This window comes from Anser brachyrhynchus, assembly GCF_964034855.1.
Source record: "Anser brachyrhynchus genome assembly, chromosome: Z".
In the NCBI taxonomy this organism is placed as follows: domain Eukaryota; kingdom Metazoa; phylum Chordata; class Aves; order Anseriformes; family Anatidae; genus Anser; species Anser brachyrhynchus.
Window position 1 is genome coordinate 42,140,506 of NC_137697.1, and position 60,948 is coordinate 42,201,453.

The 60,948-nt window shown below is 41.0% G+C and overlaps 1 protein-coding gene across 1 annotated transcript; it reads right to left on the reverse strand.

Moving 5' to 3' along the window:
* Nucleotides 1-14,458: 14,458 nt before the first annotated feature.
* On the reverse strand, nt 14,459-59,539 carry LOC308186174 (uncharacterized protein). Its single transcript, XM_080575194.1, has 6 exons — nt 59,524-59,539; nt 27,059-27,164; nt 20,241-20,306; nt 19,457-19,595; nt 17,869-17,990; nt 14,459-16,012 (listed from the first exon to the last, which is right to left on the reverse strand). Exons 2-5 carry the CDS (start codon nt 27,105-27,107, stop codon nt 17,933-17,935), a joined length of 312 nt encoding a protein of 103 aa, XP_080431320.1. The 5' UTR covers nt 27,108-27,164; nt 59,524-59,539; the 3' UTR covers nt 14,459-16,012; nt 17,869-17,932.
* Nucleotides 59,540-60,948: the final 1,409 nt, after the last annotated feature.

Here is a 60,948-nt window from a genome sequence, read left to right on the forward strand (position 1 = left end):
TGGTGTATTTCAGTGAACATTGTCACTTCAAAGATGAAGGTTTTGCAACAACCATCAAAATAAGAAAATGGAGGGACTGACTCTATTCAGGAGACTGTAATCTTACAAAGCTTGAGTAAAACAGGAAACAGATGTAGAATGACATTGGCTTGGAAAATATTGTCTCATTAAGGATGAGCTACTCTGGCAAATAGGGCAGATGGATCTTGTGCTCTTATATACTTAAATCTGAAGATTTAAATTCAAACATCCCACATGCAATCCATGAAGGGACTTCAGGGCGGATGAAATGGAAAAGCAGCAGCCTTGAGCACACTGCTTGTTGTGGCACATCAGCAGGAGATCTCATGGTTTCCAGGAGACTTTTCATGCCATCTAAAAGGCAGACTTACCTTAACAGATACCCAAATGTCTCCAAGATCTCCTCCGCAGAAAATATTAGTTTCTAATTCTTCAGTCGGATCCTCCACCTGGGATCATGTGCTAAGATTCACCTGTAAAATTTAACAGCTGAAAGTCGAGTAGCCTGCCCCTTTCCACTGGTGGGTTAAAGAAAGTTTAAGAAAAGAAAGTTTAAAATACTTACATCAAAGATATCCTCACTGAAAAATATTTCATCTCTCTTTCAATAGTAATGGATTGGTAATGGGTCAACTCATTTGCCTGTTTTGGTTCCTAAAGAAGGTCAACTTCTCTATTCAAACCCTGGTGTTACTGTACATCCATTCAGTGTGACTGTGACTGTAGAAAAAAAGGAAAGAGAGATAAGTTAGCAAACTAGTGGGGAGACTAGAGGTCCAAACTTAAAGATGGTTTCCATAAGGGCATGATACAAGATGACTAAGAGCAAAACACAGAAGCCACCCTACAGAATATACTGATGAATTATCTATTGATGAATTTTAAAAAATTATCTATTGATGAAGTATCTATTGGGTTTTTATTTACTTGTCTCTTACAACAAATTTTAAGAGAATTCAGTAGAAAGTCATACCTACCTGGCATCTGGAATTTACAGTTATGGGAATTAAAGTGTGTACTTGATGAAATATATTTCTACCCTTAAGATATATTACATTTAGCCACTAATGGGATCTCCTGCTGTTTGTTATACTTAGCTGCTGCCTTCTTGTTAAAGATATCTGTTTAAAAGATGTTTAAATGGTTAACACATTTCAATTATAGATATATTAGTGAGGAAAATTAGTCTTTGAATATTAACTGTTGTGCAAATATTTATGAAAAATAGGTGCTCCGCCATTTTTATAGTAACTTGAATTCATAATGGTAACTTGTAGCCATTTCCCCAAAGTAATGCTAGCAGAAATGCACTGTTTGCAAAGTGATCAGTCATTCCGGTTTCAAGGCCAGTCATCTTCAAGGCCAGGTTGTATGGGGCTTTGAGCAACCTGTTTTAAAGGGAGATGTCCCGGTCTTTGGCAGAGAGGTTGGAACTAGATGATCTTTAAGGCCTTTTCCAACACAAACCATTCTGTTTGGAGTCTTTCTATGATTCCATGATACTAAGGTTCTACGATTTTAGATAACCTGCACCTGTTAACATTTGCAAACTCTAATTTCTAGGAAGAACAATCTGAAAGTATTGAAATATTTATTGCACCCCTTTCACCTGTTTGTGGGAGAGAATCAGTTCACTTCTAGCAGTCCCTAAAATATTCTTTCAGCAATACCACTTCTGACTTCACTTCTGGTTTTGTGGTTCTACATGTGTTAGGGAGCCCTGCTTCCAATGTAAGGTTATCAGTAGTCAACGTCAGCTGCAGGGACTGAGTCACCATCAGCCTTGTATGCAAAAACTGCTCTAAGATAGGTAGATATCACAGAAGTTAGTTGTGCTTGTGCAAAACCAGCATTGCTCGTTGTTTCTGCTTCCACAAGAAGAATGTCATGTGGAGGAAGTACAAGGTTGAGGAATTCGGAAACACAGTGTCTGCACAGCCACCACCTACCTGTGGCAGCCTCTCTCTGCAGCTAGCTCCTGCACTGAGAGGAGACATTTACTAGTAAGGGGTCAGAATCATTTCCCTCATGCCTAAAATACCCTGAAAACATCAGTCTAAACAGCATATCTAACCAGGTACACAAAAGTTGATTTTTATTTTATTTATTATTATTATTATTATTATTTTCCTTCCTGATCCTTAAACTTTGTGTCCTGGGCTAGGAATTGGGCAAACATTCCCATGAAGAGAATCTCTTAGGCTTCAGCAGGTGAAAGAAAGGAGCCAGTATTGAGGAATGAGCTCTCCTGACACTGAGCAGAGCAGACGTGGTTGGCCAGGGTGTAGCCATCCTGTCTGCATGCCTGTCCAGAGCAGAGGCATTTGCTTGTCTGTGCTGAGAGTGCATATATTTAAGTACAACTCTGAGACTGATAGAGACGTCTGATAAGGACAGGTCATGCAGATGTTCTTGGCTTTGTAAAACACGTTTTTTTTCCTTCATGTCTCTCCTTCCATAGGTTTGGGCTTCTGATCGACTTTGCTAAACAGTCTGCTGATATCTAATTCATTTATTGGTAAGAAATTTAGCTATCCAAGTGAATATGCAGACCTCATAGCAATATAACCAATGTCATGCTGGTTTTCAGCAGTGGTCTTGTTTCTTGGAGAAGCTATTATCATTTCCTTCAGAAGAGAGATTTTGCAGTAGGGATCCAAGGCAGGAGCTGGCAGCTGCTAGGATGTATCAAAGGACATACAAATATTTTCACTGCATTCTGAACTACATTTCAGACTTGGAAATGAAAATTGCAAACTACAATAAAACTCTGGAAATCACCAACCCATGATTTAACTTGTAAGTTAGTGCCATGCTAAAATGCCCTGTAGTGTCAGGAGTTCCTGTCTGGCTGACTGGGAGAGCTTCTGTTCTCCCCAAAACTTTTTTTTTTTCTTTTTTTTTCCCCTAGCTTCTACTACAATTGTGTAGTTCTAGTTTTGCATTTTGTTTTTCCCTTCATTTCAGTGATCCTTTAATAAACGGAGCTCATTAATTTAGTTTGCACTGTGAAAATTACACTCTTTCTTACCATTCTGCAGTTTATTCAATTATGTTTATAGGGTAACTACCTTACCCATGCTGACATTACAAGAAAAAGTGATGAATTTCTTGCTATGCCTTCATTAAGCCATTCATTATTTTCTGTATTGTATCTCTTTTCTCCTTCCTCGGTATTCCTCAAAAGCTGTTGTGTTTTGTCTCAACTGACTTCATGAGAAACACTGAGGTTCTCATGGTGCTGTTGGGAAATGTATACTGCAGAAGCTCATTCGACTGATTTATGTAATTAGGAAAATGTACAAGCCATGGCTCCAGGTCATGTCTGTAATGAAATCCAAATGCAGGTAATGAATTTGAATTTCAGATTAAAAGTTTTGCAAGCCATGTTAAACAATTCCAAACATGCTTGAAAAAATTGATGTTAAAGTTAAAAGCAGAGGAAATTTCAGAGAGATACAGCTGCTTCTACAGTTCCATACAGCTGTAGTAGTTGTCTCTATCTTTCTCACCTGCCTCCATGCAGAGCTTTGTCACAGGCTTTGATCAGCTGCAGTTTGGGTGTTTCAGGATTGTCAGAGTGAAGTGGTGAAGCAGAAAGCAGTTGATGTCTATGTGTGCTGTTTAAAAAATGTCAGCTTGTAAACACATGTCAGAAAGTTTATACTCAGACTCAAAACCACAAATGATTTTCCCACAAGATGAGATGAGATACAAGCATTGTGAGTAGCAATGGTCAGAGTTTACTCAGGAGTTTATAGAGTATTTTGAAGAATGAAAGAAAGAAGCAGTATTGGAAAATGAATGAAGAGGAATCCCTGCTGAAATGTTTTTCATTCATTCCTCATGTTGTTGTCTACACATATGGTTTAGACCCAGGGAATTGTCTGTGCTTTTTTTTTTTTTTTTTTTTTCTTCCCATGTGAGTAATACAATGGACTTAGTGGTTTCAGATAAAAGTCTACTAAGCTCAGAAAATTTTATTGCCACTGCTGAGATATCATCATCACAAAGGAAAGGAAAGATTACCAGTAACGTTCCCAAACTCTGCATACTACCTAATTAGAAAAAGTAATCAAAATCTAGGATTTGAATTTTGCTCTTAGCCTGTCTTTCTCAGATGGGCTCTTTGCATCTTTTCTCAGATGCTCTCTTTGCATCTAACAAATCTTAAACATGGAGAAACATCAGGAAAAAGAACATTGAAATTTCCTGAAGATTAACAGCAAGTAACAATGCAGTAAGATAAAAGAGGCAAATGGAAAGTAGAAGGATTAAAAGCTAAAAACAGTGAAGGATGGCTGTTGATAAATTTCAGGGAAGATTCTATACTATAAAATTTTGTTGTCTGCAGAAGATGCTAGGACAGTCATGTGTCACTGGCTGAAGCAGTCTTGGTAATAAGGCATTTTAATAAAACTAGCATCTTTTAATATTGCAACCCACTACAGATTTCCAGGCCACTATGAACCATTAGGCTGACCTCCTTTCTAACACAGGCTGTGCCATTTCATTGACTCTTTTCTTCAGCTTTTATTCGGTTGTAGCATGTCTTTTAGGTCAAATGCAATTTTGACTGAGAACTCCCAGAAATGTAGAGCCCATCACTTCTCTTGGTAATTTGTTCTCATTGTAAATCAGCATCAAAAAGATCTGTGTCTTACTTCTGGTTTGATTTGCTAGGTTGTGATGTGATTTGTTCTAAGACCTTCCCAACAGGTTAAAGAAGCATTTTGAAGCTGGTATTTTGTGGTTCTTGAAAACAGTTCTTAGGGGGGGTTGTTTGTTTGTTTTTCATTTTGTTTTTAAAGCGAGAATTATGCTTCCTTAAAAAAACAACTCACATTTTACCAATTAAAGATTAAAATGCCTTAAAGTATTTGAACATAAGTAGGATATTTTATACTAATTGGCTCTTGCTAATATTTTATAATCTATATTTTAAATTTACATAATATGAGCAAACCATTGGAAGACACATGCACACCTTTAAGATTTTACCTGTAATCTGTCACTGAGGAAAAGATTCAGAAGGTGACGCATACGTTTGGCATAATAATATCATCTAAGTGCAAGGGTAACTGGCAAGTCCTTAATAGAGGATCAGCCCTAAATGAGATCAGAAGAATTTATTTCCCATTGCACAGAGCCAAAGTAAGACTGACCCTCATCCCTCAAGGCAAACAATGTAAACAGAAAAAATCCCCATCCCTGCAGATTAACAGATTTAACAGACTTAAAGCACTGATCCCCACAGGGTTTGTACATAAGGCAGTGGGAAAGGACTGGATTTGTGGCAGAAGATCCTGGCTCCTGCAATGAGGCAAGGCAGAGCAACTCCATTTGCTTAACCTGCTTCTGTAGGAGCATGAAGATGTGGAGGGGGAGATGGAGGAAGCTAGGGACTGCTCTAGAGAACACTATGCTTGGCCAGGTAGAAAGCACAGCCCTCTAGGCTGGGGTCTCATCACACTTTTGCTTCTTTCACACCCATTTAACTCCATTAAAAGATGAAATAACAACAAGCAATGCACTTGCCAACATCATGAATCTTTTAAGTACCTCTGAACTACTGTGAACATGCCCAAGAAACTAGGCAGAAACAGGCAAGGCCCTCAACAGCCCCAAACTTGTGTCAATTATAGGAAAAAAAAAAGGCAAACCAAAACAACAACAAAAAAGACCAGACACAGACTATCAGAAACGCTACGTCCCTAAAGCACGTGTAAGTATGGTAGCTGGCAGTAACCACGAGGCATGTTTTGTGCTGGTGGGATTGCTTTTTCCCCACCACCTCACCCCCCACTCTCTTTTCTGTTAAAGACAAGGTGCTTAGTTTCAAGACTATTTTTGCCACCATTATTTACAAGCAAGGTAATTACAGTGCTCCGTCCCAGCTCTGGCCTTCTTTCTAACTGACAACATTTCACTCACAGAAACATTATTCATCATGTAATCAAATGATTGTCTCTTTTTCCTAGCTTGCCCTTCACTGTCGGTATCCATTTATCCTACTGACAGTATCCATACGTCTTTTTGGATTTCCTGTAATCTGTATGCTAGGAAAGCAAGAATATTTCAGAAGGGAACAAAAGAGAGAGGAAGGAGTCCTCTCTAAGTTGTTTCACTGTTTGTTGACCTAAGAGTAGTCATCGCCTTTGCCCCATATGGCTGGGCAGCTGTCCCTCATTTTATCAGGAGCAGAGAGAGGCATGCAGTCTGCTGCCAGCAACATCAGTGAGGCAAAAAAATCTCTGAAGCAACAAGGTCAGTGCCCCCAGTGCTTCCCTTCACACCCCAGAGGCCAAACCTAAACAAACAGTTGTGTCTCCATCTCCCTTGTATAACCTTAACTTCAAAACCTGCCCCGTCCCAATATATCTGGTAACAGCAATAAGTCAGCAGAATTGAGCCATAAAACTTCTCAAGGGGTTAGTGCTGAGGATCACAGTCATTTGCTACGTGTCATCTGAAAGACAGGGGCTTGTTTCCTTTTTAGACATCCCTAGCTGAGGAATCATTTCCTGTTTAAAATACAGGATTTATTACTAGCTTGCTTGCTTCTTAAGGGCTGTGGTGGTGGGGGGGTTGTACAGATGACAACTGATAACTGAATCTGCTTCTCTGGGAACTGTTGGCTAACAGTTTCAGAAGTGTTTGATGTCCCCCATTCCCCCAGTTTCTGGTTTTCTTACACTTCAGAGAAGCTGAATTACTAGAAATTGTCAACCTTTGAAAATCAATCCACTTGACAGACTTTTTTTCTTTTGTTGGCCTGTGTCTGTGTGTGCATGTGTAATTTTCTGGTAAATCAGGTTTCAACTGTAATTAACCCATTCAAAACATTGTTTTTCTGTGCTTTAGCTGTCAAACAGTGCTGCACAGACACTTTTCTCATGTCAGATTCTCATTATATTCAGATTTCAGCATATCAGTTACTGGCCTGAGGAAATCAGAGCTAGGTCATGATTGCATTATCTGAGCCGCACACGCACACAGGTAAATCTAGACTCATGCAAGTGAAGAATTTCACACTGGGTCTAGGCCATTAGGCTGCTAAATGGAGGGAAAGAGTTGGAGTAATTCCTGGAAACTGCAAAAGTGAACATCTTGCACATTACTGTGCTTGTCCAAGCAGAAGTGTGTATCCCAAGCAGTGGGGAAGAATCATAGGAAGATGCTTTATATTTATACCTGTATGAATCACTACGTATAAGGGGTGCTTAGGAAGGGGTGCTTAGGAGATGTAAAGTTTAGGTGAGCTTTCTAAAATCAAGGTCATCACCTCTTTCTCCCTAAGAAGAGAACTAGAACCATAGAGTCTACAGAGATTACTCTCCTGTGAAAAATCAGGTATTCTGCATGTCAACAGCTCTACCCTCAGCCCTTTGCAGCGTGCTAGTTTTGAGCATGATGGAGAGCATTTTTGTTAAAGGCAAATAGCTTTTGAGTGGCTCAATGATTCTTCTATGTCTAGGGTGATTAGTGGGCCACAAATAACTGAGATTTCCTTAGTCTTCTCTGTGGGGCCCGACCTAGCCTTGCTGTAGCAATGAGCCTGCTTCTGCAAAGTGCTGAGTATCTTTGGTTCCCTGGAGTTTACTGAAAGAGCAGACGGTGGTCAACATCTCATAAACCTGTGCCAATGCTCAGCACTGAAATGAATGGAATGGAATTACTGAATTAACCAGTTTTAGCTAAACTTCATTAAAGAGAAGTATGCCTTCCTAGGTCATAATTTGGAAAAAGAAGTTCTAAATGAAAACAAATCACATTAAACTGTAATGTTGTCTTTCTTCTGAGACTGCACAGCAGATCCATGTGTATGGTACCATTCTTCTGTGAGGGCAGGGGATGGGAGGGCAGGGGAGGGGAGGGCAGGGGAGGGGAGGGCAGGGGAGGGCAGGGGAGGGCAGGGGAGGGGAGGGGATGGCAGGGGAGGGGAGGGAAGGGGAGGGAAGGGGAGGGGAGGGAAGGGAAGGGGAGGGAAGGGGAGGGAAGGGAAGGGAAGGGAAGGGAAGGGAAGGGAAGGGAAGGGAAGGGAAGGGAAGGGAAGGGAAGGGAAGGGAAGGGAAGGGAAGGGAAGGGAAGGGAAGGGAAGGGAAGGGAAGGGAAGGGAAGGGAAGGGAAGGGAAGGGAAGGGAAGGGAAGGGAAGGGAAGGGAAGGGAAGGGAAGGGAAGGGAAGGGAAGGGAAGGGAAGGGAAGGGAAGGGAAGGGAAGGGAAGGGAAGGGAAGGGAAGGGAAGGGAAGGGAAGGGAAGGGAAGGGAAGGGAAGGGAAGGGAAGGGAAGGGAAGGGAAGGGAAGGGAAGGGAAGGGAAGGGAAGGGAAGGGAAGGGAAGGGAAGGGAAGGGAAGGGAAGGGAAGGGAAGGGAAGGGAAGGGAAGGGAAGGGAAGGGAAGGGAAGGGAAGGGAAGGGAAGGGAAGGGAAGGGAAGGGAAGGGAAGGGAAGGGAAGGGAAGGGAAGGGAAGGGAAGGGAAGGGAAGGGAAGGGAAGGGAAGTCAAACATTTATTGCAAACCCTGAAAACACTTGGACTAGTACATAATTTTACAATATCAAATGAAGTGAACATGCAAAAAGAGAACACAAAAAGATATCTGAACACACAAAGATATCTAATGCATTTATTAAGCAAAAAGGGAGAATTGTGAGTGATGTTTTTTTCCTATTGTGACATGTAGTTATGGTGACTTCTGAAACATTATTTGTAGGAAATAAGAGGTGATAAAAAGTCTTCAGAAAAAAGTTTTTGATTGAATTAAAGCACATTATTTTAGCAAAGTGTGCTTTTGTCTGAAATGGTCTCTCTGCTGTTGTCATAAGCACACACCTCTTATTCTCAGCACTGCAAGGGATGAGAAAGAAAAAAACAAATCTTCTCTATTTTTACGTTCTGTTTATCTCTTTCTTTAGAATGAACTTTAAATCTGTCTTCTGTCATCCAGGTCAGTCAGCACTTGTACGCCAAAGGATTCATCACTAGGCAACATATTTCAAAAATCTGGAAAACAGAAAAAGATCTACTTAATACAACTGAAATAGAAGAAGTGAATAAAATTATTTACTTAGGAAACTAACATTTTGCTATGCCAACTGCAAAAACAGCTTTTACCAATCAGTCAATGTATCACTTTTTTTCTTTCATTTTCTTTTCTTTTGCTTCTATTTTACCCTGCATTTCTTTCATCCTTAAGTGAAAGAACTTTATTTCTTGTTAATTTCATGAAGAAATTAATTTCATCCTAAAATGAAATTCCAGGCGATTTTTCAGTTAACTTCATGAACTGTGGTCAATAAACAGGCTATGTACTAGGTTTAAAGACAATAATAAGCACTTCATTTCATGCAGTTGTTATCAAAACTTAAATAGTCTGGGAATGTAGAAGTTTAATTTCTCAGCAAGCTACTGTAACACAGAAACAAGCCTGTGCTCATCAGTGAAATATTAGTTGGCAATTGGCTTGTGGATTGTTAGTCTGTAAAATAAGCAAACCATTAATCAGCCTCTCCAAAGCACTAATGCTGAATCAGCTGAAGAGTTCAAACAAAGCAGCAGTCCTGCATGGGAATATTTAAAAATGATTTAGCTGGTGGAAGCTGCTGCAAAGTGCCAGCTGTTGGACAGAGATCTGGACATCTTTCCAAAGACAAATGTCTTTTAATAGATGTGTATATATAAAAAGTTAAAGGTGACAGATTCACCCAGGCTAGACAATGATCTTGAAGAGTTCGTCCTGATGTCTCCTGGTAGCAGTGAGAACATCTTCAGCGATACTTTCTCATATGTCTCCTTTTAAGCAAAGCGAGCCTGTGTGAGTGCTGGGCTGCCATTTATAGCAGTTTCTTCAACAGTCAGAGGGCAAAGAGCTTGGGTGACTTCAGGGAAATACCCTGTCGAAGCCAGATCTAAGTGACATGGAGAAAGGAAAGAAAAAGGAAAACTGGATGAAAGAGGGATGCTGATGGATAGTGAAGGTGGCTGAATGTTTCTCTGGAGTACAGCAGGCAAGCTGTACGTGTAGTGGGCAAGAGGGTGTCCAGCAGTCACTGGCACAGGCTCAAGCGTCATCTCAGAGGCTGATCTTGGCCCAAAACCCCAACTTAGGGCCCGTTCAGATGTGTGTTCCCAGAATGCACAGCGAGTGGAAGGGGCTGTATCCCCATGTGGTATGTAGCCTTATCCATACAGGAAAGAATCATTGGGGTTTAACAGAAGATTAGAAACTTGGAGACATCTCTTCTTGTGGTTGACTCTGCAGAGCATTAACCAAGAATAAGGAATAACCTTTACATGACCATCTGGAAAAACAGAATGTTTCTCGTTTCTGGTAGGTCCTGAGAGACTCCTCCAGAGTTTTGGGGACTTTATAAATGAGAGTGTGAAGCAAATGGGTAAGCATGTGTCCTTTGTTTTGTTTGTGGAATGTCACCACAGCCTCTGAGATAAAAATTAGAACCAGTGTGTACACATGTAGCAGTAATACACAGAGAAATCAAAATAGGAGCTCTTGTGTCAGAATTTCCTGCTTGGAAAACAGAATGTTTCATGAATAATAAAAACATAATGTTATTACAGCATAGCTGTGCTTTTAAGAGGGCTGCAATAAAATTTAAAAATTAGTTCAATCTTTCTTCATTCTATGTGTGCACATACATAAATGAGCAAAGTAATGGGAAATTGTTCACCCTCAAAACGTTTTGTCTTGTATTCAGATCTTGGACATGAGGATTGAGTAACATGCCCATTGGGGTTTTTCCAAATCTGCACATAAGCTGAGATTTTGCAGTTCTTTTTTAAGATGCATTGTTTTACAATGGAGATGCTAGTCATCCAAAATTAAACTTGATAGAGGAGCATGTGAAACCTCATCTTCACTGACACTCCTCAGCAAGAACTTTGCTCAATCTGTTGCTGCATTTGGAAGGGAGAGATTTTACCCGTCTGCTCTAACACATCAGCTATTTTACTCCATTCAGCTGATGTTAGAGTTGTCATGAAGTTTTAAAACAGAGCTGGCATCAAAAGTAACTGAAGCATGCCATGTGCTTGAATCCTAGCCATGTGTGAAAGGTGGCTTTAGCCACCAGTGGTAGTTATTCCCTGTGAGAACTGGAAACCTGGAGAAAGTGGTGAATCAAATATTCTTCACATTTTGTTGGGAAGATAAGAGTTAACACGGACCCTTGGCAACACATAGAAAATAAGTTTAAACTGTGCTGCTTTGAAAAGTACTTACATTTTAGTGCATTGTCAGCTATTTCTTCATTCCTTGGCCCAAACTTTCCATTATTTTTTCTTGTCATAACAGCACCACAGTATAAGTGAAGCTGCCTTGGTTTTTACCAGCTAGTGTCTGAAGCCTGATATGCTCACCAGCAACTTTGGCTAATGTAGAAGTGGTAAAGAAACCCACATGGAAAAGACATTACTGTTGCATCAAGAAATAAAACAAAGTTCATATTTAAGAACAGGTCATGTAGTAGGTAGCTTAATGTTTTTATGGTCCATGAGTTTGATTAAAAATCACTGTATATGTACCAGCTGTCTGCCAGGGAGCCCAGAGGCCCAGGAGGGGTTGGGGTGTGCTGTGCACCTGTGTGGGAGACAGGCCTGGGGCTGGGTGGTGCTCAGCCCCACAGGTGGTCAGGGAGCATCCACCTTGGCACCTGGAGGCATGGACAAGAGTGTTCTCAGGTTTGTATGGCCACCGTCCCGACACATAAGCATTGTGATCCAAGCTGCAGTGTTAGCCCTGTCTGCAGACTCTTGCCTAGGGTCCGGGTGGTTTCATCACCAGTATATCTATCACCAAACAAAACTGTAATTTGACACTTTCCTTTCCTTATGGTATCCCTCCTCACTGATCATTTTGATTCCCTTCAGCTGGTGGAGGTAAATGTCTGCATAAACCTAACAGTTCTCAAGTACAGTCAACAGAGAGGCACAAAGCTACAGCTCATGCTGATCTTGGTTATGCATTCCTGTGCTTCCAGATCATATATGAAAAGCTGTACGGAAAGCCTTTGTTGTAGAGCAGAACAGATGAAGCATTCAAAATTACATTCCTATGGACCCACAGATTTACAGTCTCTCATGGGTTAATCCTGTGTTTTATTTAATTTTAATTTATTTAGAAATCCAGATGCTAAGCAGATGTGCTTGTAAAAAAAAAAAAAAAAAAAAAAAAACAGCAATTTCCTATGAGAGCTGAGAAACTCACACAACAAACATAACCTTCTTGAAGAGTAACTGAAAGACCATTTTTTGTACTATGTGCTATACTTGACTCAGTATGACATGTACTGTGACCTGTGTCATGAAAACAGAGTCAGGCTGCTGTCAGATGTCCATGTGAAGAACAGGAAGGAGTTGAATGTGCTAAAGCAAAACCAACCTTACTGAGAACTTTTTTGAGGTGAAACTTGCATTGATCTTCAGCACAGTTCACGTAGTCTTTCCGTGGGAGCAAACTGTCCCCTAGACTTTTTCTTGCGTTGTAAGTCTGTGAGACAGATCAGCTGCCGAACCACCCATCAGCTCCACATGCTCATCTGCCTCTGCAGTTCCCACCACCTGCTATGGGGAGAGCACAGAGCAAGGAGCACCAATGCCAGGTCTTCCCGCCCCTCCACCCACGGTGCCTTTGGGGAGAGATGAGAAAATAGTCACATGTTTTTGTAGTGAGGCTTTTACCCACAAGCGCTTGCCCGCAGTCACCTCTGAGGGGTTATTTGATCACCTCATGGCTTTCAGGGGCTGCTCACCATTTCGAGTTCCTGCTCAAGAACACATATCAAGCAAGCACTGCTAAGTACACTGTGCGTACTTTGGGATTTCGGTAGTTCGGTCTCCTTAAAGACATAGTTCTCCTATCTTCACATTGAGTAGGTCACTCTGCAAGTACCTAAGTCTATCCACAGGAATGGTGGGAATGTGAATGCGAGAACCACGCAGCAGAAAGCAATATGACTGCTGATTATTGTGGGAAATTCTGATTTTATATGCCTCCCAGAAATCCAGCCATTGTCAGTTAATCAGATTCTGTAAGTATCTGGAGTGTTCTCAAAAGCATGAGATTGCAAGATTAAGTTACTTATTTTGAAATTTCATAGTCCTAAGCACAGTAAGGCTAAGCTAAGGAAAATACTGCTGGCATCAGTTTACCTTAATAGTAGTTTCAAATTGTAATCATCATACCATATGACTGGACTAAAAGTCAAAATCATTTCTCAGAAGTGCAGACAGGAAGATTTATAATTAGCCAAGCATTTGGTCATCTTCATTTTTTAAGTTAAGTATCCTGGTTTATCAGTTGGAAATTTACAGTATTTCCCAATTATTTTTTCATGTCATTATGAGCAATAAGCTCAGTGAATCATTTCTATCAGAAATATGAGCTGATCACATTACGATGTGTGGTACACTCGGAGAATCTGACTTGGTTCATGCATTCCATCATACCAAAATGTTAATTTTTCTTCATGCCACTTTCTAGCCCAGAGCAGCTAAAGCTGCATGTGGCTTTCCTTGAATTACAGATTTATTAATAAATAAAGTGTCACTGATTTCTCTAGGTGCCTCATCATAGATGTGTTACTTGAAGAAGCCAACGTCTATCTATCACACTACTTGTCAGAGCAGAATGTGAAAGCAGACGAAGAAGAGAGAGACATGCTCTTCTCTAAACCCGTTGACCTTCAGATAACCTCTCTTTGACAAAAGAGGTTTTGCAGTTTGTGTTGCTTCTGCTGCTGACAATAAGTTAAGCTCCCAAAGAGATCTTGTCTAAACCTCTACATCCTTTGTCTGGTAAGATTATTTGCTATTACTCCTTTGCACACAAAGAGACTCTGAAGAGGCACAGCACAGGTATTTAAAAAAAATAAAAATAAATAAAGAGCAAGAGAGAACCCAAGACACACCATGCAGAACTTTAAAAATGTCTCTCTTTAATGGAGCAGAAAACAAGTTTCCAAAGATAGAAAAATCATTACATTTCCTTGGAAGATTAGTCAGTATAGTTACATTTCCAAACTAAACAGATTACATTTTGCTGCATTATAAAATACATTTAGAAAACACTGTGTCAAGTACCACAGTACCATAGCTCTGAGCTCAGAGGGATTCTCATCTGTGGTACTCAGCAGTGCAGAATTAATGCTGGACTGCTGCATTTCTCTTCTGCTTCTACTTGATAGAGCCAGCTAAGGCTTTCTGGTCTAACCTTTGGCTTCTCATAGCTATTGTCTACCTCTCCAATCCCGCCTTCTGCCAGAACGTTCAGAGAGACAGCCCAACAAATTACTGTGACATTTCTGGAACAGCAGGAAAGGCACAGGTTACTGAAGCCTATTAACAGTATTTGAGAGGAAGATCTTTAGAAATATGGGGAAAGAACTGAGGAAGTAGCAAATTGCCTTCTTTTTCTGATAAACCTGTAAACACTTTTTTTTTTTTTTCTTGGAAATTGTTGGAGCTTGGCTGCGTGGTTCAGCTCGTGTCTAAAGGGAGTTCATCTCACCTTGTTCTTTGTATCCACTCCAAGGGCCAAATCCACAGAGGGCAATGACAAAACCCTCACCAGATTCAACTGTGATCAACTGTTTCACATAAGTAAATAGAAATTGCTTTTAAGAACAGTTTAAACATTTCAAATGGGAACCAGAGCAGTTACTGTCCTACTGAGTAAACATGGAGTTGCCCTTCAGGGCAGAGAGATGTACCAGGAACTTTTGTCTTAAAAACTTTTGAAAAATAAACCTTTCCATTGCTTGACTCCTGTTTCCAGTCTTAAAAAGTAACATTTCTGCTGATGGTAGACTTATGGAAAATGTTTTAGAGATCTAATAGAGAGGTCAAACTGTAATACCACACCTTTAAAACCACATTCAATTACAGCTTTACATGTGTAGGTGCAACTTTATTAAAAAAAAAAAAAAAAAAAAAAGAGCTTCAAAAAGAACCAAGAAAAAATGTTATTATTATTATTATTATTAAATTTAAGGTGGTAAAAGTAGACAGTGAAATGTCAAATTCAAAAATTCAAATTGTCAGGAAACCCTTTGTTTGTGGTTGTAAATTAATTTTCACACTTACATGTACATTTCTGACCTAATGAAATAGCAGAATACTTTGCTGTTAAATATTTGTTGTCCATTCGGTATATCATATAAATGAGGTCTTTTTCTTCACATTTGCTTTCCCAACATGTCTTCTTTCCCAACATTCATTCTTTTTTATCCTTCTTACTTTATCTTCTCCTCTGTTTCTAATTTCTAATCAGCCTTCCACCCCACTCTTGCAGCAGTAGCTTTTCTCTCAGCACTTTTCTCTGTACTGTGTAATTGCTTCATTCATTTAATTTTATCTGTTTCTAGTCCTTCAGTTTGTAACTGCTGTTTTCTACCTCCATTAGCCTTGCTCTTCTTTGTTCTCGTTCTCTAACCTTACTTTTATTTATTTATTTATTTATTTTATCCCCTTCCAACTTTTCTGTAGTCAGGATATGAAAAATAAGCATGACAGGCCCACTTATAGGACCAGAGGTCCTGGAAAATTATATTAAAACCTCGCTTCATGTTCTTAAATTCCTACCCATTATCATTGCCAAAAGTCTTGAAAGTACTGCTGTAATTAGTGTAACAGTTTTAATGGATGCAATTGGTTAATAGATGTAACTATATATGCCTGAACTTGTGGAGATTCTGAAATATTAGTCCACAAGATTTTCTTTTGTCTTGTACCCCCCCCTATTTCCCTGCAGGAAGAAAAGGAGAAATAATGCCATTTTTTATAGTAGGCACATAGAGAACTTCTGCTTTTAAATTATTCTGGCTGTAGGAGAGGTTAACATACGCTGTCTGGGTGTATATAGAGGCTAGCCTATTGTGTCTGTTGCCACAGTTGCCTTACTTCTGTCCTGTCCATCTTCATTCCCTGCAGATCACACACACACAGGCTCTTCTTGATCATGCTTTCTCCAAGGCCCCTGTCACAGAGACACACAAACACATGCCAGCTCTTGGAAGATGACCATACTTTATACCAGTGATGAGATCTAGGAGATGGGTAGAAAATTCAGATAAGCAGAAGGTGATCACAGATAGTTTTTGATGTAGAATCATGGAATAATTTATGTTGGAAAAAACCTCTAAGATCATCAAGTCCAACCATTAACCTAGCACTGCCACGACTACCTCTAAATCATGTCCCTAAGCACCACATCTACATATCTTCTGAATACTTCCAGGGATGGTGACTCAACCACTCCCCTGGGCAGCCTGTTCCATTGCCTCACAACCCTTTCTGTGAAGAAATGTTTCCTAGTATCCAACGTAAACCTCCCCTGGTGCAACTTGAGGCCATTTCATCTTGTCCTATTGCTTGTTGCTTGGGAGACAAGACCAATCTCCACCTCGCTACAGTCTATTTTAAGGTAGCTGTAGAGAGCAATAAAGATGCTCCCCTGAGCATCTTTTTCTCCAGTCTTTTTTAGACATTCCAACTTATCTCTAGACCCTTCACCAGCTTCATTGCCATTCTTTGGACATGCTCAAGCACCTCGATGTCCTTCTTGTAGTGAAGGGCCCAAAACTGAATACAGTATTCAAGCTGTGTCCTCACCAGTGCTGAGTACAGGAGGACAGTCACTTCCCTAGTCCTGTGTAAGTGCAAGAGAAACACTTAAACCCTTGTAAATTTTAACATACATTAACTAGGCATAACTAAAACCAGATATTTACTAGCAGATATTTACTAGGCAGATATTCTTCTAGGAAGAAGGTGGTGCTCCATTATAACTGGCACCATTTATCAGTTTTGTAGGGTCAGAATTTCTGCATTACATTTTCTTAGCCTTTAACAGATTAAGCATTTCAGGCCCTTCATGAGTTTGAGAAAAGAAGAAAAGGAGCAGCAAGACCAGCTCTTTGGAGGTGACAAGCTGTGGTAGGATGGAAGATAGGTTTGGTTAGCAAACTGGCACTTAACCACAGCTGGCAGAAACAGGACCACTGGGGACCTTGTTTTGTGTGTCACTGCCATAGCTCATGGGGGAGACAACTGCAGCTTGTGACAACCATTTGTATTTTTGCAATTGACTTTATTGTGATGAATTAGTTTGTTAACAGACTCATTTTTTCCTATATATAGACTTGGCTAGTTGCACTCTCTGTACTGAAAGCGGTGTGGTGACAAGTCAGTGAGGATGCTTCATCATGATGTAATTAGTACACATACCAACCCTTCAGACCAGCAGCCAGCTGTGGCTCATTAGGATTTTGGCTGCAGGCTGCCTTTCATTTATGAGCAATGTTCTCCCCTTCGTATCTGATCAGCACATCCTCATGAAAATAAACCTCAGCAGCACATACAAGGCATAACGTGGTGTTCTTGGAAGAGCCAGCAACACCAGCCAAATGTCCTGGTATGAATGCACAGACCTTGTCACCTACAGTTGTGAGCCTCAGAGCAACCCGCCAAAAAAGAAACTTTCCACTGCTGCAGTTGTGCTGCTGTGAGAATCCCTGGGTCATATCTACCACAGTTATTTCCTCATGAGGTGCCAGATGGAGCTGAACATTGATCCTTTTGTCCTAATGCCTTTTCCATGCCAATACCAGCTCTGATATGGGGGACTAGCAAAGCCTGTGTCCTGCTCCTTGTCCCCCTCTGCTAAGTGTGACCAGCAGAGAGACCAGGTGCAGTTCACAGTGACCCCTCGCCATGGCCACCTTGCAGAAACCCCCTGCAAAGGGCAGGACAAACGGCACAGTGAAAGACAGCCCCCTGGTTGCGCTCCCTGGGAAGTCTGGGTCCAAGCCCAGCTGCACAGGTGACACCTACCTCCGCAGTTCAAGTAGCAAACTGGACATCCCCGGGTAGCCTTTCTGTACATCTTGCTCAGGCCTCACTTCATCAGGCAGCGGGACCCCTGAGAAGGGTGTGGACCAAGCATGGAGCTGCTTCTGCACAGGGAGAAAAGGAGGCTTTCTGCTACGGAGGGGTGCTGGTAGGTGTGTGTGGGGATATTAGTTAACAGATTAAATACCCATGTCCCAGTCAGACCATTACATTGGGAAGTCATTTTTCCTGTAAGTGCTGCTGTGCCACAAGGGCATGCCTTCATCTTTTTTTCTTTCCTGTAGTTGAACTCAAGGCCTTCTCCCTTCAGTAGAAAGCCCTTTTCTGCTGTCAGAGAGAAAATGATTCATGTGTTAAAGACACCCTTCCCTTCAGACAGCAAGGCCCACAGCACTGATAAATGTTCCGGTGGTCGCTCAGCGGTAGGCACGGCTGCCATGGTCATCCCGGCCTGCAGTGTGGGGGCAATGGCGGCCGCAGGTGGGGAGGCACAAAATGGCGCTTCCCCCCCACTGCGCTCCAGCTGCAGGACTGCCCCTGCTTGCTGTGGGATCCGTGTGCGAGGGGATTTCCTGCGTGACCGCCGCTGCGTGAGCGTGCCGGAGCGTTTTGGAGCGGATTGATTTTTGTTGGAATTCCTCCAGCTGAGCTCAGTAATTGAGATGTTCCTTAAGCTGCGGTGGGGCACACTATAGAGTATCATTAGGATTATTCTTGTGTCGGAAATATAGGAAATTGAGCTGTTTAGGCAAACAGCCAGTGTAAACAAATATTGGTGTATGCTGTAGATAAAGCCAGGCAATCAAGCTGCTTCCTTCTAGGGAAATAACAAAAATATGTACGAAACTACCCTTACCCTTTCAATGGACTTTTAAAAATTATTCCCTCAAGCTACATATGGGTGACTTTAAATGCATTGTTAACATCTTTAGACCATGTTTGGTTTCCTAGTACAGGAAGTAATAACAGTAAAGCAAATAAACTCTTTAATAAAACTGGCACATGAGCAGAAGCAAGGATAATATCATGATATCACATTCAACAGCACTAATAATATTAATGAAGCAATAGTTGCTAATAAGTACTTTAAGATGTAGCAACAACTCATTTCTAATTAGCCAGGGTTTCTGCTAAAAAAAAAAAAAAAATCATTAAAAGGAGATACTACAAAGTTCCCCAGGGTATACAAGGCACAGTGTGCCAGATGTTTCAGGTGAATAGTGTCTTGGTAAAAGGATAAGGACATAAAAGAAATTCCTGCTCCGTGTGAGAAAGTATAAAAGAAAAGGTGTGAGGGGTTGCCTGGGAAGTGAATTCCAGACTGCTATGTATAGCTGCACAGTGCTACTGCTGGTCCATTGGAGCATGAACAAGGAACCAGGGGGAAGCATTTTACTGTGGGTCCAGCATGGTGTTGTGCAGCCAGCTTCTCTGATCATGATGCAAGGTGAGTGAGAAGTTCTTCTTTCTGGCTCTGCCCTCCCTAAGTCATAAGCCATCCATCAGTGCAGGATCACAGCTAATAAACTGTCTGAAGAAACAGGCGAAGTGAGATGAAAATGAGGCTTACGGAATCAAGGGACTGCCATGTCCTACTTGACATTTCTGAACGCTCGGGCTATGACCTTTGGCAGAACACCCTGAGTCCTGTGCTGGGCTTGTTTCACAGGCTTGCTGTGCTGTCACCGTGCTTGTTCCTACGCAAACAACTGCAACAACACAAAAACATGTTTCTTTTCATTACACTGTATAGAGATATGTCACTTGCTGTTTTTTTTTTTTGTTTGTTGGTTTTTTTTGGTTTTTTTTCAGAGCTGCATGTCAGAAGCTTAGGAAAACTATGATCTGTGGGAACATGACCTAAAAATGCAGCAGAGGCATTGAGAACAACACCTCAACAGGAGGTTGCATGGTGGCTGGCGCTATGCTCCCTCACCCACACACAGGACAACATGGAGCACTGCCTCCCTGGGCATCAACAGCCACTAAGACCAGCATGCCTAGCTCTTGGGAGGGCACAGCCTGGTGGGACATACCTCCTCCCCAATACTGCCCCAGAACCACAGTCAATACAGCATATATGAATGATTTGTGCCAGGGCTAGAAGGCCATAGACAATTCCAGTCCAGATCTTTCCAAGTCAAAAAAATAGCTTACTCTTATTACTGCCATTGACAGTTTTCTGCAATGGCCATAAAATGCAAGATTCAAGCTGATTACAATCTAATTTATGTAATCTCACACAATAACAGTACTTTAAAGCAGTAAGATTTGAGAATAATTCCACTGAGTTGTCAGCAAGTTACAAGTCTGCTGTAAGCAGAAAATGTCACAGACAAAATTGAAGTTTTTACCTGTCAGGGTAATTGCTCCACAATTCAAGGGCTGCAGAAAGGTTTCAGCAAATTCAAACTGTTTCTCTGTTGTGAAAGAAAGCAGAAAGTAATGTTAAAAAAATAAAAAAAGAAAAAGAAAAAAAAAGAAAGAAAAAAGAAAAGAATCTTTTTAATGGTACAGTGAAACTCTGTATGGCTTTTGAATCAATGAGAAGCATTACTAACAAGTTGGAGGGAAAGCTAGAACTTGCTCTATTTCCAGAGTTTTTGGAGACTGTTCTATATTACAGTTAAGTTTTATGTGTTGAGATGAAAGAATATTTATTCTTATTGTCTTTAACTGTAATGGAAACTGGGCCTGGAAAAATCATGTCAATAAATCAAAACATCACACTGTATTTACATATACAATCTCTATTTCTTCCATAACAGTCTGAAAAGTTCAGAACTCCCCCCCCCCCCCCTTTTTTTTTTTTTTTTTGTTGCTGGACCTTCATGTTAGAAGATCAAAAAGATCTGATAAAATGCAGATGCAGGCAATTTTGTTTTAATCCAGACCACATGAGCCACTAGCAGACAGCACATAACCATTTGGAAATGTATGATTTGTAAGCAGCTTTGGAAACAATGTATACCAGATTGCACTATATGGTTGGCCATTTTCCTCTTGGTAAATGATACAGTTCTGAACTCATCCTCTCTACTTAAACTGAGAATTATAGTGTACACTTGTACAGTCTCAGTGGCTAGTGCAGCTTTAGACGAAAAAGGCTAGAATTCGTAAATTGTTCATTTTGTCTTCTTCCTTCAGTAGAAATTTGCTCTAACCCTGTATCTCATGAAATGCCTTTAAAAAGTTTATTTTTTACATAACATAATGCAAATAAAAAGACAATTAACAAATACTAAAAAAAAAAAAAAGTTAAAGCAGGAAATCCTATTTCAAGATAAGAAATAAAAGCATCATTTTTTCCTACACTCAGGTGGACATTGCAGAACTGCTGTCACCAGTAATTCCACAATGCTGGGAAATGTCACGAGTGTTGCCACTTTAATTATTTTTTTTTTCCCAATCCAAGATCATCCAGTTTTTGTTGTTTTTTTGTTTGTTCTACTGTTTTTTGTTTGTTTGTTTGTTTCCTTTAAAGAAAGTTTGAGCCAAATTTTCAAAAGCAGCCTTTGTGCATGAAGGTTTTAAACATGAGCTATGATGTCTGGAAACATCATCACAAGAATTTACTCCCTCTGTGTGTATGTTCTTATACATGCATGAACTGTTGGGAGGCTGTATACATTATGGTTAGCCATTGGCTTCCAGGTTGTAACACAAGGCTTTGATTTCTTCTCTGCTGATTAAATTGACAAGTAGTGTCCATTAGGCTAAATGAGAGCAGGATACTCTTCAGAAGCAGTGCTAGATCATTTCAAGGAAGGTAAATTTTATAATGTATCTTTCTGTTCCTTCACACTGATGATGCAAGAATGCAAGAACAATAAAAAAGTTTGAATATAATTGTGGGAAAAACAAACTAACAAACAAACTAGATGCCATGTCCATATGAGCAAGTGGTAAGAGCTTTATTTTGGCCACCAGCCAAAGAGGTCCATAAAGCTGACATATAAATATGAAAGAAAATGACGTGAAAGGGGAAAGTCTTTATAGAATCATGGAATCAGAATGGCTCAGGTTGGAAGGGACCTTAAAGGCCGTCCAGTTCCAACCCCCCTGCCATAGACAGGGACACCTCCCACTAAATCAGGTTGCCATGGGCCTTGTCCAAATTGGTCTTAAACACCTCCAGGGATGGAGCATCCACAACCTCTCTGGACAACCTGTGCCAGTGCCTCACCACCCTCTGAGTGGAAAATTTCCTCCTAAGCTCTAATGTAAATCTCCTCTCTTTCAGTTTAAAACCATTCCCCCTTGTCTTGTCATTATCCAGCTGAGCAAAAAGTTGCTCTCCATCTTTTTTATAAGCCCCCTTTAAGTGTTGAAAAGCTGCAATAAGATCACCCCAGAGCCTTCTCTTTAAGCTGAACAGCCTCAGCTCTCTCAGCCTTAAATCATCTCAGTCTTGATCATGTTTATACTATTCAACTTCACTGGAGTTATTTTGATGTACATTGTGAAACAAAAGTTGTGTTGCTGTGTAGATATGTCTCATAGACAAGAAAAATATTAGAGCATTTTCTACACTGTGAGATTTTTTAGAGCACAGTATAGGAAGAAATCTGTGCTCTTAGATCTGAAGGTCCCCCGTCAACAGACAACAAGGCATCCATTGCTGCAGAATATGGACTATATATTTTAGTGGTTCCACACTCTCACCTTAAAATGTACTTAAAGAATGTTTAAAGTAATTGTCAGAATAGAATGAGCTGCCAAAATGGCCAAAGGTGGCCATGCTGTGATATGAGAAACCAGGCATTTATTTAGGACACTGATGATAGGGACTGTCCACGGGTCTATTGCTGGAAGTGTCTATCCCACATGATGCAGAAACCTTGTGGGTATGTGCCTATCACATAGTACAACATCTGACAGAAATGCTCACTCATGATTGCTGGAAATATGGAAGGTTTCTGGGTATCTGATGGCAAGCAGAAATCATTCAGATTGGTGTCACAACTGTGAGGAACCAGCTAAAAAGCTTCTGGGAAGAGCGTGGCAGAACTAAGCCGTCTGGACTGACCGGTTCTAAGGGCAGGGGCCCCCTCTGTGCCTTTCCTTCCCTCCCACTGAGACTGTCTGTCTCCTTTCCCTGAACAGCTCCTCTGCTAACCATTTGTAATCAATACCTTCCAAAGGCTTTGCACTCGAATGGCTGCAGTGCAGAGATCTGGCTGAGCTAAGGGGAGGTATGGAAAGGGTGCTCAGGGTATACCAGCTGGCTGGTGCATTTTCACTCTTTCAGCAGAAGCACTGTTTTAATTTTGACCAACAATGTGAACAGTTCATTTCTTCCCAAAGAACAAACGAGTGTTTCTTCAGGGAGCCAGCACAGCAGTGCTGCCTGTGTTCGCTGTCAGGAAGCGTTGAACAGCAGGGCAAGTTCAGCTCTCTCACAGGGCTGGTGTGCGTCATCCCCTGTGACGCACACTTCCTGTGGAGCCCACTCCACCTCGGAGCATCCTTTCAGAAAGTCTGTGTGAACTCCACCAACACAGGCAGGGGGCTGCCAAAAAAAGCCACGTACTTCTCACTTTGGGACAGAAACAGCATCTGCTGAGTATTTCCCTGAGTCTGAACACTGCAAAGTCTGCAGTTTTTCAACAACTCTTTTATTAGAGGAGGGGAAAAGTCTTCAAATCTTTTGGGAAATCTCTGGACAACTATTTCCATTAATAATTCCTGAAGAAGTCTTGAATCCCTCATTGACTAGGATAACATTCCCATAGCATGTTCCAAGTTCTGCAAAAGCCATTAATACAGACTTCTTTGAGCAGCACAGCTCTATGGGCTAGAGAACATTTGCCATGCACAGTATCTAATTGGCTCCATATAGCTTGAATAACTGTGTCACAAAAGAGTTGGAAGAGGACTGAAATCTTTTACCATGGCTCTCTGTATCTTTAGATATGAGATCAATGTGGGATTTGTTTAAAGTGTAAAAGGCTTCTTTCTTACCTCATATTTCTGCAAGTACCTCAAGTGCTATAGAGCAGGCAAAATTAAAATTCACAAGAATAAGCTGCATGTCCTCTATTCCTCACAGCAAAACAGCAAATACACAAACAACAATATGGACAATATGGAACTCAGTCACAGCCTGTCAAGAACACAAGGTGTTATGCAGGCAGTAGGTAGGTTTTCAAACACTGTGTCCAGGTTTTCCAGTATAAGCTGCAGTTTGGTGGGACAGACTTTCAGAGTCTCACAGATACCTAAGAAAAATAATCCAGACAGTGAGTTATCCAAAGTGAAGTAGTTTTGAAAAATCTGAATGTGCTTTGAGGTTTTTTGTTGTTGTTGTTGTTATTGTTTGTTTGTTTGTTTGTTTGTTTTAACATTTAATAACATTTTTTCAAGTTATACAGGTATCAGATCTGATATCTTTATCTGAAGAGGAAATTGGACGACAGTTTCTCTGATCCCCTCCACACTATCACACATTAGCAGGACAGGAAAGGCAGCAGAATTACACACAAGGGAGCTCTGGGAGTGCATGAGCAACTGTTATTCTAGATGGGCCCTGTCAGAAGGAAGTGAAAAAAAATATACATGTTTCTATTTATAGACATACTATGAATGTTGCGATTGTTAAGACCTTTTCCTTAAGACAACAAATCACTGCCTTTGAAAATATTTTGTGCTACCTTAGATACATTCTGAAACTCAGTAAAGATGCATTGCATTTTAAAAAAAGATTTACTGGATTTTACAAGAAGCTAGATGTAAAGTTACTAAGGAATATTACAAAGCTCTTTGGTCTGGAGCTCCCTCATAGCAATGCCCCTTATCTGTGATTGCTATGGCTACGCTAAGCCTAATGCTGCAACATATAGTTTAATAATCGCAAGTGACAAAATGGCATCACTTAGTTTACCTCAACAGAAACTACTCATTAAATTATAGAATCTTCATAAAATCATAGAACAACCCGGTTTGGAAGGGGCCTCAAGAGATTATCAAGCCCAGCCTTTTGTGGGAAAAGGGAGTCTAGCTGAGATTATCCAGCACCCTATCCAATTATTCCTGCTGCCCCTTGTCTTCTCTATGTGGCTCACTGTGAAGCAAGGGGCTTCTTTCTTCTTTGTAGCCACCCTTTAAGTACTGGAACACTGCGAAGAGGTTCCCCAGAGCCTTCTCTTCCCCAGGGTGAAAAGACCTACCTCCTTCAGTCTCACATCATGGGGCAGGCTCTCCAGCCCTTTGATCATCTTCATGGCCCTCCTTTGAACCCTCTCCAGTTGGCCTTATTGAATTATGGGGACCAGAACTGGACACAGTGCTCCAAGTGCGGCCTGACAAGTGCTGAGCAGACTGGGATGGTCTCCATTTGCAGCATCCCCTACAGATGCAGCGCAGGATTGAATTTGCCTTCATTGCTGCAGTGGCCCACCGCCGGCTCTTGTTCAGCTGGTTGTCCACCAGGACCCCGGGTCCCTTTTGGCAAGGCTGCTCCCCTTGTGAGCCACACAGACCTCATAGATCTGTACTGGGCACTTTGGTGGTGGTGTCCCAGGTGCAGGGCCTTGCGCTTGTCTCTGTTAAACGTCATACAGTTCTTGTTCACCCACCCTTCCAGCCTGTCCAGAGCCCATAAATGGCTCTCCCTTATGAGGTATGCAACTCACCACACAGCTTAGTATCATCAGCAAGCTTGTGAGGGTGCTTTCAAACCAATTGTGTATCTTTAACAACATCCTGGCTATTGAATGTATTATGGAGAGACAGCACACCAGATATTATAGAGAGACAGCACACAAGTTTCCAGGTGATGGAATTTACCTGCTGTATAAGTATGGAATACCTCAAAACTCCTTTTTGCTGCTATAAGAGTTGTTATATTTGTTCTTAAATTCAGCACATGCGGTGAATGTGCTGTAGAATTCTCACAGCTTCATGATTAACATGATTAATTCCAATTGTACATACCTAAAATAAAGTATGTTTTATTTAAACTAATTACTTTGGTGAAATGCATTAAAAATAATTTTTCTGTTGTCTACTTACTTGATTACATTTCTAATCCAAACATACTAATAGGAACGAGACAAACTAAAACCAGAAACAATTTTCAAAGACGTTTCTAGTCTAGATTTAAGGGCAATAAAAATAAAAATACAAACAATAATAGTATAAATTACATCAATTTTGCTTATCTCTGGATAAGAAGATCTGATTCAGTCTGAGTTTCACATGGGTAAATCCAGAGAAGTTTTTATTAAAATCAACATACTAGAAGCACTTTCTTGTTATTTCATCAATTATGCTTTAAAATTGAGTTGTTTCCTTTATGTGCAAAGTAACTTGGCTGTTATCAGTAAGTGCTTGCTTGGCACTACGAATTAGGATAATGTCTGGAGGTGCTTTTAAAGGCTGCATCTTGCTCTTGGAGAAATTAATTTAGCTCATTCATGGCAGTGCATTGAGATCTGTGAAACAATGAACTAGATGTTCTGTAGTTTCCAGCAGTGTGCAAACAGACTACATTTCCATAAAGGAATTACATATGGTAATTGAGCCTTCCACAAGTTATACCTTCAGTAGTAATTTTTCAATTTCAGAGTAATGTAATATATGATCAGCATTGTACTCACTTTACACAGGCCTGCTTCTTTCTATTGCCTATCTCTGGTTAATCTCTGTCCAGGACTGCTGGTAGTATAATGACACATGCCCTCCTACATTGCCATGGAGTTTATACTTGTGAAATCTCTCCCACTCTCTTGGGACAGGGACATGCAAGTAGTGAGCTATTAAATCTTTCAGGACTATTTCATAGAGCATTCCCCTGCAAGGCTGCAATTCCAAAAAAATTAGCCAGTCTGTGTGAAGAATTGGGGTCTGTTCAAATATAACCCAATTGTTCAGTCCCAGTTTAAATTAAATCCATCTGTCTTAGATCTGAATTGCTTCTCTCGTAGGTGGCTTTGTGTTTCTTGCTCGTCTAAACTTCTAAAAACTACCCTGGTAGGTGCTGCAACAGGCATGAGACCAGACCAGACTAGGGCTAGAGAGATCATCCAAGTACAGGAGCAACTTGCCCAGAAAGGAATAGGAAGCTGGTGAGGCCATGGTTCAGCTACCCCCAAGAATACAACCAAGAGCAGTAAATTGCCTTGTGATCCATTACTGTTTAGCTCTACGGGAAATTTTGGTAGATACTCACCTTTCTTCAGAGTTGCTGGAGAGCAGAACAAAACACCAAGTGTCAACATCAATCTGCCTTCTGGGATTAGCTCTCTCCAAGTACTAGGCTCTGATTTAAATGGAGGCTTGAGAAAGAAAAATAATGTTTGCATCATATTGTTACAAGTATGGAGGAAGCAAATTAAAAGTAAGGGGTAACAAAGCATTATATGACAGGACTCTAATTGGGAGTTCCAGATGTGCTGTCTATAAGACAAGATCAGATCATTGAAAATCATATTTGGGTAATAACTGTTTAGATGCAAGGACTCAGGGGGGTAAAATGGACTATAGGTCCAGCAATATGAATATTATGTTAGTATCAACTACTAGAATAAGTGAGATGAAACAAGGCCTCAGGAAAATATCAGGAGTTTTATCCAGTTCATACTAAATGCAGTCTGATAGCTGGGTATTGAGAAAGACATGTCAGACTGAAATGGAGGGATTATGCCAAGGGCTACAAGTCAGGTGGGAAAGAGAAGTCTTGTGAGGCACTGATAGGCACTGTAGAGTTGATAATAAAAACAGACTAATAAATTCAAAGAAAGAAGGAAGTTGAGGGACATGTCTAGTAATGGGGAAAAAAATAAAGGAGGGTCCCTAGCATAAAAGTAGGGATAGTTCATAGTGAGTTTACAGCAGAATTAAGAAAATACAGAGATGCGTGTAGAATTAAAACTGAATGTTGGATGTGGATCCCCATCACATCCACTTAGGCAGATCACATTATGAAGTCCATAAAAGCCACACAGCTTTCAGCATCATCCCACTTGTATAATTTCCCCAAAATACTTCACGTTTTGTCTGCTGGCAGCCGTGTAACATTCAGTAGAAGTGGATTTTTTTCAACATACTCACTAGTGTCAGAACACTTGCTATTTTTTGGTACTGGTGGCAAACATTTGTCAACTGAGTGAGGTCAGTTCTGCCAACGTGGAGGGGTGTTATGAGTCCCATCTCATACATGACTATTTCATTATCAGAGAAGAACTGAACTGAATTGTATTACTGGAGTTTTCAAATCAAACCATATGAAGAATATAAGACTGTCCTTTTGTAGTTAGTCTAACAGAACCATAAAGACCTTGGTGTGGGCTGTTCAGGGCTGGGTGACACATTTACCCTCCCATTAGTGGGTCCCAATTCCTCTGAATACAGACCCATGTTCTATAAGAGAACCACCCAAAGCCTGTGGGGGTCAAGACAAGTCTTTCTGTTGGCTTAAACTCAGATCTTGTTTTCAGTGGTATACATACAGCAGCTGGAAAATACATGGAAACTCTCATAAATTTTCAAGATTTGCAAGCTTGCTCACAAGAGAACCAGGAGATTTATATTCTACACTGAAATATTCTGTGCTGATTTATAGACATGAAACAGTCAAAGCTGCCTACATGTCATTGTTTACTAGTGACATAAATAAAAATGGGCTGAACTCAGTTAACAAAGTGTACGTGCTTTCATTTCTCAGCACGTCCTGTATTTATAGGAAGAGGTTCTTTTAAGCGGGAAAGTATTCTTTCTCATCTAAATATGGCGGTAGTGAAGCACTTTTGTTTAGTTTTGTTTGCTTCTGAAAGTTTTCATATGAAATTTAATATGAATTCTCTAAATATTGCCACTTCTTCCAGTCTTTCCTAAGATGTTTGTAAAGTGATCATTCCTGAATCATAAATCATGTAAGTATTTGTGGAAGTCACTCTGTCCTGGCTTAACTAACTGGTAATGAAGTCTTGACAAATCAGCTTCTAGCCCATTGCATTCAAAAAGCTTTATGTTCCAGTTCCTATCAATTCAGAAATAATCTCTGTGGTCATTAAAGCAAACAAAACCAAAACAGATAGCAAACCAAACCAAACCAAACTAAAAGCCCCTTGCTTCCCAGTAGATTCTTCTCTTCAGTGTAATGAGTAGCACCCAGGTCTACTACCTGCTGGGAAAATTATTTTTTTTACAGTGTTTATTTTGTAGTGCTTATAGTAACACCTTGATTAAAAAATAATAATAATAATAAAAAAAAGTCTCAGCAAATCTATAGAAGTTTAAAGATTACACCTTTGTTATGTGGACCTCTGTTTTCAACGTTGTGATATAAATCTCTTAGAAGGCTTCAATATTAAATAGCCTTTAATACAGACAGATTCTGGAAAGATGGTGTAAAACGTGGTAGGCAGACTTCACAATTTTCATGTACAGTGCCAACCAGCAACAGACCAGTTTAGACTGTAGAAGTGGTTTTGTGCTGAAATATCCTTGGAATACTTGCAAGACCTTACTGTCTTGAGAAGCTCTTACAAAGCAGAGTTGTTGTCACGGAATGAGTTTAGAGTGTGGTGTCTTTCTTGAACTTAACATACTTGATTTTTGTCCAAAACTTCCAAGAGCTGACTGGTCTATACCCTCGGTCGTCCTGCTCTGACTTTCTGTAAGGTCCTCCAGACTCCCAGTGGCTTTCTCTAACTCTGCCTTAAGCTACTGCTATCAACTCCATCACTCAGTCTTAGAGCTCATTCCCTTTCCTGAATGTTTATACGGCAAATCTTTCCACAAAGCCCTTTCCCTCACATTATTCCTTCCTTTCATTATCCAAAGCATTTCAGAAAGTATTTAGATTTTGGTGTTTTTAAGGATAATTTTGGAAAAACAAACAAGCAAACAAAACAACAACAACAACAACAAAAAAAAACGAATCATTATTTCCCTTCAAGTTCATTCACTAGAAGACTTAATTGGGAAGAAAAATGAAATACAGATTAAATGTAAATCTTTTGCTGTTAGAGTTAAAATAGTGAGATACTGAGTGAGCACCCGCATAAAAGTAAAATCAAATCTTAAGCTGCAGAATATTAGATATTGTCAAAATAATTAGAAATGATGTTTCCAGTCCATTTCAGAACTAACAACTGATAAATGAAAAAGGTAGATTTTTAATTAGGAAATTGAACACTCTCTTTCTCTCCAAATGTAAAATAATTATACTTCAATTAAAATACTAAAATATTTTATAATAAACTTATTTAAATTAATCACTTTTTCATGAAACAGAAGGCTGATACTCGGGTCCATAGTTGCCCAGTGATTTCTAAACTCTTGCATTTATGCTTGTGATGGAACACCTGTCTGTTACTTGTTCAAATGTGTTGGGGAATATGCATAGATAATACATACATACATACAGGAAAGCTTGTTCAACTGTCAGATTTCAAGAAAGGTGTATGTTATTTCAGTAAGTTTGCGGACAACACCAAGCTAGGGGGAAGTGTTGATCTGCTGGAGGATAGGAAGGTCCTGCAGAGGGTCCTGGACAGGTCCGTCCTGGATCAATGGGCAGAGGCCAAGGGGATGAGGTTCAACATGTCTAAGTGCAGCGCCCTGCACTTTGGTCACAACAACCCCATGCGGCGCTACAGGCTTGGGGCAGAGTGGCTGGAAAGTTGGGCAGAGGAAAAGGATCTGGGGGTGTTGGTCTAAGGTCACCTGAACATGAGCCAGCAGTGTGCCCCAGGGCTAAGAATGCCAGTGGCATCCTGGCTTGTATCAAGAATAGTGTAGCCAGTAGGACCAGGGAGGTTAATCATCCTCCTGTACTCTGCTCTGATGAGGCTGCACCTTGAGTACTGTGTTCAGCCTTGGGCCCCTCAGTACAAGAAGGACATCGAGGCCCTGGAGCGTGTCCAGAGAAGGACAAGAAAACTAGTGAGGGATCTGGAGCACAAGTCTTATGAGGAACTGCTGATGGAGCTGGGGTTGTTTAGTCTGGAGAAGAGGAGGCTAAGGGAAGACCTCATTGCTCTCTACAGCTACTTGAAAGGAAGGTGTGGGGAGCTGGGGGTCAGCCTCTTCTCGCAGGTAATCAGCAATAGGACTAGAGGGAATGGCCTCAAGTTGTGCCAGGGGAGGTTTAGGTTGGAAATTAGGAGACAATTCTTCCCAGAAAGAGTAGTCAGGCATTGGAACGGGTTGCCCAGGGAGGTGGTGGCATCACCATCCCTGGGGGTGTTCAAGGAAAGGTTGGACGTCGTGCTTAGGGACGTGGTTTAGTGGATGATATTGGTAGTAGGAGGATGGTTAGACCAGATGATCTTGAAGATCTCTTCCAACCTTAATGATTCTACGATCGTTTTCCTAATGAATAATACATCTAACTCTTTTCTAAACATTTTAATATTTGTTTCCAAGGATTGCATAAAGTTCCATAAATAATGATATTCTTGAACTGACAGGACCAGTTACATTTATGTTTACATTTAAGTTATATAACATAAATATGTATTAATACAGGAATTCTAATATATAATCAGCAACAGTTCTTTATTTTTTATTAGATTTATGTTTGATTCTGGCATATGTTTCTAAGAGCCAATATTACAGAATTTATGTTCCTAATTACTGTTGAAAATGCTTTTAAATATTCCTTCTTTCAGGTTACATTGTCTATTAAATTCTGCTTCCTATCAGACCCATACTCAATAGCTTCATTTGCAAATCTTGTTTTTGTATCCAAAAGTTTCTGATTCAGTCCTCTGTGTTGGTTATGGTAGCAAACATCTCAGAAACACAAGAGAAAGAGAAGCAACAACTGACCTTGAGTTAAATGACTGTTTAGTTCAAAGACTTATCGTGTTGTATCAAAGTCTCTGAGGCACAAGAATATGAGTGGTTTGTAAAAATACATATTTGAATTAGAAAAATAATAGGTATGTCAATCCTATGATATCACAGATTGCTATGTCCATCTCCTTTCCAGCTGAGTTCCATATTTATTCAGGAGTTCCCCATTCAGCTGCACCAACTGACTTTGAAAATACCAAAGTTAAATCTGCAAATTATTTCTTTTTCTCAGGCTTCAGAAAATGTGAAAGTCCACTTAGTCATACTTATAAAGAGACGATGTGCGGGGCTTGTAATGTAAGCATGTTTTCCTGCAAAAACCCAAAGTATAGTCTGAACATGAGGCAGAGACAGTCATTTGGAACGATAAAAATCATCCCAACACACATAAACATACTAAAGGACTGTGGAGCTACTGCTTTTGTTGGTGAGCTATGGGGAACCTCCCCTGCCACTGCACGTCAGTATAGGTCAATGGTGTCTTGCAATAGGGAGACATCCTGGCTGCCTTGTACACCTCTTCATCTGCTGTCTCTGTGAAAGGATTCAGGTGAAAGGCAGCTTTGGAGGTGTTGGGGCTGCTCTTCTGCACTCATGATTCTGTGCAAATAGTTAAAGCAGTCACTTTTGGAAAGCAGCTCAGTGCATTAGACAGAGAGATGAAGTACTAAGCATCTTTCATCATTGATGTTAACCAGTGAGATCAGAAGTCCTCACTGACTCCTAGTCAATGGTAAGAGGTAAACTGCAATATTGTGCCTTTCTCTCCCAATGTGACTTAATAGCTGTGGTCCTGCAGTTCTCCCTCACAAGTCTTTTGTCACACAGCTACAGCAACTCTACCAAATGCTCCTCAGTGCTTCAGAATTTCTTACCAGTTCTTCAGCCCACAGCCAGGATCCCCCACCTTGGCTGTCGTGCTCTGTTGCTGTGTATATGCTTCACTCTCACTTGCTGGAGTTTTCTCTCCACAATCTTGGGAAACTACAGAAACTATTTTTACGTCTACCAAATAACACTCATAGACAGTGTCCAGACACTCAGGCTTCTCTTTTAGTTGTAAATCTCTACTTTCTCAGAAAAAAAAAAATAATAATAATACAGGGTGATACTTGTAAACAAAAGTTGTCAATATTCCAAAGTCAGACTAAATTCCATTTCTGATTTTCAATTACATTTTTTGTAAAAATAAATACATAAATATGTCAACTAGCTGCTAAGTAGGCTCCACTAGGCTATTCAAAACAACATTTCATTTTGGTTAATGCAATCAAATATCTTCTTTTATAGTTAGGCTGTGATTAGTAGTTATGCATGGAAAAATAGAATAAGAATCCCAGATGCCCAGAGCAGCAGAGACTACTCAGATTTTGTATCTGCCTGCATATAAGTAGCCATGTCTAACTTTGGTTTATACTCCTTCTTTCATGCATAGGTGCAGAGAAAACAAGTAAGGAACAAGAGGTGCCCTTTTCTATCAATCTGAAGTTGAAAAAGTTATAAGAATTATAAGCAGAAAAAGCTCAGAAATATTCCTATTTTCAGACATTGTTCCTACAACTTAAGCATACCTGACTGAAATGTACTTACAAAGGCAATAGCAAGCATGCGTCTGACATGGAAAATGATACTTTGGGAAAAGGGTACCAAAATGCAGAGAGTACTGGGAAAGTTCCTTCCCTTACCTACCTGCTCTGTATCTTCTCCTCAAACAATCATTTTTCCTTATGAAAATAGTAGAAAAGGGGCTAATGTTGCCTCTCTCACATAAGGAAAATTTCCAGTTCTTAACAGAAATCTCAGAGAATATATAGGTAGAAAAATGAGCAGTTTAAAGATTGCAAGGAAATAGTTTTAAAATGGTAGTTTATGTTAAAATTGTGTAGAAATCAGTTCTGTTGCTTAATTCTTACAAAACTCATGGAAATCAGTTAGTGTTTTCCTGCAAACTTCATGCCAATTATTGGCAAATTGTATTTTTAAAGTATAATCATTACAAAAGATAAATAAGCTGACCACTATTGACAGCAATTGTTAGAATGATGAGTTAAATTCTGCACTCATTTGGGCACTTATCAATATGATGCAATACATATGTGCATCCTTATAAATTTTAGCTTAGAAATTATTGCTTATGTAGTGCACTACACCATAGATGCCAAGATCTGAGATTTTCCAATTCTTTTATGAATGTTGACACAGACAAAAATTCAGGGTGTTGATCCAGACACAAATGTAGTAGCGAATCTTTACAAGTCAGAAAAAAAAGTCCTGAGAAATTCGGCTTGTTCATTTTAGTATTTCATCTCATTGCCCCTTATTATTCAACATGCATTGCTAGCTGTTATGGCATTAACCATATGTCCCTTGGCTTTAAACAACGTTCTGTGAATTCTTCTATTTCTCTATGCAAATGAAATTTGTGTTTCCAAACATCATGATAAATCTGATAAAAACATAACAATGAAATTTGGAGTTTTTAAATAGCAGACGACACACCATGACTTGTTACTAAATAAATGCATCTATGAATACTAAGATAAATGGTTCTTTGGTTAAAGTACATACATATCTCATGAACTTGTCTCACGGCCTGAGCAGCATTTAATGTCTACTAAACAAGTGCTGAAAAGTATGAAGACATGGCTAAAGACAGTAAAAATATAAACGATTTTGAAATTTTTCTGTTACCATTTAATAACCTTGGTTCCACATGACATCCTGAAATTTTCTGCTTGGTCATCATAGGGAAACCTGTCGACGAGGTAAGCAGCAGCAGTGTGACCATGGAAAAAGAACAGGAATCAAGGACTTGAGAGGAAAAGACATGTCTTGTGTTCTCAGCAGGATAAAAAAGATACAGGTTGAGCAGAGAGAGAGATGTAACAAAAGACGGTAGAAAGTTTTAAAGACCAAGCACTGCCCTCTGCAGCACCACATTACCAGCAAGCAGAAGTCTTGGAAATGAGCTCTAGCCACACCACCCACATCACAGAAGACAAAGGCAGGAACTGGAAGAATGATGAACCACCCACTGTATGAAAGGATCAGGTTCAAGACCATCTAAGGAACATGGAGGTGCACAAGTCCATGGGGTCTGATGAGATAAATCCGCAGGTCCTGAGGGAACTGGTGGACGTAGCTGCCAAGCCACAGTCTGTAATATATGAGAAGCCGTGGCAGTCCAGTGAAGTTCCCAGAGACTGGAAGAGGGGAAACATGACTCCCATTTTTAAAAAGGGAAAAAAGGAAGACCTGGGGAACTACAGCCTAGTCAGTCTCACCTCTGTGCCTGGCAAGATCATGGAGCAGATCCTCCTGGAAACTATGCTATGGCACATGGAAAATAAGGAGGTTACTGGGGACAGCCAATGTGGCTTTACTAAGAGCAGTTTGTGCCTGACAAATCTGGTGGCCTTCTACAGTGGGGTTACAACATTGGTAGATAGGGGAAGAGCAACTGACATCATCTACCTGGGCTTGTGCAAAGCATTTGACACTATTCTACACAACATCCTTGTCTATAAATTGGAGATATGAATTTGATGGATGGACTGTTCAGAGGATAAGGAACTGGCTGGATGGTTGCACTCAAACAGTTGCAGTCAACAGCTTGATAGCCAGGTGGAGACCAGTGATGAGTGTTGTTCTTCAGTGGTCTATTTTGAGACTAATTTGACATCTTTGTTAATGGTATGGACAGTGGGATTGAGTACACCCTCAGCAAGTTTGCAAACACCAAGCTGTGTGGTGTGATCAACATGCCAGAGGGAAGGGATATCATCCAAAGGGACCTTGACAGAATCAAGAGTTAGGCCCATGTGAACACCATGCATTTCAACAAGACCAAGTGCAAGGTCCTTCACCTGAGTCAGGGCAATCCCAAGCATGAGTACAGTCTGTGTGGAGAATGGATTGAGAGCAGCCCTGAGGAGAAGGACATGGGGGTGTTGGTTGATGAGAAGCTCAAAATGCATTGGCAATATGCGCTTGCAGCCCAGAAAGCCAACCTGAAGCGTAGCTCTCAGGTTGAAGGAGGTGATTGTTCTCCTCTCTTCTACTCTTATGAGACCTCACCTGGAGTAATGTGTTCAGCTCTGGGGCCCCAGCATAAGTAAGACACCAATCTGTTAGAGCTGGTCCAGAAGAGTGCCAGGAGAACGTCAGAGGGCTGGAGCACCTCCCCCATGAAGACAGGCTGAGAGACGTAGTTTAGCCTGGAGAAGAGAAAGCTTTGGGGAGACCTTTTTGTGGCCTTCCAATACTTAAAAGGGGCCTATAACAAAGATATGGAGAGACCTTTTACCAGGGAGTGTAGTGACAGAATGACAGCTAATGGATTTAAATTAAAAGAGTGTAGGTTTAAATTAGATATTCAGAAGAAATTCATTACTCAGAGGGTGGTGAGGCACTGGCACAGGTTGCCCAGAGAAGCTGTGGATGCCCCATCCCTGGTAGTGTTCAAGGTCAGTTTGGATGGGGCTTTGAGCAACTGGGTCTAGTGGGAGGTGTCTCTGCCCATGGCAGGGGGTTTGGAATTAGATGGTCTTTAAGGTCCCTTCCAACCCAAACTATTTGTGATTCTATGAAAACATATTTCTCTTTTCCTCTCTTTCTCTCTCATTTTGCTTCTTTACTAGGAACAGGATTTTATTGTTTTAAGTGTTTCCATTTGATTTGGTTAGATTTTAGGATTTGTTTATTTATTTATTTATTTGGGTTCCTTTCTGCACTCTTTTCTATCTGTCCTTTGTTCTCCCAAGTTGGCAGGCAAGTACTTCTTTCTCAGGGATAAATGCCTCCTTATTCACTTTTGTTGGCTGCACATTGTGCTTTAGTAACACAAAAGAGAAGATTTAGCTCACAGGTCTGCACGTGAGTGTCTACCCTGAAAGCTCTGTACCATGATAGTGTTTGCCTTCAGGGTACCGTGTCCTTTAAAATACTTAGCTGTTTTTTACTCCATGAGGGAACACAAAGTATTATGGTAGGATCACACCACTCTTTCCATACATTAAATGACCTCATTTACATTGAATATCAGGAGCTCAGACAAAGGCTGTGAAGGTCTGGGCACCATCTGACAGCCCGTTTTGATGTTTCAGCTTTGCACAAACAAGTCCTAGCTGGTTAATATTTCTCATATCACATGTGATATGGGCTACAGACAGAAAAATGAAATAAGACTCACTCTTTTTTTCACACTACAGTTTAATGCTATACACTATGCTGGTTCCCAGGATGAGGTTACGCAAGGCAGTGGTAGTTAAAAATGAGATTGCTATTTTTTTTCTGGCAAATTACACCTTTGAGAAAACACTAAAATCAAACCACAAAAAGCCAAACCTTGTTCACATCAAAGAACATTGATTTAAAATAAGGCAAAGAATTACTTGTGATGCACGGTAGTTTAACAGAAATGAGTATTCTCTCTTGAGAAGCCCCACACAGGAAGTAAGTAAGGTGAGCGAGTAGTGCCCACCTGATGAGTTACCCTTCCTTCTGTATCTGTAAAGTTATTTCAGAGTCTCAATGTCATTGAAATCAACTTCATGGCCATACAGAATAGAAAACCGTGTAACCTTGACCCACGCCTAGACTTTCTGAAGGACTTTTATGGTTCATGTTTTTTCTCAAGATGGTTTTTTTAGAAGGGATAATCCAGCAACATTTATTTTTACTGATCTCCATGGTTTTCTGCTCCAAGTGAGAAATACGAACACCCACGTATATTTTTGTTCATGGAAATTGTGTAGAACTGTTTCCTGCTTCTCATTATCCTACAGCTCCCTGTATCTTCATTTGTTACTACTGGCATTAAATCTATGCGTGTTCATTAACTGCGAGCTACAAAAATCACAGATGCACAGGGAGTAGGAGAGAAGTTTCTCACAGAGATCTAATGGTCGAAATGTAAATCTGCCTCCTGCTGAGATGTAAATTCAAACCTAAGTGCAGCCAATATCCTGGAAGGCATTGTCATTCCAAGCCATTGCTACTAATCTTATTCTTTTGCCTCCTCTTTGCTAGACTGGCAGTGTCAGCACCACAACAGTAAAAATGCCAAACAAAGGAAGGAATAATTGAGTTTTTCAGTTTGACTTCATTCTGGAAGACATACGAATATATATTTGTGTAGAAAGACTAGAAAGAACTCAGTACATAGAGTATGAGAGTAATGAAGATAACTGAAGTAGAGTCTGAGGTGTGAACAATAAAAGAGATTATTTAGTCTGAGTTACTGAAAGAGGGCAGAATAATTTAAATGTTGAAGGCAAGCTGGAGAAAGTCCAGAGAACACAGAGGGAGTGACAAGAACTTAAGAAACATGTTCTGTAAGGAAGGGTTGAGTGAAAAATGTTTATTTCATCTAGAAGACACGGGGACATGATAACAGTTGTCTGATACTTAAAGTCTTATTGTTAAGAGTCTGGTGACCTACTGCTCTCTTATAACCATGGAGGAAGGGAAGAGGGGAGGAATGTTGGGGTGAAGCTTGAATTATTATAGTAGAGATTTATAATAGAAATTATAGTTGGTGGTGGTGGGGTTTTTTTCCTTTTTTTTTTCTTTTTTTCTTCATTTTCTGATGACGGGTTAGTGGAATACGAAAATGAGCTAACTCATCTAGCAGAGAGACCTGAACACATTTGGGGCTCAATTCATGTAATATGTTCTTTAGCTAACTACCTTAGAATGAGATTAATCATGTCTGGGAAGTACCCTTTTCTATCTGTAGGCTCTGAAGAAAGCCTGGTGTGACTAACCCCCATGTAGTCATTCTTGTTCAGTTAGATGAATCCCCATCCCAGATGTCCGGCTTGGCTTGACAGTCCCAGAGCACAGGGACTGTCTTGGCACTCTGACAAAATATAAGGATGTTATTTTTTTCCTGAAGCTTTGTCAGGACACCAGATTTTCCCCATCTCTTCCTGTCAAACTGTAGTCCTGAGAAAAAACTCATTCCCAGAGCTATAGCAAGGAAGATGTCAGGACCTCTCCCGTCCCAGTTCTTGACCCATCCACACATCCCACTGCAGGATGGGGGCATCTCTACCTGCCTTACTGCCCTAAAAAAAAAAAAAAAAGACCATTGAGCATTTTTAAGAGATGATGAGAGGAACTTGGGTATAGTCTAGGTGTGATTCATCTTGACTTCTGTGCTGGTGCTCCAACTAAGCTCATCAGCTGAGATCCCACCCATTTTTCTGTGGTCATATAGTCAGTAAGAGGAATTGATGGAAAAGATGATGGAGTATTGAGTTCTACAAAAAACACACTAATAGTAAGATCTGTTAGACTGGGGAAGAAAATGATCTCAAGGTTAGGTAAAAGTGGATAGGGAGCATGTTGGAATATAGACTGCAACACTCCCAAGAGGACCTTGAGGACCTGGACTAGAAATAATCTCAGAGGTCTTTTTGAACATTAGTATCTACAAATTTCAGGTTACACTGACACAAGTGATATTTCTCTCTGTGTTCATACAAACAATGAAACTCCTGGCAAACAATGGTATTCAGCTAAGTAAAACTCCTGGAAGTAGCTAATGACATCTATCTGCAGGAGGATGTTACAAACTCTTCGGTAATTAGTATTAAAAATTCTCTTTTTTTGACTTGCTGTGATATAGTTACGTGTCAAAAACTCTGAAACCCTTGCAAATAAATTCATCTGATCTACAAGATTTTTGTTTAAAGCAGCTTCTCTCTACATATTAAAAGTATTTTTCCAAACCTGTTTTCAAGACACACCTTTATTTTATTCATTTATTCACACCTTTATTTTATTCATTTTTTTAGAACTCCTGATGGAAACTGGATCCTGCCATCAGGAACTCCTTCATCTTTCCAGAACATGGCCAAGTTCTTGAAGACTTGTGGTCTTTATCAGTGCAAGTCAAGGTGGGCTCTGACCTGAGTACAGGGAACCCAGGTTAAAAACTTGCCTCCTCTCCTTCTCCCTCATTCACTGCTCATTCTCCAAAGACTACACCTTCCATAGATAACAGTAGGTGCAGCTGCTTCCCCAACAAGTTTTGAATAATGATCTTTGTTAAGGTAAGTGGTAAAGTAAGAGCAAGAGAAAGGTTACAGGGTGACTGAGAATGACAGCATTTTAATGCTGCTCAGTCAAAGCCAAGAAAATAGTTAACTCAGTATAACCAAGTGCATGTTTATAGACTGAGCAGGGAGGAAATGGGACTGAGCAAAACCATGGAAAATATGTCAGAGTCCTTCTTACATCAATGCATACTATTCACTTGCATACTGCCAAGAGCTTCCTCCTGATGCCCAGTTGCTCTAGGGAACTGTCTCCAGATGCAGGGAATTTTTGATTGAACAAAGATGTTGGGATGAGGTACACCATAGATGGTTGGTGTGGTCTTCTCTCAGAGACAGTGTCCAACGGAGCTGGCCCAATGAGTGACAGAGTGCTCTTCTGGATGTTTTCTGTTTGGATGTAGGTTGTACTTCTGACCATTCACAATAACACCATCTTCCACTCAGTAATGAACATTTAATTCCTCCATACTCCTAACCATTTCGGGTCCTGGGCAGCAACGGACTAGTTCCCCAAACTCTTTCCAGCTTCAGGAGATACTGAGATACATAGAGATACACACTCAACAATTAAGAATAACAAGATGTAGTATTGCTTTTAATTGCTTTTCCAGAAATGCTCCCCTGTTCTCCTCATGAAAGTTTCTGGACTGGTGACTCAAAAGAGCAGTCCTCCCTTGTTACTCAGAGACCTCAGTGGAGAATTCACTTGCCCCAGGATGAGTATAAGCTTAAGTGGTTTGGTGGCTTAAAGCCAGTTTGCTCAGCAGCTTCACTGTCAAATTAGGAGCCCACAAAGTAGACCGAAAAGGTAGATGAAAAATCCATCAGTCCTACGTAGCACATTTCACCTACCCCGGATCCTGCTCAGAAGCATTAAGGTATTCTAATTTCTCAGATGCAAAGTCATTCTGCTTTTAGCCACTTCAAAATCACAAAGTACTGTATGCTTTCAGGGAAACTCTTAGGGAGTATAAGATGCTATCGGTGCACGTAAAGGTATACAATCAGGCAGAGTTATGGAAATATTGAACACATTGGGCTTGAGTCAGAATTCACAAAGGGTTTCATAGAGGCAAAAAGCTTCAGTCCTGACTCACACAAATGAATGCCAGATGAGATCTTTGATGTTTGTATTCAGAATACAAACACTTCTGTAAAGTGGCAGCTAATTCAGTCATGACAACAATAACAACAACAACAACAACAACAACAACAACAACAACAAAAGGTCATGAAGAAAACAGTAGCAGTACTTTGCACTAAGATTCACTCCTACTCATAACTAAAGCCATGTGTTAAACTTTGCATTTGCTTTCCTTTGACTTGACCTTAGATTTTTAACGACTTTCCTGTGGCCCTTCTCAGATGTCTTGTCTAATGTTACACTCACATACACTTTTTCTGCAAAGCAGAACTCGTTATCAGGATTTTCATAGCAATTCTGTAAAACTGGAACATGCACATGTCTTTTAAAAATCATTCCATCAGAGTTCTGTTTCCACAGTCTCACTCTTATTTCGTTTGCCCTAAATAGTCATTTGAGTAACTTATTAAAATGTTAGAATTTCAAAATATAATGCTTCTCCAGTCTTTTCATCTCATTGGAGATATTTCACAAATGTGCATGAAATAAGATTAATGAAAGTTAAAATTAGATAAATATTACAGCAATGCTTTTGCAACTGGAGAAATGGAAAGAGAAAAGTTTACTGCAACATAGAAACAGAACAATATTTGGAGTAAAGTTAATAATGCACTAGTATTGCACAAAGGTGAATTTCTTTCACTCCAAGAACAACTAAACTGAAAACACAAGAAAATTCAGCCATTTATTTCCACACTAAATAATACTCTCCATGCCATCTTTGATTAAGGCAGTTTTATTTAAGCTGGAGAAGACTTGCACAGGAGGTGAAAGAAAGTCTTCCAAACAAGACTTTGGACAGGGGAGAATTTAATCCCTGAAAATTTGTCAGACTGAAGGCACAGACCTGAAAAGGTATCGCCAGACACTTAAAACCTAGAAAACAACAATTAGCAGAAGTTATTATATTGCTTATATTGCTAATTTAAGCTGAATGTTTAGAATATAGTAGAGTAGAGTAGAGTAGAGTAGAGTAGAGTAGAGTAGAGTAGAGTAGAGTAGAGTAGAGTGGAGTAGAGTAGAGTGGAGTAGAGTAGAGTGGAGTAGAGTAGAGTGGAGTGGAGTGGAGTGGAGTGGAGTGGAGTGGAGTGGAGTGGAGTGGAGTGGAGTGGAGAGGAGTGGAGTAGAGTAGAGCACAATACAATACAATACAATACAATTGTTCAGTTGGAAGGGACCTTCAAAGACCATCTAGTCCAACTGACTGAGCACTTCATGGCTAACCAAAATATAAAACATATTAATGAGAACGTTGTGCAAATGCATCTTGAACACTGACAGACATGGGGCATCAACCACCTCCCTAGGAAGCCGGTTCCAGTGTTTGACCACCCTCATGGTATAGAATTTCTTCCTGATGTCCACTCTGAACCTTCCATGGTGCAGCTTTGTGTCACTCTGTGTGTCCTGACATGGGTTTCACAGATTCACAGATTCACAGATTTCTCTAGGTTGGAAGAGACCTCAAGATCATCGAGTCCAACCTCCGACCTAACACTAAGTACTCCACTAAACCATATCCCTAAGCTCTACATCTAAACGTCTTTTAAAGACCTCCAGGGATGGTGACTCCACCACCTCCCTGGGCAGCCCGTTCCAATGCTTAATAACCCTTTCGGTAAAGAAGTACTTCCTAACATCCAACCTAAAACTCCCCTGTCGCAACTTTAGCCCATTCCCCCTCGTCCTGTCACTAGGCACGTGGGAGAATAGACCAACCCCCACCTCTCTACAGCCTCCTTTCAGGTAACTGTAGAGAGCGATGAGGTCGCCCCTGAGCCTCCTCTTCTCCAGGCTGAACAAGCCCAGCTCCCTCAGCCGCTCCTCGTAAGACTTGTTCTCCAGACCCCTCACCAGCTTGGTCGCCCTTCTCTGGACTCGCTCGAGCACGTCCATGTCCTTCCTGTAGCGAGGGGCCCAAAACTGAACACAGTACTCGAGGTGCGGCCTCACCAGAGCCGAGTACAGGGGCACAATCACTTCCCTCGACCTGCTGGCCACACTGCTTCTTATACAGGCCAGGATGCCGTTGGCCTTCTTGGCCACCTGAGCACACTGCTGGCTCATATTCAGCCGACTATCCACCAATACTCCCAGGTCCTTCTCGGCCAGGCAGCTTTCCAGCCACTCATCTCCCAGCCTGTAGCTCTGCTTGGGGTTGTTGCAGCCCAGGTGCAGGACCCGGCACTTGGCCTTGTTGAACTTCATGCAGTTGACCTCAGCCCATCGCTCCAGCCTATCCAGATCCTCCTGCAGAGCCTTCCTGCCCTCGAGCAGATCGACACACGCACTTGTGTCTTATCCCTGGGTTCCCAGGGATAAGAGGCCAACACCTACCTCTGCCCTTCCACTCCTCGGGAAGTTGCAGAGAGCCACGAGGTCACCTCTTGGCCTCCTCTTCTCCAGACTGGACAACCTGAGTGTCCTTAACTTATCCTCACAGGGCATGCCTTCCAGCCCTTTTACCAGTTTGTTGCCCTTCTCTGGATTAATTTGAGTATCTTAATATCCTTTTTATATTGTGGAGTCCAGAACTGCACACAATATTCAAGGTGTAGCTTCACCAATGCTAAATACAGCAGGACACTCACGTCTTTTGGATGGCTGACTATGCTGTGTTTAATGCACCCCAAAATGTGGTTTGCCCACTTGGCTGGCAGGGCAAACTGCTGGCTCATGCTGAGCCTGCTGTAGCCAGCATCCCCAGATCCCTTCCTGCTGAGCTGCTGCAGCCACTCACCTCCCAGTCTGTGCCCGTGTCTGGCACCACTCCATCCCAGGTGCAGCATTGTTCAATGCTTCAATCTATCTAGGCCCCTTTGCAAAACCTCTCATTCCTCCAGGGAGTCAACAGCCCTTCCCAGTTTAGTGTCATCAGCAAACTTTCTGAGGATATATTCCAATCCTGCATTCAGATCATTGATAACAATATTGAATAGAACTGGACCTAATACTGAGTCCTGGTGGACTCACTATTAGACCACTACTAGTAAAAACTGAGGCAAAAAAGACATTAAACACCTCTGTCTTTTTTTCATCCCTACTTGATAGTTGACCATCTTCATCGACTATCAGTCCAATGTTTTCCTTAGACCTTTTCTTGCTGATGACATACTTAAAAAGCTTTTTCATTGATCAATAAATGAGATAAAATGGAAGAGAAGATAATCAAGATACACTATTCCCTACAAACATAACAGAGAAACCTGAGAAAAAGGTGGAACAGGAGGTAAAGTAACTTCACTAGTTATGTGGGTAAGTTTATTGTTAATTTTTCAAGGCTAAAGTTGTGATGTTCCCTGTTCAATACAGATTTTTTTACTGTTCATTCCTAACCAATAGGTCTAACAGCATTAATACTTTGATGAAACTTTAGGTGTAAGAGTGCACAGCAATCATAGTGTATTATTCCCTCACCCACCTTCCTAGTTCTCATGTAACATCTGGAGCTGGAGAAAGTGCTGGTATAAGTAAGTGACAGAGAAAGCAAAAAGTATGAAAAAACATAGCCCTGATGGAAGATCTATATTTTGGAGATGCAGAGGTAGAAATGTTTGGGCTCTTTACCTCTTTTTCATCACAGGGATATTAAACTTGTAGACATTTTCTTTTCATTTATAAATGAAGCAATAAAACCTCAATCCACGCAAACTGGGTCTCAGACTCTCCCAGCATCTGTGCAAAACAAGCCAACTTGCAAAGAAGAAGCCATAGGATGAGTACTGTGTAGCTGTAAGAGGTTACAACTGCCTTAGACTCAGTGATCATTCCGATATCAGTTATGCACTGGATTTTCTTTATGCTATCTGAACAGTAGCATCTAGATAATTCCTAGAAATCTTTTCTGAAATTTTGTAGGAATGCCAGATATGGTATGCCAAAACTGTGAACTGGTATAAAACAAAAAATCTTCAGCTAGCCCTAACCGATGTGTGTGTTCTTCTACCAGGCATATCAAATTTGAGGGAAAGGATGGGCTTGGGACAAATGTGTACATAAATAATTTTGCCCTAGCTTTCCAAGGAAAAACAATTAAAACCCATCTTCCTTATTGCTTCTGGAGTGGTACAAATAGTGCTGGGGACTGGTATAAATCAAAGATCAACCTTCACTACATGCAAATTTTACAGTCCCCTAAGTAGGGCCTTATTAAGAAATTGATGCACCTATACAACTCTTCTCCCTTTTCTGTCTTCCAGCAACAACATGATGCACATGGGAAACATAAATTCAGAAAGCCTACAAGCAACAATGTGTCTGCATGCTGAAACGCTAATTTTTAGAGGCTGTAAAAACACTCACTGTTCTTTTATGGAATGATAAGATTTGGGACCCTCTCAGTCTGAGAAAGATTAGCCTCATAATGCTAAATAATCAAAGTAGCTCAAAGAAAGAATAATTCTTCTCATGGTGGTCAGAGAAATTTTATAAGGTGTAGGAAGCCAAAAGTCCTGGCAAAAGCAGCCACCACCAATCACAGCCAGGTAATCCACTGAGGATGGGATGACATTGGCCAGGTAATGCATGCTGTGGGCAGGGGATACCCCTTACCTGCTTCCAGCTGTACCTTCCAGCCCTGCGTGCGATGGGCTGCAAGCCTAAGCCCCATCATTAGCCTTTAGAAAGCAGAGAGCCACAAAGGAGTACTTTAGCGACCACTTATTTTGCATCACATGAAAGTTTTAAAGTATTTGCAGGGCTAGTATGTAGTATGGGACAGAAAATAGAGATGCTGTTAGTGCTGGGGTGAGGAAGGTATCAGACTGAAACGTGCCAGGACATTTCAGAAGGTGTTGTGAGAGTCACCATCATTCATTATCCTCAAAGACAGCTAGAAATACTAAACTGCACATTTTACATATTTCAAAATAATGTTCCCACTCCATGTTTTCCAGCCTGTGGATGTTTGCAGGTCAATTATTTGACAAAATACTGAAGAACACCTTTCCTCTTTTTAATCTTTATGGGTTTGTCCATGTTTACCACTTGAGCAATTCATTTTGTACAGAATTTTTTTATGGATTTTATATAAATTTTCCAAGGAGTTGAGGAAAATGAAAATTGCAGTCATTATTTTAGATTAAACACTTCTCAATGGTGTTTGATTCTTTAAATGGGAAATGGAACATCGATCATAGCAAACTAATTGTAATATCCTTCTTAAATATTTGATATTAAAAAAAAAAAAAAAACTTTTTTTTATATAAACCTTTGAGTCTTTTGTAAAAATGACTTGTCTAATTGTTTATTTTAAGTTCACTTAATATAGTCTTGTCAGTGCTAAAATGTTGACTTTTGTCATGCTTAAATTAATAAATATAAGTCAAAGTACAGCATCTCGATTGAACACCTTTTCTGATTCAGGTCCTTGTATATAAGAAATGAAGGAAAAGGATGAAGCACAGAGAACCTCCTTGTGAAGACTGTTTCTGCCTCTTTTCCTGAAGAAAGATGTTTATTTAGTCTTCAGCAGATTTCACAATCTGGGGATACTTTTGGATACAAAAATGCTCTTAGATATTCATGTGGCAGCAAAGATCATGATAAGTGCTTTTTAATCTATATCAGACTGGGATACTGTGGCCATTTCACATGACCCATGTCTCAGTTTGAGACTGGATTACCCCTCTGCACTCTGGATTAACCTTACTATTAAATCAGCTAGGAAACTGTAGTTTGTATATGATGGAAAGCCTCTTTTTTCATGCAATGAATGCATTGATCTGGTGTGGGTTGGCTCTTTGTGCTCTTTCACCCTGTAAGAGCAACAAAACACTTACAGATTTGGGTTGTTGTTCATTTGAAGAGCAGCTAATCCATTATGGACACTTTGTGTATCCCTGAATGTGTATCACTGTTTGGATGTGAATTTTGTTGTGGATTCAATGCGGCAGAGGCCTGTTAACTGTGATGTTAAAACACTGATTTACAGACTACAGTTGCTTCAGAAACTATATTCCCCAGGGCTGCTTAAAGTGACCGATAAAACCATTAACAATAAACAAGATCTTTATTGTATGGAACAATCTCACACAGTTTTCTCGTTTTCCTGTACCTCCATCTGCCTTTAAAATGCGGGCTTGTGTTTAGCACAACTTCTCTCTGTCTTTTCCACCAAGCAACCTGTCTGCAGGATGAAGTTACCTGCAAGGAGTCCACTCTAACTCTCAGCTACTCTCAGTCCTTGGTTCTCAGAAAAATCTTGTTCCAAAGTCGTGGAAAAATTTCTTGGGCCACTGGCAGTTTGTCAGAGATAACGTATAGCTAGCTGCAGTTTTTACTGCAAATCCCACCTCCTCATTAAAGAGCTGCAAAGAGGCAGAAAGACAGAAAGACAAAACTTGCAGTGTGCCAGTTACTGCTCCTGGTCCTGGAGCACATCCAAAGTGTTAACCTGAGGGTAATTCTGGGACAGCTGCACTCTTCTGTTTTTCACATAAGATTCATTAACAAAGGCTTGAAAGAGGGGGAGAGAGAGAAAAAAAAAATCTGTAATCTAGTGGCTAGTATATTGTCACTGCAAAACATGGTCCTGGCTGTTCTGTGAATGATGACTACTGAAAAAAAAGGGTTTGATTTTAAACATACACTGCTCTTCTGCCTCTAAGGAACAACAGAAATGTTACATCCTAGGGCCAACAACATTCAGTTGTAAGGGATTTCCCAGAAGCACAAGCTCGTGGCTTATCCTTTGCTGCATGACAGGGAGGACAATGCAGAGAGAGGTGCCAGTGTCAGGGAGAAACACTCCCTTCCACCCAGACACACAGCTGTATGTCACACAGCTGACAGGCTGTGTAACTAAGGTTGCTTTAATCTTGCAGCTGCGTGGTATAGTTGGCAGCAACTCTATTACAAGTAGATCTGTTAAGGGTATGTGAGGCACCAACAGCAGTGCCTGTGGGGGTGTGTAGACATGCACAGACGTTTGAAAGCAAACTGAGAAAAAGAAGTTTCCTTTTTACATTCTTGCTCTCTCTTTGTGTGAACAGTAGACAAGAGAATTTTCCACAACTTAACAGTGGCATTCCACTCAGCCACACACAGGGCTGCTCTCAGGTAGCAGGGAAGATGAGGAGCCAGGACTACAGCAGGATCCAGGACTACAGCCCTAAAATTGCACTGCTTCTGACACTGGGTATTCTGCAGCCCATTCCCACCTGGCACAAAGTGGGATGTAACTGGCTGAGGCACAGCTAGCATCCACCTTGTGGCACAATGGCACTCCAACTCCAAGACCTGGGAGGACAGGTGCTGAATTATTTGTTATTTATTTATATTTTATTAATATTGGTACATCAATTTTATTTGACACGCTGGCTTCTGAGCAGGGGAACGAGCCCCTCAAAACAATAAAACTGAATATTAGAGCAGAACAAGCACACAAAATATGGGCATTCATGGCAAGGCTCTATTTTATGGAATATCAAAGTTGAAGTAAAACTCTTTGATCCCTCGCTTCTACAGCACGTGAGGTAGCATGGACTCAGCAGACAGCAGATGCACTTACTAATTACTGCTAATTGCTGCTGTCTAGACACCATGTGAAGACTAAACTACCAGCCTTGTTTACAAACCAGCAAATACCTACCTACTCTTCTGGTATTATTCTGGATCACTGCTTGCTCAGTTTCCAGTTCTGAGTTTGGGTATTGGAATGTAAGTGAGAATAAGAGTTTGCATAATTTGAGCAGTAATCTAGAAAACTGCATAAGGTAGTGAATTGGAGAGTCAAGCCCTCTTTAGCTAACAACATTATTTTTCCTTCATCAAATCCTCACTGTACTTTTATTGGTGTGTACCACTGGAGCAAGTAGTTTTCAGCATTAAACTCCCAGTCAAATGTCTACAAATGAGAAATGCTCATAAAGAAGCCTCCTAGCAAGTGAAAATCTCAAAAAGATTTTCTCACACCAAATATTCTGTTAAACATTTTTGACAAAGAGTTCATTCATTTTTGTTTGGTTTATTTTAAACTGATATCTGCTTAAACAGAAAATACCACACTGATGTAAAAAGTCTTAGCTTTTAGGAAATAAAAACTACAAGATGGACTCTCACAAAGTTGGAAATTTTTCCCATGTCTTTCTGGAAATAACTTTGTTTTGAATTCACAAGACTGTAAGACATTCTGCCTCTGCCAATCTTTCCTATAGATTATAAGGATGCAGCAACATCAAACAGTTCAGATATGACATGCATATAGTACCTAGCATCTTACCTCTGCTGTGAGTTATCTTTTGCATTTATCTTTTTTTTTTTTTCTGCCTCATGTTTTTTTCTCCCTTTTCAGCTGTCATAAAAACTAAGTGCAATATTTCATGGATCAGATGAACCAGGTTTAAAAATTGCACAGGAAAAAGCCTGCACAGAAATTCCCTACTTGTGTCATACTGTTCTTACATAAGAATAAATTCCAAATGAGGCTGTATTACAGAGAAAGTTTAAACAGAGTAATGGAAGTGGTAAATGAAAATAGAATAATGTGAAGAAATGAAATAATTAGGAAAGAGATTTTGGAACAGCAAAAAGCTTATCAGAAGAGTCCAACTAATGTACTGTTCTTTAAATAGTAGAGATTTTGACATAATTTTTCTTCCCTAAGTGTGAGAAAACCTGTCATCAAAAACACTACCAGAAGCCAAGTGAACCTGAATTTAAATTGCAGTTATTGAAACCAAAGTCTTTAATAAAGTGTCAGACTGTTGATGTTTCTATTTTTGCAGACAGTGCTCCTGCCTGAGATAAGGGCATACTATAAGGAGATACTAGAGCAATACCTAATTTTATAGTTTGAAGACAGCTGTGAATTGAATTGGCTGATCCAAAGCTGAAAAAATTTGAGTCAGCATGGATTAAGGCTAACCAGCAACCAACCAGCCAAACACAAAAAATCCTTGCTTAGAATACAGTGCAAGCTGAACTGTGTGAGGCTTCAGGTAACATCTTTTCAAATTGAAATGGAGAATCAGCAGAAGTAGAAAACTGATACCCTTAGCCAAAATATTCCTGTTGTATGGCATGTCTGTATGAGTTAGTCTTGCCTTGCAACAGCTTAGGAAGCCCTGGGCTCGGGCTGGGGCTGGCACACTGCACCTGCATGTATATGTGAACAGGGCAGAGAGGGTGAGAAAAGGTGTATAAGACATCAGTTCCCTACACGTGTTCCTTCTCTACCTTCATACACATTCATTGCTCTTTATCCCCCCTACTTAGCTGCAGTACAATTACTGTGAAACATTAATATTACTTCTTTTGACTTCCCAGGCTAGCTCAGTGTTTCAGGGTTTGAAACTTATTTGAGTTAGAAAGGAAGCCTTGTGAAAGGACGTGGGATTTTTGGACAGAGACACACACACACACACACACACACAAAACCTCTTCATTTACAAGAATAAAAAAAATAATGCTTTGCAAGTCTCACAGTAGACCCGACATCCAGCAACAGCTTTTCAGTTGATGGCTTCCTGCCTCCATAAGAGAAACCTGAGCCAAATGTCTTCTGTCGAGTCTTTGTTTAGGGTCGAACTGGTGCTTTTCCATAAGTCCTGAAAAGATTTTCTCAGTCTTTGAAACTTTGTGCCTTTCTCAGTTCTATCATTTTACTTTCTTCAAAATGTCTTGTCAAATCTCTTCTGCCCAGACCATTTGAATTTGTAAGCAACCTCCTGGTCACCTTATCTTCAGTTGGTATTATGTATTTTTTTCTCCCATGTAGCTCTTTAAAATGCAGTATTTAAAATGAAACATAGCACTTCTAAAGAAATCCTACCTGTTCTGTCTTTCCTGAGACCCTTTCACTTCAGACCAAAGTGTATTTTCTTTTGTATTTCCAAACTTTTGGATATGTTCCCTTAAAAACAACAACAACAAAAAAAAAAAAAGAGCATGGGTTGATGTTCAAATTCGCACAGTCCCTCTGTCCACAGCTGGACACTTTCCATCTCTGACAAGTCCCAAGACACATCTTACTTTCTCCTGTTCTTAATATTTCTGCTAATGCCAGGTTGGCTGTTCTGTCCTCCTATGTGTCTTCTTGGGAGAACTGAGCTTTCCAGTACACAGTTATGTCCCTCCGAAGCAAAAGCATTCCTCTGAGGGAATCATAGGGAACAATAAATCAGGAAAAGAGCAGATCACAAGTTGTACTCAGAGCCTGAAAGGGAGGAGAATAACCCTTTATAACGGACAGAAAAATGGCATTGGACCAACTGTGTTTGGTCATACTCTTATGAATAAAGAATTTCTTGTGTTTCAGTAAAACTCAGCATTTTGTAATGTACTTAAAATTAAAGGCCATGAATTGCTCTATAAATCTATAAATCTTGAGGTATCTCAATAGTCCTGGAAGCTGAAGAACCCATGAGTATTTGGTAACATAAACACAGGGGCAGATGAGGTTACGGGGTATGTGAGAGCACAAAATTTAACTTATTGGAAGACGTGCAGGAACTTCCTAAAGTACACAAGGCTACTGGGCCAAAAGTTACATGGGTTTTCTGCCTCTGTGTTAGTACCAAGGAAAAACATCCTTTGACTTCAGGTATTGTCCCTTATTTGTTGTATAAGGGAAGATGTATCAAGCTATCAGAAAGGCCTTATAAGGGAGAATTAACAACAATATTAACTTTGCAGAAGACAGCACAAATGCAGTGCTGATGGGAAATCATAAAGACTGTCTAGTGAGCACCTTTCCTGAACTCTGAGTTGTCCATGAGAAGATTTGCTGAAGCTGGATTTCCAGCCAAGCTTGCAGAGATGCTTTCTTGAGACCTTGGCTGAATCAGTCCATGGTCACAACTCTGTGCTGTAGGATTCACAAACCTGAGATTGCAGCAACCACCATCACCCAAGGCTGCCACCAGCAGAGGTCAGAGGGTGTCTGTGGGACACCCCACTGTGCAAACACCAGCCCAATGCTCAAACCACAGCCATAACTCACAGGGATATTAGCCCACACTTCAAGCAGCACTGGCAGTGACACTGAAGATAGTCAGCTCAGCTCAGATTCTTTCACTGAGAAATTACCCTGCATCATTTCTCAAATCCCACTGAAGTGGATTCATTGCAAGGTTCATTGCACCAGCCCTTTGATTTCCAGTTTTCTGCAGAAGAGAATGCCAATACTCTTGCACGAGACAGCTAAAATGTATCTTGTTAGTGGCTATGTTGTACTGACTCAGCTAGTAGCCTGCTCAAAGCAGAAAATACCTGTTGCTGAGGAAGTTGGGGCTCTGCCACAGCTAGGGCCTGCTGCAGGGGGATCCAGGGAACCTACTTTCTACCTACATAAGTAGGTAGGGGACATCAGCTTTTTGTATCTATTGTTGGTATAAACAGGCAGTAGAGGTCTGCAGATGTCTGTGTCTCTCTCCACCACCTGTCTTGTGAAATTGCACATTTACTTTAGGAATTGTCCTCACCCTTCATATTTACAGCATAGGACTGTCTGTTTTGGCACTTGATCCACGTGTATTGGGTCCCCATCACTGAACAGTATTTTTGGTCTAAACAAATACGAGAGAGCAGTAATGAGTCTTCTGAGAATTATTGACACACCTGTACTATAACTTGGTCCCTACTGGCAAAATGCATTTCACAGTCCTATCCTATTTTCTTCCATAGTCCTGAAAACCAGCAGACAACTTGCCATGCTGCAGCTTCTAAAAGTGAGTCTGGTGTCACCCAAAGGACACAAGGCTGGCCACATGCCGTGCTTCTTGCACCAATGTGCAGCCCCAGCGCCGACACAGGCCATGCCTGCAGAGCACACTCACAGCCAGAGCAGGCAGCAGCAAGGCTGCATGAAGCACAGGACAGCTTTGTTTTCAGCTCACTTCATCTCGGGCAACCAAACCCCAGGCATTTCAGTACAAGACCCCCCAGGCCCCGGGGCAGTGGGGCAGTGCGGCATGCTTCTTGCACCAGGGCACTGCGGGACACTGGTCCGTCTCCTCTGGGGACCGCAGGCAGTGTCTGCTGCAAGGAAGGACCTGGCTCTCGGGACCAGCAGATGTTACTATTTATGGAGGAAATTTTTTTTGGCAGAAACAGCTTCCAAGGGACAGTAGCTAATGTTTAAACAGTGACTTTTTACCCAGGGAAAACAGACATGCTTTACTGTTTAGAACAGAAGGGGAGCAGGCTAGCGCCACAGGGATGTTTAGGCAGGACACGATGGGTGCGTGACTCCTTGCTCAGCTGCCCTCCTGGTGCAGCTTTCCTGAGAGGAAGACCTGCATCCTGGCAGAGACACCAGCTGGCCAGACGTGGGCCAAGCCAAGCTGGGCACAAGAGCCAGTGTGGAGGGAAGGAGGGAGCCACCAAACAGAAGAGCAGAGCTCTTGCCTCTTGGAAGCTGAAGACCCAGCTGGCTCTGCCCAGGCAGAAATGCTCTCAGGCAAGGAAAGGAGGCTGTCCCTGCTGCCATGGAGGTTTTGAGCAAGTGGCTTCTGAGTTGCACACATACAACCGAGAGTGCACTTTACCCAGATGCTCACTCCAAGACGGTGAGTTAAATTGGAGATTGCCCTCCCTCTTATTCTTTTTTCATGCCCTATGAAAAATGCATCAGCAGAGCCTCTCTAGTCCAGGGATCACAGTGAAGATCACAGCACATACCAGCAGAATGGTACAGTCGTGTGTGCACTACCCCCACCATGATGTTAGCCAGCTGGTCTGGATGTAGTCTAGTGCCGATACACAGATTCAGAGAAAGCAGTAAATCAGCTTGTGTTACAGCCAACCCCAGACACACAGAAATAATGAGTCATACCCATAATAACCCAGGGATTAGCCTTAAAGTTTTCTTTTTCTTTTTTTTTTTTTTTAAAGCATAATAATGGTGTGCTGCTTTTATTTTCCTGCCATTTTTGAATACTCCACATACACTTTGCTTGGATATAAAGTAACCATATTGGTTAAAACTGTGATTGTTCTTAAAATCCAGATCTAAAAAGACCCTAAAATAACCTGACTGACAGCACTGAGACTTTTACTGAAAAAAAAAAAAAAAAAAAAAAAAAGATCATTGATCATTAACAATGGGCATTTCAGTACATTTGCAAAGGTTGGTATAGTTAAATTGCCCCCAAGCTTATGCTTAACGGAGGCTATGACAGGAACGGACTGCCTGAGGGTGTCGGGGTAAATATACGTAGAGAAGTCACTGCACTGCAGTTATCTCTGTGCAGCACAACAACTTCTAATACGTCAACAACTTGAAAAGAACCTAAGAACCTCTCTTCTCCAGACAGCCTTTACCCCTTTATCTTAAAATAGGGTTGGGTGTTCCTGTGTTCCTGGCTTTTTAGGAAACTTCAGCCTGGACTTTTTAACCTTCCTGTCCCAAGTCTCCCGATAATTGAACTGACATAAATAAACCACATGCTTTTAAATGATGGCTCCAACTGCTTGTTTTTTGCCAGTGTTATAGCTAAGCCATGGCTGAGAAAGCCAAGACTTAAATAAATATCCATATATTTACTATGCTGCTGCTCCACTGACTACAAGGAAAACTCAGACAACCTTTGAACTATTGTGGCACCACGACAGCGAAGAAAGATACAGCATCTGATGTGCCTGGGGCTGCCATAAAATAACTGGCATCCCAGTCATTTGTGGTTCAGTGTAATGGGGCTTTGGGTTTAGCCACTCCAGCCAAACCAGTCCCTTTCTAAATTTCCCATGTTTTTATATTTAAACAAAGTCCAACTCTCCCAGGCTCTGTGAGGAGCAGCAAACCTGGTGGTCCCCATTTTCTGTTTTCTTTTAAAAGCTGGGACATACCGATGAATTTCCCCCAAACACCACCTATGCTTTCCCTGTACTTCACAGCCCCGGCAACCTCAGCTGCTGATCCCACAGAAACTTCCTCTGCTAATACTCTAAGGAATAGAAGCCATTTGTAGCCAAGCTGGTAGTAATGTTGTGGTTGCATGCATGTTTGTAAAGTTTGTTTTGTGTAGATTTAATCTGAGGCGAAATGACTGGACAGAATTTTGTGCTACTTCAGGCCATGCACAGATGTTTTGTCTGAGCTCTCCTTATCTCTGCTTGTGAATCTCAGCTCACACGACTTTCTGCTCTGAACCACAATAATATTCACAAGGAAATGGGCTGCTTTCAGAAGAAATGTTTAATTATTTGTCAAAAAAAAAAAAATCTCTGCAGACTGTAAAGCTTCAGCAAAAAATGTCTGTGTGGAGCTCACAGAGAAAAGAGCTCTTTCCCTCCCTTCTTCCCTTCCCCACCAACTTGCCCTGCAGGAAAGGAGACCTCTCTGTCAACATCTGGCAGACAGTGAGATGACTGAAAGGAGCCAGCGGCCAGCCCCCAAGCTTGTTTACGTTACCAAAGCTAATGCACAGGGCCAGGAGGCACTTCTAGTGAAGAATAAACAAGGAGGCACATCTCAGAGTGGAGGGAAGATTAAATATAGCCGTGGTTGGAAAGCTGGGCCACCAGCAGGTGCACAGGTGTGCCCCATGTAAGCCATTCCCTTTCCTGGGGAAGAGTCCCATGCTATGAACCCTCAGACTAAAACCTGAAAGAAAAGAAAAGGAAATTAAAAAAAAAAAAGAGTAAAAAATCCACTGAGGAGTTTTCAGGACTGTAAAGAGAAAGTGACTCGGTGCTATGGGGAGTTTTGCTGAAGAACAGAGGTAGTTAGACAAAGACCCTGCTAAAGCATCTGAGCTGGGCAGCTCAGGCAGCTGGAAGAAGAGACTGGTGGCATGTGGGGTAGTTTGTGGGGCAGCTGGATTTGCAGGTCCTCATGCCCTGGCCAGTGGCACCAAGCAGGGGTGCTTCTGTATGCACAGAGATGATAGCAGGACCGGGTACCTGCTGTACCACAGGAGGAGAATAATTACGTGTTATTGTATTCACTTCATTTTTGCACTGCCTTGGCTTCATAATTGTTAGTAAAATACTCTTTGGCAGGGCAATTCATTCTTCTTTGTAAATAGGGAAAATTAATTACCTAGGCAGCGAGTAGTTTAGTTTACTTTCCCAAGTGTCTGGGTGAGAGTTTGAGCCAGTCTTTTAATAGTGATCCCTCAGATTTGATCCTGGCTTTTCATAGAATCACAGAATTATTTGAGTTGGAAAAGACCTCTAAGATCATCTAGTCCAACCTTTAACCTAGCGCTGCCCAGTCCACCATTAAACCATGTCACTAAGCATTACATCCACACCTTTTTTTGTAGACTTCCAGGAATGGTGCCTCAAACTCTTCCCTAGGCAGCCTGTTCCAATACTTCACAACCCCTTCGGTGAAGAAATTTTTCCAAATATCCAACCTAAACCTCCCCTGGTGCGACGTAAGTCCATTTCCTCATGTCTTATCACTTGATACTTTGGAGAAGAAACTGACCCCCTCCTTGCTATAGCCTCCTTTAAGGTAATTGTAGAGCACAATAATGTCTCCCCTGAGCCTTTTCTCCAAGCTAAGCAACCTGGTTGTCTGAATGGGATACAAGATTATGATATCTGTGAAGATACAGCTAGTGTCCCTGAGCTGTGTGTAAACAGTTTCCAGCTGAGCACTGTTTGGTGATCATGTGATTCTCCATTTCTGTACTTTTTGATACATACTGATCCTGCACTCCAGTACTTTGTTCCTCTACTGATTTAAGTAAAGCTTCCGGTTCCGTAAGTCTTCCACTGACAGCATATAATCACTATTTAAGGGAGTTCAGCTGTTCTCTGATGTCTTCTAAGCAAAAGGAAGCTAGCAACTTCTTGTTTAGTCAGGGTCTACACAGAGAGCAATTTCCTCTCATCTTTACTTTGATGTATTACAATGGTGCTCTCCATTGCTGCAGTTGTGAGGCCATTTTAATCTCTTACACAGCAACACTGCTTTTGTGCATGGGTCCACCTGTATGTTCCCCTGAGAAGTGAGACAATTCAGATGGCACAGCAAGCCACACGTTAAAAGACAGCAAGGCCATGATAAACTTCAGATGCACAGCCTTTCTACCGTTATTCCTCTTTCTTATAGAACCATAGAATCATCTAGGTTGGAACAGACTTTCAAGATCACCAAGTCCAACCATCAACCTGACCTACTGAATCCCATCACTAAACCTTATCCCTTAGTGCAATGTCCACAGCTCTCCTAAATACCTCCAGGGATGGGGACGCCACCACTTCCCTGGGCAGCCCATTCCAATGCTTGACCAGCCTCTCCATGAGTAAATTCTTCCTAATATCCAATCTAAACCTCCCTGGCACAACTTGTATGTAGTACTGTTCTATATTTCCAATAATTTGTCCTATGGTATGGGAACCACACCCTGCTCTGTTGCACCAGTGTACTTTCTGTGACCTCTGCTTAACTGCAAAATGGAGTCCAATGTAGTCTGGCAGATTTTTCACTGACCAAGAAAATAAATAAAAATAAATCAGTATCACGCATTTAAATACCTCTGTCAGCTTATTTCACCTCCTAGGTACATGCTCATTATATAGTCATTATGATATCTGGGCATTTTATTGCTGTAGATCTATAGAAAATTATAATCCTCCATGTGTTTTTGGTGTTTCTGGACTGTTCCACAGCTGAGGGGCAACGCATAATGGAGGTCATTGTAACTTGCAGGCCTTTGCCTACAAGTTCTCCTGACTGGCTGCATTTATCAGTAACACTGAAGCTGAGCTCAAAATGACCTATTTTACGATAAGATGAAAAAGAGCAAATAAAAACTGGTTCATCAGCCTTTCAGGCCAAGGGCTGCCCCCTCTTTTTTTCCTAGCACAGTAGCATCCTTGGTTTGCTTGGAGTCTTTGGGCATTACTGCAATATAAACATTAAGAAATGATAAGAATATACCAGGAGAATAAAAACCAACCACTTATAAGTTCTTCCTTCCACAACAAGGGCAGTTAATAGTCTTAAAACACTGTGAGAAAGACATTTTCCCACTGAAAAATTCCACAGGAAATAAGAAAAGTCAGCAATATTTTGACATGACTTTCTAATTGCACTGTTACTCTTTGTATGGGAATTTAATGAGTATTAAAAGCATCTCAGTTTGTTAGTGTGCAATAGAAGAAACCCGACCTTGGTGACCATCCCCCAAAGCAAATATTTGTAAATGTTAAGATAGCAAATGAGGTGTTATTTAAATGAAGACACTCTAAAAAGTTTTCTGAAACCACTCAACTTTCCCAACCCACTGAATGAGGACTCGTTTGAATTAACTACAAAATTCTTTATATTTCTTTTCTTTCTTGTGATGGACTTCTGGGAAGATTAAGGGGGCTCACATCCATTCGCACAAACTCAGGCACAATACTGAACATTTACTCTCAGTCCATGAGACCAGATGGGGAAGCAGAGTCTTACTTGAACCTGGGAAGACATTGGAGCCCTTGGGTTTGGCCACCCTTCCCAGTGTCCTGTTCTGGGAAGCACCCTGGCAGGGTGTTCCTGGCTCATGCTAGTCACCCAAAGACATCTGTAGAACACAGGACTCTGCATTGCCAGCTCTTGTACAGCTCAGTGGAGGAATGCTGCATTTCATTTTATGTTTAAAAACCATTAGAAACACTGGGCAACATTCAAGTAGACCAGGGATCCAGTTTTAAAAAATGAGTGTCATATTTATTAAAATAATATTTTATATTATTTATATTATTTATTTAATATAATAATATTAAAATAATGGTATTTATGCCTTGGAAAACAACATTAACACCAACCTGGGATGCAGTGAAAAATAAAAAGTGTACTTACACAATCCAAAAGCAGACAACAATTACAAGAGCTTTAAAGGCCAGTGAAAAGAAACAAAAACTTAATTATTTCTGTCTATACTTCAGATCAGCTCCACAAGACTTTATGTTATGTAGCAGCCCTCTGCCTTTCAAGGCATTTCATGCTCCTTTAATGCACACTCTCATTGTCCTTTCCTTTAAAGAGATGAATTAGAGACAAGGAACATTCAACTGTTATACAAGTGTACCTGACATTGTGTTCTTCATTAAGTCTGTCCTTCTTATCCCTGACCAGTCCCTATGAACATAATTCAGTCAAAGTGCTAATTTTAACCATTTTATTCTGGATAATATTCTGTGACCTTCTTATTCATGGGGAAACTGATTCAAAGCAAAATTCAGTTCTCAGGCCACAGTTTCAGGAAACTGATTGCATTCAAAATATCTCTTTTTTTTTTTTTTTTTTTTTTTCCATATTTTTACCTAAATGAATCCACAATAGGGCTAACTCCCAAGCCTGTCAAACGTACACTGGCATGACTGCTAGACTACTGTCCTGGTTTCAGTTAGGACAGAGTTAATTTTCCTCCTAGTAGCTGGTAGGGTGCTATGTTTTGGATTAGGATGAGAAGAGCCCCACGTTGGGTGCCAAAAGGACTGTTGTGGTTTAACCCAGCCGGCAGCTAAACACCACACAACCGTTCACTCACCCTCCTCCCTCCCTCTCTGGGATGGGGGAGAGAAATGGGAAAGTGAAGCCTGTGAGTTGAGATAAAGACAGTTTATTAAGACAGGAAAATAATAATAATAATAATAATAATAATAATAATAATAATAATAATAGTATTACTAATAATAACGTGTACAAAACAAGTGATGCACAATGCAATTGCTCACCACCCGCTGACCGATGCCCAGCCTATCCCCGAGCAGTCGGCCCCCCCACCCCGGCCAGCCAGCCCTATATATTGTTTAGCATGACGTCAGATGGTATGGAATACCCCTTTGGCCAGTTTGGGTCAGCTGTCCTGGGTCTGTCCCCTCCCAGCTCTTGCTGCACCCCTAGCCTGCTCGCTGGCAGGACAGAGCGAGAAGCTGAAAAGTCCTTGGCCTGGTGTAAGCACTGCTCTGCAACAATTAAAACATCGGCATGTTATCAGCACTCTTCTCATCCTAATCCAAAACATAGCACCCTACCAGCTACTAGGAGGAAAATTAACTCTGTCCTAACTGGAACCAGGACAACTACCAAGGAGGGAGGAAGGGAGCAGCTTAGGACCACCAAGGAGGGGGAAGCAACTGGGAGCTGCTCAAGCCAGCCCCACAGCCTGGAGAAAAATCCATGGGCACCTGGCCTTTGGCTGCAAATGCTTGAAATATAGATATTCCCACTGGCCTCCATATGCCCCCTGAGCATAGCAAAATTTGACATTTGCAAATCGCTGTTAGCTCTTGACTGAGAGCTCACAGCAGTGCTCTGACTGTCGGAGCTGGTTTCTGCAAGGTCCCTGCCCAGGGCTAGGAGAGCACTGGAACATTGTGCTTTTCCCCAGTGGAGACCCCAGTGCTATATGGATGCTGTGCACAAAGCTCCATCTTGCAATGCTACACGTGTGTGGCCTCTCCAAGAACATAATATGATATGTTTGCACTCATACATTAGAAATTAACACTCAAGGCAAGACGTTGCTGGAAATAGTGTTGGTTAAAGGCAGGGGCTATCTTTAGTCAAGTAATTTATCAGTTTGCAATCCTAGTTTTTCTGCAAATGTTTTCATTAACAGAACGAACCTGCAGCCACTACTGAAGATATAAAACAGCTTGAATCAAAGCACCAAAGCCAAAAATACCAACAGTGCCATAGTTATAGGTTCCTCTGTATGTGTGTAACACGTACTGACGGCTATGGGCAAAATACCAAGGAATGTATAGCAGAAAAATTGAAAATCAAAACAAAGAGACAGATGGACAGACGGAAGGATGGAAGTAAGCCTGGATCTAGAAAAGTTAGGTGGGCTGTACCCTGACACTTCCCATGTAGCAGGGTACTCAGAGTTACACAAAAGTGTTGTGGGAATTAGTGCCTTGGTTTGGATACACATACATTTTCATGGCTGACTTCCCTGTCACCCACTTACAATTTCAATAAAGCAAAGCAGCCAAGGAGCTGCATTTTGAGAATAAGCATAAGCAGTGTCGCAAACAAAAACCTCAGAAAACATATCCAGAAAGGATGTGGTAAACAACTGTCAGTCTGCATCCTTTTAAAAAATACCCAGGGGAAGTACACTTCATTACTGACTATGCATATTTACCACAGAC

Coding starts and splice junctions, on each gene's coding strand:
- LOC308186174 (XM_080575194.1), bottom strand. CDS start 27,107: ATGTTGACACTTGGTGTTTTGTTCTGCTCTCCAGCAACTCTGAAGAAA. Junction 20,307..27,058: donor TCCAGCAACTCTGAAGAAAG/GTGAGTATCTAC, acceptor CTTTCACAACAG/AGAAACAGTTTGAATTTGCT. Junction 17,991..19,456: donor CATGGCAGTCCCTTGATTCC/GTAAGCCTCATT, acceptor CTCCCTGTGCAG/AAGCAGCTCCATGCTTGGTC.